The 51,180-nt window shown below is 35.3% G+C and overlaps 1 protein-coding gene across 5 annotated transcripts; it reads left to right on the forward strand.

Annotated features, from left to right (window-relative positions):
• Nucleotides 1-16,539: 16,539 nt before the first annotated feature.
• On the forward strand, nt 16,540-50,656 carry gek (serine/threonine-protein kinase gek). 5 transcript variants are annotated; one of them, XM_069036322.1, is made up of 26 exons: nt 16,540-16,771; nt 17,538-17,777; nt 17,830-18,086; nt 18,137-18,451; nt 18,505-18,559; nt 19,032-19,237; nt 24,097-24,305; nt 24,363-24,634; nt 24,685-25,175; nt 25,229-25,342; nt 25,413-25,562; nt 25,654-25,864; nt 25,918-26,092; nt 26,146-26,249; nt 35,613-35,830; nt 35,888-36,089; nt 36,139-36,231; nt 36,285-36,478; nt 43,707-44,228; nt 44,283-44,463; nt 44,515-44,703; nt 44,754-44,939; nt 45,028-45,100; nt 45,176-45,425; nt 45,475-45,708; nt 49,257-50,656. In XM_069036322.1, the coding sequence occupies exons 2-26, from the start codon at nt 17,561-17,563 to the stop codon at nt 49,368-49,370; spliced, it is 5,232 nt and encodes a 1,743-aa protein (XP_068892423.1). In that variant the 5' UTR covers nt 16,540-16,771; nt 17,538-17,560; the 3' UTR covers nt 49,371-50,656. The 5 variants fall into 5 exon arrangements, with proteins under 5 accessions (XP_068892423.1, XP_068892421.1, XP_068892425.1 ...); XM_069036321.1 differs by having other exon boundaries at nt 16,541-16,771; nt 44,992-45,100; XM_069036323.1 differs by having other exon boundaries at nt 16,541-16,771; nt 45,191-45,425.
• Nucleotides 50,657-51,180: the final 524 nt, after the last annotated feature.

A 51,180-nucleotide genomic window follows, 5' to 3' on the forward strand; every position in this document is an offset into this window, starting at 1 on the left:
ACGCAAGAATAGAACGCTCGTAGAGGCTGCCAGATGTATCTTATTAGAATCTGGTCTTCCTGCATCATTTTGGGGAGAAGCCATAATGACAGCAAATCACGTTCGAAACAGATGCATCTCCAAAAGTATTGACGGAGATATTCCCTATAAACGTTGGACTGGGAAGTCTCCAGATGTTAGTCATCTACAAATATTTGGTTGCAAAGCTTACGTTTTGGATAAATCAACTAATCGAGGGAAGTTTGACTCGAAAACTGTTGAAGGAATATTTGTTGGTTATTCAGATAATCCAAAAGGGTATCGAGTGTGGATACCGTCAGAGCAAAAAATTCGAATTTCTAGAGACGTCAAATTCTTAGAAGAATTCGAAAGCAATGAGTACGAAGATATAATCTCAAGTGAAACTTTAAATGGAAGGTTTAAGCTCTCCGATCTATTGGGCAATATGGATCCTAGCGGAAGAGTTGATATTGACATTTGTGGGGGGGAAAACGGTCTAGAAGAGACGAAGGCTCCAACTGTCAATATGCAAGAAATTCCATTGATGCAAGAAGATTTCGAAGAAGACGAAATCACAGGTGAGATAGTCACTCCAGACGAAGAGATCGAGAAAATGGATGACGCAATCAAAACCAAGAGGGGTCCGGGAAGACCTCGCAAGATTTTAACTGGAAAAGTTGGAAGACCGAAGAAACAGTATCACATGATCTACAATCAAAATCTTCCTGTTGTAGTCGACAGATCGAACATTGAACCAACTTCGAATGAAGATCCACGAAACGAAGAGATAGACTTTGTCATGGCAGCATCTGAAATTCCTTTTTCAGAAGCTATCCACGGTGCAGATAAGGACGAATGGAAGGATGCCATCCTATCTGAGATTAAGAGTCTAGTCATCAACGATACATGGGATGTCGTCGACAAGCCAGATCACACCAAAGTAGTGGGTTGCAGGACAGTTCTCCGCAACAAGTATGCAGCTGATGGAACCTTAGACCGACGTAAGGCGAGAGTAGTGGCAAAGGGATTTACTCAGAGACCCGGGATTGACTTCCATGACACGTTTGCGCCAGTTGCTCGTTTAAGCTCATTGAGATTGTTGGTGGCCCTAACAGCTAGATACAATTTGAAAATATCGCAGCTAGATGTAACAAGAGCATATTTAAACGGCAAAATAGACACGGAAGTTTTTATGGAAAAACCCGCATTGCTCAAAGAAATGCTCCAACGAATTATCGATGAAGAAGAAGATGATCATACACTTGTGAAAAAAGCTAGAGTTATGTTGAGAGATCTTCAAGGTGAAAATAAAATCTGCAGACTTCGTAAGGCTCTGTACGGGTTGCGACAAGCAGGTCGACAATGGAACTACGAAATAGATAAAACGATGAAAAGAGCAGGACTTGTTCCAACAAATGCAGATCCGTGTGTGTACGTTGACAAAAACACGAGAACATTTGTTTTGATCTATGTGGACGATATATTAATTATCTCCGGAAATCAGGAAAGAGAAAGGCAAATCAAAGACGTTCTTTCCAAAACTTTTTGTATCAAAGATTTTGGTTTAGCAAAATACTGTTTGGGCATTCAAATAGAGCAAAATGAAAATGAAATATGCCTGTCTCAAGCAGGATATATCCGGGAAATCTTGAAGAGGAATCGCATGGAAGATTGTAAGCCCGTTTTGACACCGCTTGCAGTTGGATCTAAACTTTCTGAACTTCATTCTGAAGATGACAACGAAGATACAAATTTTCCTTTTAGAGAGCTAATAGGAGCGCTTATGTATGTGGGGACTCGTCCAGATGTATCACATGCTGTGAGCGTCCTGAGTCAATTCAGCAATTGTTACCGCAAGAAACATTGCACAGCGGCTAAGAGAGTTCTTAGATATCTGAAAGGAACCATCGACAAGAAACTCATCTACAGGAAGAATCAGGATAATTTAACCTGCTACGTAGACGCAGACTGGGCGAACTGCGAGATTGACAGAAGATCTTACACGGAATCAACTTTCATACTCTCCGGCGCTGCTTTCTCCTGGGAATCCAGAAAGCAACGAACCGTCGCATTATCGTCTACCGAAGCCGAATATATGGCACTCAGTGATGCATCCAAGGAAGCAGTTTTTCTAATTGGTTACCTGAAGGAATTGGGATTTCAATCACTAGCAAACGTTGTGGTTTTTAACGATAATCAAGGTGCTGGAAAATTAACCGAAAATTCCGTCTATCATGCAAGATCGAAACATATTGATGTTAGATACCATTTTATTCGCGACGCAGTGAAGAAACATCCCATCAAGATCCTGTACCTACCGACCGAGGAAATGATAGCAGATGTACTAACGAAAGCCTTACCCAAAGAAAATCATGACAGATGTATTCTTGGATTGGGACTTCAATCCGACAACACCTCAGCTGTAACTTGAGGGGGGGTGTTGGAGTTTGGCAATTTTACCCTTTGGTGTTGCCATGTGTTGTATTATATAGTAGGCATATAATAACAAACAATTGTACTTTTAACGAGAGTTGTCATAATAAAGAATTTCGTGTTCGCTGATCCTGTATTGCTGATTCATTGAAACTCTCACAAACAACAACAAAGGTAGAGTTACGAGTATAATCGGTACATGTTACCATTTTGATGGTCGAAACGGCAAGAGAGAATCTTGTCTTACATTAGTTTTAGTTACATTTTAAGAGGAAAGTGAAAGCGGTGCTTTCTCCTTGTGCGCACTTAGAAGTTAAAAGTCCCTAACTCCAGTTTTTACAAGTTCAAATTGTGGCGCCAATGTCCACTTCTTAACAGTCGTCAATGTCATTTCAAAATTTGGTTAGATTGTCACAAATTTAAAAAATGTCCCTGTCTGATTATGCCCATGTCAACAAAGTGTCAAAAAAATTAGAACAAAATAACAATTAATGTCATACAACATGATGTTAGGTTATGACATTTACGACTGTTTTACAATGGAGCATTTTCGATTGCGTCAAAGACCTTGACGACCAAAATTTGTTGCTCGCGACTGTATCTACCTATTTGGTGTTTAAGCTTTTTATTTATTTTTTATTAAAATGTATTCTGTTTCAGTTAAGTCTCTTATTTTTACACTGATTGTTGACTTTTATTAATTTTTTAGTCAAAATACAAGCAAGAAACAACTAACGATAGCTAAAGACAACATTTCCAAGGCTAACTAAATTTTAGGTAGGTACATTTAAATTTTTTTTATTAATCCGATAATTTTTTATAAAGTTTCGATTAAAATAAGATATGCATGTGTTACATCACTGAATTAACAATACAATTCTCTTTTTAAAAATATTAAATTTGACCCAGCGTGTCATTTCAGTTTTGTACACAAATAGTCCAGTCAATACAGGTGTCCCAGAACTGGCTCCCCAGAGAAAAAAGGGAGCCTTAGGGCGAATATATTAACGTGTATTTTGAAGAAAAAAAGTCCTATCTCAAATGATAACCGAGAAAAGACATTCTGAAGTTGATCAATTAGAGTTGAGCATCATTAAGGTGGAATAATCGCAATTTTGCGTTGCCTAGGTTTCCTTTTTATCCGTAAACCTCTATAATTCTGTCCATTAGATTTGGTCCACTACATTTATTAGAATGATTGTTTACGTCAGTTTGACATTTGTTATACAATTTCAGTGTATCATTTAACATGTATTCTTCCTCTGAGTACGTAAATATGATTCTTACTTTTGCGCGATGTGGGAACAATGCATGTGAAGCAGTAAGGTTGTACCGTGAACAATTTCCGCAAAGACAAAGTCATCCGGATCATAAAACAATCCTGAAATTAATCGCTCGGGGTCGAGAAACGGGTCAGATGCAGCTAGTTCGAAGAAGAAGTTGGGGGTGCTCCAAGAAATCTAAGAACTGTCGAACACGAGGAAGCCGTATTGAATGTCTTTGAGGAAGACGGCACCCGGAGTATTCGAACAGTTTCTCGTGAAATGGGTTTATCCAAGAGTTCGGTGCAAAGAGTTCCAGCTGATAATAGGAGGCATCCGTACCACTATACAGGAGTACAACATCTTCTGCCAGAGGATTATCCAATTAGGCGAGAGTTTTATCTATGGTTAATAAACCAAAACGATGCTCCACACTTCTTGTCACGGATACTGTTTTCTGATGAGTCGCTATTTTGCCGGTAAGGTTGTTCCAGTTATCACAACCTTTATATCTGGGCAGAGGAAAATCCAAGAGAATTATTTCCCAGAGGTTTTCAACATAGGTTTTCTGTTAATTTGTGGACTGGGCTATTGGGCGATCGTTTGGCAAGTATAAGCGTGGTGGATCCTTCCATTTGTTAACATTCCGAATCCCCGGCTCTAGATTGGACCGTTTGAATTCCCCGCAAGATTAACGGGGGCAAGATATGCTCAGTTCATTGGCACGGAGCTACCTGATTTACTTGAAATTGTACCTCTTGCTTATCGCATAAATGACTGGTTCCAACATTGTAGCAGAAATGTTCGGGAAATTTTGGATAACCAATATCCACAGCGCTGGATCGGTCGAAGAGGACCGCATCATTAGCCTGCCAGGTCTCCAGATCTGAATCATTTATCAGCGGCCCATAAATTCAGAGGCTGATCTGAGAGTTCGAATTCAGGAGGCTTTGTTGCAGTTACTGAAGAAATGATAACTAACGCTACTACAAGAAGTTTGTTAAGTAGAGCACAATTGTGCATACAAATGAATGGTGGTCATTTCGAACATCTGCTTTAACATTGTTACCTATTTAAATAAATGGTTCTTTTTAGAATCGCCATTTTTATTGTTTTATTTCGAATTTTGCAATTGTCAAGTCTTGATGTTGATGACAGATAAACGTCAACGAATTTTTATATCGGAAAACGTCAAAATTCCAGTTGCCCAAACATTTTATTGATTTGTGCGATATCAGAGATTTTTTGTTGTTGTTTAGCAACCGATCGGATTTTTTAGTAACACCTGAGGACGAGCTTCGGGGATTGGTGAAATTAAAAACTTTATAACTCGGTAATTTGAGCTAGCAGAAAATTTATTTTAGTCAATTTGGAGTCTCCTTTGTTGTCGGCACATGCCTGTTTTCTCTGGGGAGCCAGTTCTGGGACACCTGTATAAACATTTGACCTTGCAAAAGGTCACGTAGTTCTGATTTTTTAATATGTTCTTTGGACCTCAGCCAAGAGTAAGAAACCAAATTTGCAACTTCGAAAGACTTGTGCGCGCTGCGTGGTAGCCGAAGAACAGCAAAATTTTCGCACTATTCTCAGTTTTTGCTCAATATCTCTTAAGATATGAGTCTAACAGAAAAAGTTGAAGTTATCTTTTTTAAACTAGATTAAATTCACTTCAGTTTGAGGCCTAAGCAAACTTTGTGCATCCAGCAGTTTCCGAGATAGAGCTCTTCAAAAATTGGGTATTTTTTCCAAGAAGTGAATTTTTTTTGTTTATTTCTCTTTTTTATTAAATATCATCAAAAATACTCGCCCCATGAGAAAAGTCAAGGGCAATGCACTTGAAGCGTATTTATTTAGCTTTAAACTGAGATCTGATGGGCAGCTGCAGGTCCAATGCTTCTCTATAAAGTGGCATGTAACCGAAAACCTCGAAAAAGTGAATTTGGAAAAAATAAATGAAAACAAGTTTGCAGCGCATCAAACATCACGTATAGGGCCTAAACCGTTCAAATCAGTTATTTTAACGTAATTTAGTATGTGTGGTTAACAACTTGAAGGGAGTCTGTGAAGTCGGTGGAGAAATACTGCCCTCAGCGCCAGACTTGTTCTGATTGTATGGAAAATCATCAACTACCCCAAGTATGCTCCTTTGGAACGGGTTCATTAAGCAGGTGACAAGTGGTCTTGATTTGTATGGCTCAAAAATTATTTTCCTCTCATTTATCCGCACCCCACCTACTGATTACAATACAGTGTTCATATCACCTGTTGAAGCCAGTGAGAGAAGTAAAGGTCATTTTCAAAAAACCTGCTTCGTTACTTTTGATCAACCACTGTTCTTTAAGGCCAGAGATATTGTTGAGGGTGGCCAACATTCTAAGTTAAGCTGCGTGGTTGTGAGGCTTGGAGAGTTCCATCTCCTCATGTCTTTCATGGGTTGTATCGGTGCAATAATGGCAGGGAGTTGCTTGAAGGCGATATTTATGACTATTTATACAGATCACAGGCCTGGACAAGATGCTGAATGGTCATGCCTATTCACGAGCTGTACGAGCACACATTTTGACTAATCTGATATTGGCTGGCATTATTTTGGATGAGGTAGACTTGACTGGGAAAGAAAGAGCCGAAACTGAGAATAAGTTACGTGAGAGTGAGAGGTCTCTCATCTTGTTTGTAAAGGAAAATAGGACTTACCAAAGCCTAAGAGCCAAATTCAAAACTGCATTGCATAATTTGGAAGGTAATCAAAGCTGTGGGACCAATATTTTCACACGTCTAATCCAGCACAACTATTCATCCAGGCAGAGCGTTAGGGTGATTAAGAATCTTCACCTGTATACTATCGATAAACTACTACCTTGTTTTCATTCAGTTGGTCACTATTTCTTCACAAAGAGTGTCCACTTATATTTGCAAGATATGATGGCTCTAGAACAGCGGATGGATCCAACTGAGTTTAAGATAAACATAAAACAAAATTTTACAATCCGCCGATCCGATAAATTTTGGCCCGGCCTATGGTCAGATTTGATTGCTGATGTGGTTTATGAAAAGCTACTGTGGATTGGCACATGTGCGTGGAATCTCCAGCAGTGAGCTAGCACCGTGGACCGTAAAAATGGGGTTCATGATAAACATACTTGTATACGCCAGGACATGTACTCGCCGGAGCTCAAATTAAAGCGCGCCAATGAATGAGAGGAAAATAATTCTTGGTCGATCAAAATCAAGACCACTTGTCACCTGCTCCATGAACCCGTTCCAAACGAGCATACTTGGGGTGTTCGATACATACTAAATTACGTTAAAATAACTTATTTGATCGGTTTAGGCCCTATACATGATGTTTGATGCGCTGAAAACTTGTTTTCATTTATTTACCCAAATTCCATCTTTCGAGGTTTTCGGTTATATGCCACTTTTGAGAGAAGTATTGGACCTGCAGCTGCCCGTCAGATCTCAATTTAAAGCTAAATAAATACACTTCAAGTTCATTACCCATGACTTTTCTCATGGGGCGAGTATTTTTGACGATATTTAATAAAATAAGAGACGTAAACAAAAAAATTTCACTTCTTGGAAAAAATACCCAATTTTTGAAGAGCTCTATCTCGGAAAGTGCTGCATGCACAAAGTTTGCTTAGGCCTCAAACTGAAGTGAATTTAATCTAGTTTAAAAAAGATAACTTCAACTTTTTCTGTTAGACTCATATCTTAAGAAATATTGAGCAAAAACTGAGAATAGTGCAAAAATTTTGCTGTTCTTTGGCTACCACGCAGCGCGCACAAGTCTTTCGAAGTTGCAAATTTGGTGTTTTACTCTTGGTTGAGATCCAAACAACATATTAAAAAATCAGAACTACATGACCTTTTGCAAGATCGGGCCCTTTTTTATGTTTATATTGACTGGACTAAAAGTAATTTGATACGTAGAGTTTGCCATTTCGAATTTTTTTAACAACACTACAACACTATACTATGGCCCGGTTGCATAAAGTGATGTCAAGTCGTTGTTAAAGTTAACACAATGTTAAGCGATCTGATTGGAAGATATTTAACATTTTATTTGAATCAGCCAATCAAATGGGCAGATTTCCGACTTGACGCGTTGTTAACGATGTTAACTAAGTTTTATACAACCGGGCCTATATCTTAAATGATGCATATCTAAAGATTTTTTAAAACCATATAAAATAATTCCGACTTCCATGGATGTTGATGTTTCATTCCAGTTTTTATAACACATATGGGAAGGAGTTTTTTCGTTTGATTTTTCATAGATTTTACAAATTTTACAAAATTTATTTTTTACACCGACATATAAAACTTTTTTATCTAATCCCGTGGGATAAATGACACTTATCCCACTCATTTGAGTGGAATAAGGAACTTCATTACCGGACGCATTTCATTACTCCACTCAGTGGGATAAGTGAGCTTCATTACCCCACTCAGTGGGATAAGTAAGTCATTATTCCACTGAGTGGTGTAATGAAACTGGCGGAAATAAATAAGATTTACCTTTTTTTTTAAATTCGGGGCGGTCTTAGATAAAATTTTGTACATAACACGTGGGCTAAAGCATATTACAGGAAACTCGTGTGATTACAGATGAACTCGGGCTAACGCCCTCGTCATCTGCAATCTTCACACTCGAATCCTGTAATATTGCTTTTATCCCACTAATTGTGTAAATAACTATTATCCTAGCTCCAATTATACATCCCACACCAGATAGCGCGTTGTAATTCGATTTATAAGAACGTTTGGACCACGCAACTACGACCGGCCACACACACAGAGGGAAGAATGTGCAGTTAAAAGTGTACACGCTTGTCCTAAGTTAAACCCGTACTGCGTACTCTCTGTGAGTACACACACACTACTGCTTCCCCGTCAGTTGTGCAGCAAACGTTCATTGTGATGGTGACCAAAAAGGAAATTTGTCTGATAACAGTGGCGTGCCCCTGTATTGTATTCACGAATCATATTATTTCGTAAATCAGACAAAATACGGCCGCCAATGAATTTTAACGAAAGCTGCAGCGACTTGTCGCCACACACAGTAAGTTATCCCCGCGCGGGTTTGAATGTGCAGACCAAAAATCAAGACAGTTTTGATTCCAACTGACTTGAATGCGCGTGACACATTCTTCTCCACACACAGGGAGTTTTAACTGTACCCCGTCCCCCGTGGCGTGTGCATTCAAGTCTTGACTCTTTCCTCTGTGTGTGTGGCCCCCATTATGTAGGGTATCCATTCATTATCTAGAGTCAAATTTTTACCCATTTAGCTCGTCTTGCAAAAAGATGGTGTATCTCTAACCTATTTTTGATCATAGAATCTGCCTTGAAAGTTTGTCGGTCGAATTCGGATACATTCTGTATAGTCAAAGTCAAACCGTCTACGTACTTTGAAACCTAGCTTTTCTAGTTTTTGGTTCCTTTAAAGGTGAGTACTGTTATGATTTAAATCGCCGCGCGATTTCTCTAGAATGTTCTAGAACCCATCGCAACAAAAACGTACACGGGCTTCCGCCGAAAAATCTGCGCAGAGTGGGGGAGAAGGCTATAAATCGGGGGAACCAGGGACAAAAACGGGAAATTCACGGCTGTTGGCAGTGTTGTTAGTGCCTGGGGAGAGTCAAGGGGACAGTCATCCTGTGAATTTGCAGGGCTGACGAGACGACGTAGTGAAGTTCATGAGGGTCGTTGGCGAGGATTCGTCCAAGTACTTACCACCGCCCCAAATCGCCAAGCGGATCAAAGACTCAGAGCAAGGACTTCACTACGGAAGATTACCAAACCGAACGCTTTTGCGGATCAAGATCTCGTCGAGTCCTGCGAGTCCAGGTCGTCCCCGAACTCATCGGAAGGTCCCTCCTTTTCTTCCAGGCCGTGGCTTCCACATTTTATTCATTATTTAACGGATAGATTAACTTTCCCCGTTTTCTATCACCTCTCATTTTTTATTGCATTGAAAACATTTTTTCTCCCTACCGGTTAGAAATGTAGGCTGTGGATACCTCATTTGAGGTGAGAAAATTCAACTTTCTCGCTAAGGTAAGAAAGTTAATCATGAAATGTTTATGGTAAAACTGTACCAAAATACAAATGTCAAAAGTGTCAAAAGTGAAAAAGTTATTGATAAATGAAAGCCAATTCAATGAAGTAAGTTGGTAGGTCAATCATATAATCTGGAAAATAAACAGATAAGCTAGGTAGGTAGATTACTTTACCCTGTTTATATCAAATTTTCGAACAAACCTCAAATCTTCAAATGCGATGACAAGTTAATTAAACAAATAACACAGCCTACTATTCAATTCTCAAAATTTTCGTTTTAATCATGAATCACCATTTTTTTGACTTTTTTCAACAAAGTTGTGCCGGTAGGGAAAAAAATTGTATTCAAACCTTGTTAAGAAAGTGTCCTTGCAGACCTTAGGCACTTACAAACCTCGTCTACGACTCGGTTTATAATCTTTGCCTGCGTTCTGCAAGAAACCACTTTCTTACCTTGGTTTGAAATATACTATTTTTCCCTACCGGTTAGAAATGTAGGCTGTGGATACCTCATTTGAGGTGAGAAAATTCAACTTTCTCGCTAAGGTAAGAAAGTTAATCATAAAATGTTTATGGTAAAACTGTACCAAAATACAAATGTCAAAAGTGTCAAAAGTGAAAAATGAAAGCCAATTCAATAAAGCAAGTTGCTAGATCAATCATATAATCTGGAAAATAAACAGATAAGCTAGGTAGAGGTACCTACTACAACTTCTGTTTATATCAAATTTTCGAACAAACGTCAAATCTTCAAATGCGATGACAAATTAATTAAACAAATAACCCAGCCTACTATTCAATTCTCAAAATTTTCGTTTTAATCAGGAATATATCCATCTTTTTTGACTTTTTTCAACGAAGTTGTGCTGGTAGGGAAAAAATAGTATTCAAACCTTGTTAAGAAAGTGCCCTTGCAGACCTTGGGCTTTTACAAACCTCGCCTACGGCTCGGTTTATAATCTTTGCCTGCAGTCTGCAAGAAAGCACTTTCTTACCTTGGTTTGAAATATACTATATTACTCATTTCGTCACTGTCTCATTGGCAGTTGTATATAATCCATTTTTGAATCAATTTTGTACGGTGGTTTCGAATGTAGGTATATAATTATTATAAATGTAAATGTTCGGGATGTCGGCTTGCTTTAGATTCGGAAAGGGCCAGTGACCACAGAGGGTGCTGCTGGAGGAGAGAGAGTTGTGTCACTTGTGTCACCGAAGCAAGCGAAGCGCAACTGATGTTGATGTATCAAGGAAAGGATACATCTTTCACGACGATGTGATGGTGTGGAGAAACCTCTGAAAAAACTCACACCTGGTCAGGCGGCACCGGGGTTAGAACCCGGGACCTCCCAAATGTAAAGTGGCGCGCTAGGCGCTTGGCCACAGCAGGCCACACTACTCGGTGATGTATCAAGGGGATGCAATTTCTTTTATACCCTCGTCCGATGGCCTGAGGGCATGTAAAAGAGCGCGCGTGACCAATGGGCGAGATCCTGGCTAAGAGCGAAAGCCGCACCGCATAGTGGAACGAATGGCCTGTTTCGCTGGACAAAACTCGAAAAGTGAATATATCGCTCAGAAAATATGTACTGTAAGATGTTCAGGGTCGCTGATATACGAATTTGATATCAGATTTATCAAATTCAAAATGGCGAACCTAAAATGGTGGACCTATTGTGAAAAAAATTAAGATATTGCTCCGAAAGTATGGACTATAAGCTTTTCGGGGTTGTTGATTACGAATTTGATATCAGATTTATCAAATTCAAAATGGCGGACCTAAAATGATGGACCTATTGTGAAAAAAATTAAGTTATTGCCCCGAAAGTATGTACTATAAGCTTTTCGGGGTTGCTGATTACGAATTTGATATCAGATTTATCAAATTCAAAATGGCGGACCTAAAATGATAGACCTATTTTGAAGAAAATTAAGTTATTGCTCCGAAAGTATGTACAGTTGCGGAATTAAAATTTCGGGCACTATTTTTCTGTCACTTCAACAAAATCTCTGTAAAGCACCTTCTACTGTCATCATGACTGACATTCAAAAATTAAACTTTTCTGTGTCAGTCACCTAATCAATTTTGAATTTTGAGATTTCAGTTAGTTGCACTGAGTGTAATTAAATTATCGCTTTGATATGTTGCCTACCCGTTATTATGCCACAAATGACAATTTTTGAATGCCAAAAATACAAAAACATGACAAGAGTAAAAAAAAAAAGGTTATTAACGTAAAGGTTGTTTTAGACTTTATATCATGATTCATGACATTGACAATAGTGCCCGAAATTTTAATTCCACAACTGTACTATAAGCTTTTCGAGGTCGCTGATTACGAATTTGATGGTCGCAAATTTTTGACCCTTATCGGCAACGAATTCCTCCAAGTACCTTTAATTGGATTACAAACTGGGGGTCCATCCGGACTGCCAATTTCAATTTTATTTATCAAATTCAAAATGGCGAACCCAAAATGGCGGACGTATTTAAAAAAAATAAGTTATTGCAATGAGAAATTTTATAAAAAAGTTTTCGGCATCAGTAATCATGAATTTTTGCTTTGCTTAAACTTTGAACTCCTTCTGTCATCGCGATGTAATCAGCATTCTAATATAAATTGGAATCGTTTTTATTAATAAGCAGTGAAACATATTTTAAATTATAAAAGCGAAATAAACATGTACTAACTTCAATAGAGACGTTTCGTTCAAGCCAATTTTCATTTTTTGCGTTAAAAACATGCAGAGTTCGATGAGAATCATTCCATTTCATTTTCATTTTCGATATAAGAGGCTGCAACAATTTATTCTTTGAATTTTGGGAAATAATGAAACGATAAACATTTATTGCTGAAAATTTATTTTCAAGAATTTCTAGTCGTTCTTGTAATGTAGCACCCCATTTATCCTGAAATTTCTGAAAAAAAAAATATTAGTATTATTAATATTATGACGGAGCGCGCCAGCCTGTGCCGCGCAAGACGTTAACGGCTGTAACTTCTAAATAGGCAACTTTAGGCAATGCGCACTTTAATATTCAAAAAATATACACTTTAACGAACATGTGCATGTAAAAATCACGGCGGTTGCTCGTGCATGTAAAAAATATACTCCACTTGTCGCCCGGCATGAAACAAATAAATTGTGAATTGCAGTCCTACAGTTAGCCTTGATTTTACAAAAGAAGAAAAATATTTTTCGTTAATTAAAGTACATACAATAATTATACATACCTTGCTGATCGATTTCCATTTTATAAAATCAAAATCGTCGACGTCGTTTTTACACAATGAGCACTTGAATTTTATGTTTGAAACACGGTAGCGAAGCGTCGTATGTGCTTATTTAAGAACCCTAAATTTCGACTGCCCTAGGGAAGCAGGTATACAATATTTTGACTCAGGTTTTTTTGATATACAGAGTGATCACAAAAAAACGCCCCAGCTAATATCTTTCTTATTTGAAATCCGATTTCAACGAGCGATATATCAAATTAAAGGGTTCGAAAAGTACTATGAACTGGATGTAAAATATTGCCCTTAGCAACCCTACCTTGCAAGGGTCAAGGGTCAACTTAATTATTTTAAATGGCAACAAATAATTTTTTTGATACAGTTAGATTCATTATGTTTTTCTGACTTCAAAAATATAGCACATCCTGTATATTTAAATGTTATTCTAACATAAGAAATAAATAAAAGTCAATTACAAATTTATTAAAAGTAGAACTTTATTCGTAGCAGGCCATAAATTACTTATAAAGACATTCTTGTAGCCATGGAAACACAAACAAATAAAAATTTATTTTGAAAATAAAAATTATTTGTCTTAATTTTTGTTTAATCTTTTTCTCCGATTTCGTGTTGTGAAATAAAATGAATAACGAACGAACTTATGGATATGTTACAATCATATTTCGAAAATAATAGAAGTTACTGCATGCAGAAAAACGCCACCTGAAATCCTTCTGAATGCCACGCGAAGTGTGATACGTAGATGTCAACAACGTCTCGAACAAAATGGGGCTCAATTTGAACAGTTCTGTTGAGAAAAATGTATTGTTATGTTTATTGTCTGTATTAATGAATAAATATTGTTTCAATGGCTAAAAGAATGTCTTCATAAGAAATTCATGGCCTGTTACGATAAATAAATAATACAGTTTTACTTATTTCTAATAATTTGTAATTGACATTTATTTATTTTTTACGTTTGGATAACATTTAAATATACAGGGTGTGCTATATTTTTGAACTCAGACAAACATAATGAATCTAACTGTACCAAAAAAATTATATATTGCCATTAAAAAAAAATTAAAGTGACCCTTGACCCTTGCAACGTAGGGTTGCTAAGGGCAACATTTATTATCCAGTTTATAGTACTTTTTGAACCCTTTAATTTGATGTATCGCTTGTTGAAATCGGATTTCAAATAAGAAAGATATAAGCTGGGGCGTTTTTTTGTGATCACTCTGTAGATGCAGCAAAGTCTTATCTATAAGACTGTGCACCAAAAACATCGAAATTTTGACCTTCGTTTTTCGAGTTTTGTCCAGCGAAACAGGCCATTCGCCCCACTGTGCACCGGGAAGATGGAGTGGTAAGGTTCTCGATGATAAATAAGGTAGCGATAACTCATTGTTCATTTTTGAGACTCCAAATTAAAAGAGAGGACATATCGACAATTGCCGTGAGTGTGACAAAGACAGAAGTATACACAATTTTACGGGATGTTTGTATCGTGTCACGGGATGTTTGTATCGAACAGATTAACTTGCATAGACTCCAAATTAAGTGAGATGGAAATATTGGCGCAACCGTTGTCGTTACCTTTTATAATCGAGAACCTTATGGAGTGGCGTAAAGTCCCTAGATATATCTAGGGACTTTAGAGTGGCGCTCTCGAGAGCGTACTAGTGGAGCGTCACGGAACTATTCCCGGTCGCGAGGGTGTATTTGCGTTATAATTTTTAATTATTAATTGTTCTAGCTTCCGAAAAAGAGTCGGCCTTCCACCCCCTTATAATTTTGCGACTTGCTGCCAACGGTGTCGGAAGATTGGCTCGTTGGGTTCACGTCCAACAGGGAAGCTCGTGGTATGATTAGTTATATTTTGTCCAGGGTAAAGTAGGAGAAAATTAGACAGCCAATACAGCATTGTGTTAGGTTTCTTTTTTCAGATCGTGGAGTTTTCTTTTTGCAGATTGTATAATTTCGTTAAGCTGTGCTAGATAAGAATTGTACATTTCTAGGTTTCATTGATTTTTATTGTAATCTTGTCTTGTAACAACAATTTCCCGTGACAGTCTGTAAATAAAAACCTTTCTCCACGAATTTATTGTGTATCATTTCCCGTACTCCGGGCAGTTATTACCATTTTTCAGCCTCAGTCGACGATACTCGTGGTTCGCATTGTAAACCGAGTCGGAGCCCACGACCAGGAGACCAATTCTTGACCCCTCGTTAGTTTGCATATCGTTCGAATTTTAGCGATTATTATAAAAATCTATTCTTGATCACTCGCAAATCTGCATAATCGCTAAATAACGCTCGCTATTCAACGAGCACACTTTTATTAGTATTTTCATTACAAGGACAGTTTAATGTAGAAGTATATTTTGTGAAAGATGCATCGATGTAATATCATCCTCCATTAGGACTGTTCAAAAGTTGCATGGTATAAAATATTTACAATCATCATGGATGAATTAATGAATAGTCCATTGCTTGAAAATTTGGAAGTGGCAGAAATTGATAATGAAAACTTTCGTGTTCCGCGTGCTCCACATAGCCCCTTTCTTGAATTGTCGGAAGCAAATTTTATTAAGAATTTTCGTTTATCAAAAAATCTGTGCCTGTTTCTTATGGAAACATTAGAACCTTTTATGAGACTAAAACGAAGAGCAACAGATCTCGACATTCAAACAAGAGTTTTAGTTGCCCTAAATTTTTATGCAAGTGGAAGCTATCAACCAATTATTGGATGTAGCAAATACTTCGATGTTTCCCAACCATCTGTTTGTCGTGCAATCAAAGAAGTTACGAATGCTTTAAATAATCCAGAGATATTTAACCGCTGGGTACATTTCCCGAATAACTTCGAACAATTGAATAATGTTAGATTAAATTTTTCACAAAAACATGGATTTCCTGGAGTAATTGGGTGTATCGACTGCACCCACGTTGCTATAGTATGTCCACCGGGCTTCTGTTTTTCAGAAGCCTTTGCCCCCCTTTTTGATGCCTTTGAATCCATTTTACCTCTAACGTCAAAATTTCAGACATAATTTTGCTTGTCATTTCCTTGGTGATATCAATTTGAACCCTGTTGCCACTTCTATTGAACGCTCGTTAACGCCCATCGTTAATTAGATTGCGAATGCTCGTCAAGAATTGACCAAAAATTAATCATTCGTTAAAGTGTGATCGCAATTTATAGTATACGCATTTTAGCGCTTGAAGTCAAGAATTGGCATCCTGTTCGTTATACCCCTGAACATTCCGGATTTGCAACCGGTAACAGGGTTGCCCAGTTTCGGGAGGGTAATTTATAATTAATAATTTTTAGCGACTCATTCCCCTAGTTTATTTTTCTATATAAGCTGGATTTTTATTAACGGAGAATTAATTTCAAAGGTAATTATTTAATTGTGGGAGATTGCGTAGAAAACTGCAACATAGTTGTGACCCATATTTGTTGTTCCAGATTTCGCTAACAGAGGTCTATTGGAAAAATATTTATTTAATGAGTAAACGCTATTTAAATTTGTTTAAGGTTTCGTGTATCATTTGAAAAGATATGGAAGACAGTATCTTAGTTTAGTATTTAACTTACTATCTTTCCAAATAGTTATGCATACCTAATTGCACAAATATTATGAGCAACTGCCACACTCATTGGCCTCAGTGGGGGAGTTGTAAAAATGGCTGCCAAAAGTTATCAATGAAGTGTATTTTAAATGACCAAGTAATGTTGATAATTTGTTGTTAATCTGCTTGACAAAGGTGATTTGAATTTTGTTATTTTTATCGTGTTTATTTTTGGTCTTTTTGTTACGCTCGTCAACAGATCGGAGTATTTTAAGACCATGTTTATATATAGGTTAAACTTCGTCATTTTAGGATCGTATATTGCAGTGTATTTTTTCTGTTTTCGGAGCTATGCACTCAGAAATAGCTTTTAATGAAAATAATAGTAGCTATGGGAAGTTTTGTCGCTAAATGAGTCTTACACTTAAAAAAATGTAAATAGGTAACGACGGCTTAACAGCCACTGATTTACACAACTAGCTATTTAATAACAAATACCTACTTCTATTAGTGATACTGATAAACATGTAGTTCACCTACTTCCTTGTTTGAAAGATAAAATTGATTGTCAACAATTCTATTTAATGTTTAATTTATCCTGTACTACTTTAATTTAATACCATTAATGTAGCTCACTGCATGATTTCAATTTTTTTTTTGGTATTTGAATACTAAGGTTTTTGCAATTAAACACGAAATATTTTAATTTTGTTTGTATATTATTATCAACCATAATGAATTACTTGCAGCAGTTATCAAATGTCAATCTAAATACATTTTGAAGTACAAATGCAGTTTCAATCAATCTGGATAGATTATTGTGCAGTTTTATCATGACTGTGAATTAGGTGGATAGACACAATTATACTTGACAGTTGTTCTAAAACATAGGTAGTTCTTTTTTCTGTCAAATATAGTTTCTAATAAGTCCTTTTTATGCTAAGTCTATTGTTTGTTCCAGATGGTCCCAAATAAAAATATCAAATGAGCGAAAATAGTGTTGGGGCCATGCCAGGTGTGGCAGGGGCTGGAGAAAGACGTCTCCGTCAGCTGGAAGCTTTGTTCCTTGGGGGACCTGTGTTAGCTAAGGGAAAGAGTTTCAGCATAGAAACTCTCATTGACATTCTCATTGTCCTCTATGATGAGTGTTGTAATTCTAGTTTACGTAAAGAGAAAACAGTTTCTGATTTTATAGAATTTGGTAATAGTCTTCCAAAATAACAAGCCTAGATTTGATTTTTTTTAAATTTTAGTAAAACCTGTAGCTGGTGCAGTAAAATCTCTTAGATTAACTAGAGAGGATTTTGAGATAATTAAAGTGATTGGTAGAGGAGCTTTTGGAGAAGTTTGTGTTGTAAAATTTAGAGGATCAGAAAAAGTATTTGCAATGAAAATACTTAATAAATGGGAAATGTTAAAAAGAGCAGAAACAGCTTGTTTTAAGGAAGAAAGAGATGTTTTGGTATTTGGAGATAGGAGGTGGATTACACATTTACATTATGCATTTCAAGTAAAATTAGAAAAATGCAATAAAACATTCTTTAAAAAATATGCTTACAGGATGAATCTAATTTGTATTTAGTCATGGACTATTATTGTGGTGGAGATTTGTTAACTCTGTTAAGTAAATTTGAAGACCGTCTTCCTGAAGATATGGCACGATTCTACATAGCTGAAATGGTATTGGCCATTGATTCAATACACAATCTTCGTTATGTACACAGAGATATTAAACCTGACAATGTTTTGTTAGATGCAAATGGCCATATAAGGCTAGCCGATTTTGGTAGTTGTTTAAAATTAAATGATGATGGTACTGTACAGTCAAATGTTGCTGTTGGTACTCCAGATTATATCTCTCCAGAGATTCTTAGAGTGAGTGAATTGATCACATTTGATGTCTCTTTTGTTTATTCATTGATTGTTAGGCAATGGAAGATGGACAGGGCAGATATGGACCAGAGTGTGATTGGTGGTCATTAGGTAATGTTTTAAATATGTAAAGTAATTTCACAAATTTCATGCGTTCAATTTAAAACGTTTGTTGGTTTGAAACTTCGCTCGCGTTAGTGACGTTGGCAAAGTAATTTCAAGATCTAAAATTGCATACATAGTTTGAAATGAAAAAAAAAAAAAGAAAATAATGATTTAATTGTAAATAATATTACAGTTGGTTTTACATGATTTATATGATCAAAATTTTAAGTAATATTTCTTGTTAAGTGTGTAAAAGCATTAAATATTATATTGTAAAATATGAATTTTAAGATTAAAAAAAAATGTGTATATGACATAAAATATGCAAATTTAACATTGTATTTAAAAAGGCACTTATATTTTTACAGAACAGTTGCTTATCCTCATTTGCTTTTATGAACACATACAATTTCATATATTTTTTTTTTTAGTTTGTGGTATTAAAACATTAATTTAATTGATATTTTTGTTTTTGTAGGCGTCTGCATGTACGAAATGTTGTTTGGTGAAACACCGTTTTATGCCGAAAGTTTGGTTGAAACATATGGAAAAATTATGAATCATAAGAATTGTTTTGATTTTGCTACGGATGTCGACGTCTCAGATGCTGCTAAAGATTTAATCAAACAGTTGATTTGCAGTCAAGAATTTCGATTAGGACAGAATGGCATACAGGATTTTAAGGTTGGTGTGGTTTATTTTAACATAAAACTATTTAACCTGAATCTTATTTTTTTCTTATTTGACTAGACAAAAAAAAACTGTAATGGTCACGGTATTATCAGTAGTATTATTTTTGGCAAAATTAATTTAATTTTTTATTAAATACGTAAATTTGAAAACAGTTAATAGTGTGCATTCAGTAGGATTAATAGCTTGAATCATTGTTTCTGTAAATATACAACGTGTCTCAGAAATAAGTACATTAATTTTAACCAGTGACAGTTCTGGTCAAGAACAACAAAATTTTTATGTATCATTTTTTCGAAATATAATTTTCATTTCAGTATTTTTACTCCCCATAAATTAACGAGCTGTCTATTGAATCCCATTTTTTAGTTATTTGATCCAATGACAGTGACCGTGAAATAATACTTTTTGTAAAATCAACGAAAACATTGTTTTTTAGAATACAGTTTTTCCACTCTGCGGCCGAGGTGTAGTTTTTAGTTAGTTTCGTCCGACTAGGCAGGTGTTTACGTGTTGATTCTATGATTTAAGCTAAAATTTTGTGAAAATGGCGAGTTTATTTTCGAGTAGCGAATATATAGATATTGTGTTGGTGTATGGTGAAGCGTAGGGAGTGTTCCTCGAGTCTAGAGAATTTCCGTGCTACTTCTTGTGGGGGTAGGTACTATCGCGGCCAAAATACTTTGGTCGTCACTTTTTGACACTTCAAATGTAAATAAAGTATTAATGTCAATATACATGACAATTTCAAATTATTCTTGTCAAAAATATGGCATCTTCAGTTTTTGATCAATACAGAATCGTCTTACTTGCTTCGAAGGTTGTCTAAACCGTGACCATGTTGATCTTTTGCTTTTGCAGCTGGGATTTACCCCACCCATATGACATTAATGGATTAAAATAATTTTGACAACAGTAAAAAATAAGGTTAAACATCCTAAAGCTTGCTTTACATTCAATATCATTTATGTCACATTGACGACCAAAGTACGGGGTGATCAAAAATCAAAAAGGACTGTTTAAATTGGTAATGCTAAATTTTATTTTTAAATGGTACAACTGGAGTAGCTTCCGGTTTTGACGGCTTCACACTGACAGGCGCATCACTGACAAGTCAAATTAGACATTTCAGATTAAATGCTGGTGAATCGTTCGAGAGAAGAGTTAATTTATGTTTAGAGCAAAATGGGGAGCACTTCGAGAATCTCCTTTAGTTAATTTTTAGATTATTATTCCGAATTCCAACTTTGATTTCTTTTTGCCGTTAATTTTTACTCTCATAACCTACCATTTTGTCGTTATTAATGCTACGTCAGATATCTATCAAATAAACCCACTAAGCATATCCGGTTTCAGTGTTGTAAATAGCCGAATAAAAAAATGTTCTTAATTGTATTGCCAACTTAAACAGTCCTTCTTGATCACCCGGTATTTTGGCCGCATAAAAAGTGGGACATCAAATTTCTGTCAGTTTTGGAAAATTCGATGTAGTTCAAGCTTTATTGTCATTTTTTGACACTATTCTAGCTGACAGTTTAAAAATTTATTTTTTTTCTTTTGATAAAGGTAGATTTTGATTGGGACTTTACATTAAATAAATATTCACTACGTGCTTACACTTGTAATGAGTCCCTACAACCTTCAATACTTAATCACAACGTCAATCAATTTAAAGTAGGGTTAGATTCGTTAGAATCAGATAAGGGTTATTTCCATGGATTTATTAGTACTGGATACGGTGTACAGCCATCATAGTTGAACAAGACGTACCATCTATTTCTGTCGCTCTCAACGCATTATCTGGGTATTAGCACTATCCTTTAGCGAGTCCCCCGACTCTGATTGGTTTAAATTATCAATCTATCAATTATTTATTACTCTCCTGTCATTCGTGTCATCTTTTTTCTAATCTGTTTCTCTGAAGTTTGCATAGTTCGAGAGTATTTGAACCGTTAACTCTATCAAGTATTATTGTTTTAGAACTTGAACATATTAAGAATGACGAATTCGTCTAAAGCCAGGTATTTTTCACTCTAATGTGAAACACTGACAATGCTGTTGGTAAAGATTTCACAAAAGGAAATCCAGGTTTGGACTACAAAGGTGAAGAGAGTTGTCTGCCTTCAACAACTATACTTTTGCGAACCACTTAACTTTAATTTGTGCGTACGAGTAAATTCAAACTCACAAGTATCCATGAAACTTACAAAAAAACACCAAAATAAATATTAATCGTAACAGATTCTTATATTTATTAATTATTAAATAATACAACTTTGTTAAGTTTACTTCTTATCTTGTTTTTGTTTAGAGCTTTCGCAGATTTCTTACATTCGTAGTGTATTTCCCTTTGTTCGTCAACATGTTGGATCATATTTACATGTCGTTTTGCTTTTCGAGGGCTACTAAAATGCTCTACTGTTACATCTGCATTATATCTCGAATCTACTGATTGAGTAGCCGTCGTTTTATTTTCTAACAATTTTTAAAAATAGGTAAGTAAGTTATGAAAGAGAAATTAAATATTTAAGTTTTATACGCTCTACCTTTGTTGCCACTACAATGTTCTTCTGCGAAATTGAGATTAAAGGGGGCATTAGGTGTGGTAGGAAAATTCAGGTATTGTTAAGATACCTATACAAACCCTTTTTAAAATTTTGCATGGTTTTTTACATCCATCCTAATCAGAATTCCGAAAATGTTTTGAACAAATAACCGCATCGTTTGCAACTTTAATTGTCTCTTCCCCACTGATATCCATTTGTTTCTTAAGAAGGTTTCTTTTGGAAAACTGAAATCATTTTTTCACCCAGCTCTTCGGTATTTGTAAAGAATCGTCTATTTTAGGTACATACCAGTGAAAAGATAAGTCTTGTCTTGAAGAACTATAAGGAGTAGAACAAATTCTGCAGGTTTTCATTATTGCAATTATTCTATTTTACGAATGCAGGAAGTTTTATGACAGTTCAGACCACAGGTTCAGACTTTTGAATTAATTTCAAACTTCAAAATTGACATTTGCGAAACATCAAAACGACATACGTATTATACCGGGTGATCAAGAAGGACTGTTTAAGTTGGCAGTACAATTAAGAAATTTTTTAAATTCGGTTATTTATAACACTGCAACTGGATATGTTTTGTTGGTTTATTTTACAAATATCTGATATAAGTATAGCATTAACAACGACAAGCCACCAACAACCGGAAGTTACTCCTGTTATACGATTTAAAATACGATCCAGTGTTACCAACTTAAACAGTTCTTCTTGATCACCCCGTAATAACAGAGGGAAACATACCGAGTGACTATAAATGATTGAAAATTATTTTGTTATGTTGGTAACACATTTGAAATCTTTAGTTGGCGACATCGTTGGCATGACACACGTAATTTTTAAAATTGAAACAAACGTCAAAAAAATCTAAATCGACAATGTACTTCGTGACTTAACCTAACCTAAATAGAAATGACTGACAGATAATGCACGACAAGACTTGCACTACCAACTGCATCAGTGTTGCCAATCCACTATTTTCTTTCAATCATTTATAGTCACTCGGTATTTTAATACAGGTTAGAATGAAATGGGGGAAGGTACCGAAGTCTCTGATATGTTTTTTCAAAGTCGACATACGTTTATAGGGTATTGCCGTATCCAGTACTAATAAATCCATGGTTATTTCACATTAAAAGTCAAGAGAATGACGTTGATGTCCCAGTTTTTTGCCCGCCATAGTACCGGGTGATTTTAAATGATTGTGACTTTTTTTCTTAAGTTGGGAACATTTTTCATAAATTATTTTGGCAAACTTGATACCTTAATCAACACATTGGCGTACGTACGTCATTTTGACATTTTATGTATTAATAAATTGTGTCAAATAGGCGAGGACGCCTATGTTTATGTCAACTATCACATTAAAAAGCAGAATAACCAACAATAATATTACCAACCACGACCTGCTGTATAATAACCGGCCTGTTCATTTCATTAAAAAAGCATTGCGAAAATGTTTCCGAGAAAGAGCCAATTTTCGCCGATGAGGGCGCCACAGTACGGGCGCTTCTAAAGAATAAATGCGGAAAAATATGTTTAGACATGATTTTAGAGTTAAGATTGAGTAAAAAAAATATTTAAATATATTGCTATTAACGCGTTCTATTACCAGTTAAAATTTTAAAATTGATTTACTTATTTCTGAGACACGTTGTATAATTTAGTTATTTGGTTGTTACTTTTCAGATTAAATTTCAAAGTAAATTTATTAAATTTATCAGTATGTTATAAATATAAAATGTTAATAGAACCGTAAAAAATAAATACAAATGTAAATAAGGCACTACTGGAGAGTGACAGAATGTGCTTTTAATAATAATATAAATTTTAGCCTTAATGAAAATGAGTGATCACATTTGTTATTAGCGCACGATAAGTTTTCTTGACACATCTTTTGCCTATGATGATAATGTTAATATGACGTCATATTTAAGATGCATCATACCTCCTTTGTAATCTTGGTTTCAAGTGTTTCAAATCTTGAAACTGTAAAGCCAAAGGTATATTATCCTATTTCACAACAAGAGTCCCTTTCAGTAGGTCGATTCTGTTGTTTTTAAATTCACTGAAACGGGTTGATGTGGCGAAGGACCTACACATCTTCATCTTATCGGTGGTACATTTCGTTGCCATATTCATATAATAGATGAACATGCAACAGTTTTTCGAGGTTGTGATGTATCTTACAATGATATTTCTTTAGTAATCTGAGGCAAAATTATATTTATTGGGATTATATTAGATTGTCGTAAAATATCACGCGATGTTACATTGTCTTCACGATATTTGTAGAATCATCCGTGGTTTGAAGGAGTAGATTGGGAGAGTATTAGAGATAACAATGCGCCTTATATTCCCGAAGTTTCGAGTCCAACAGATACATCTAATTTCGACGTTGACGATGCTGACATCCGATTGTCGGATGCTATGCCTCCTACTGCCAATAATGCCTTTACGGGACTTCATTTGCCTTTTGTAGGCTTTACATTCACGCAAGGAAGGTATTTAGAATTATATTGTTACATATGTATTTTAAGTGTAAATTGACCACATTTTAGTTGTATATGCGACTTGAGTAATCTTTATACAAATATTACGAATAATCTGACAGATAAACAAAATAAACGTAATAACGGTGAAATTTTAAGTTTAAACTTGAATCAGGAAAAAGACATGGATAAAAGGATGTCACCAGATGGCACTAGAAAATTGCAAGACGAAATTAACACTTTAACGAAGCGAAATTGTGAGTTGGAATCGCAACTAAGAAGTCTTGAAGCGGGTCATTCAAAAGATATCTTTATCGACACACTAGATGGTGCTGAAAGTGGTAAATGTACTATTCATGTTGAAAACAAGTATTTTAAATAAATATTTTAGGGAAAGTAAAAGAGTTAGAAAAATTAAATCGAATTTTGAAACAGGAAAAGGAGGAAGCACAAAAGGAAAAATTAGATTTACATGAGAAGTTAAAGTTTCAAGACAAAGAACTAAAAGACGCATTGGCGCAAAAAAAATTGGCCATGGCTGAATACACAGAAGTGTCTGATAAATTGTCAGAATTGAGGCAACAGAAGCAGAAGTTTAGTAGACAAGTTAGAGATAAAGAAGAAGAATTGGAAGCAGTAATGCAAAAAGTCGATTCGCTGCGCAACGATATACGAAGGGCGGAAAAGTTACGAAGAGAACTTGAATCTCGCATCGAAGAAGCTTTAGCCGAAGCCACGAAAGAAAGAAAACTTAGGGAACGTTCTGAAGAATACTGCAGACAGATGCAAGCCGAATCGGACAGGTTAAGAGTAAGAAGTGAATTAGGACCTAGGGACCAGCAAGATTCTCTTAGACTTAAGGCCGAACTGGAAAAACTTGAGGTAACTTAATTTTGATCTGACATTTTTGGGAAGGAAACATTTATTTCTCTTAGGTCCAGTATAATGAAAGTTTGACGCAACAACAAGCAAGGTATAATCTCGAATTGTCGTCTCTTCGAGAACAACTCCATGAAGCTGAATCACACAGAGAATTGCTGGAAAGAGAAGTACGATTTTTTTGGACATATTTTGGTTTTTTGTGTTGTTTTTTGTTTTTATTATTTCATTTATACATAGGTGCAGAATCTTAAGGAAAAACAAGAAAAACATAGGGTAGAAGCTATTTCCGAATCCGAACAAATGATTGCCGAATTAAATCGCAGACATGACCGTGATAAACAAATTTTGTTGGATGATAATCATAAACTTACATCAAATGTTGAGTTTGTGAGTTTGAATTTTTAGTTTGTTTTATTTATTATTTTTAAAAGCGACTGTTGTTGTTATTTGGGTTAATTTTACCTCATTTACTTTATAGCTAACCGAATCGGTAGAACGTTTACAAACAGAAAGAGCAAATCTGGAAGCAGAATATGAACAATTACGTAGTAAGCAGGAAACTTTAGGACAATGGGAGTCGCAACTCGCTGAGATAATTCAATGGGTTAGTGACGAAAAGGATGCCAGAGCATATTTACAAGCCCTTGCTACTAAAATGACTGAAGAATTAGATTATCTAAAACATGCTGGTAAGTCGTAGTACAGTATTGTGTTTAATTTTTACATGTGATTTTAATGTTAGGTGTGTCAAATGCTATGGGAGGTGCTGATAAAAATTGGAGAAATAGAAGGTCGCAGAAGTTGGATAAAATGGAATTGTTGAATCTTCAAAGTTCGCTACAGTCAGAGATCCAGGCAAAACAAGCTATTAATGAGGAATTAAGTAAAACAAGAGAGGCCTTACTAGAAGCTCAGAAGTATGTTGATATTTCGTTGTTTTATGTGAAATTTTAATGTTACTGATGTGTAGGGATTTGCGAGATTCAAGACAACGAAATGAGGCCTTTGTACAAGATATCAAAAGAAAGGAAAAGCAACTAAAGGAGCTGCAGAATCGCCTAGATGCAGAAGGCTGTAAGTTTTTAATTTTTATTTGATTCTGAAAATCATAGATAGTTTATTTGCTATATGCGTTTTTTTCTTATCCTTCAGTTGTTTCGGTGATGCTTGCTTATCGTGTTCTGTTTAAATTGTTTGATTTTTTTTTTTTTATTACACAAAATAATCAAACGATTTTAAACATAGAAACACTGTAGCCACTATATATTAATTTGAATTTATGGTGTTGGCTGCAGTGTATATTAGCACTCCCAGGCGGGTGGTAATTCTATGTGTATGTACAGTCGGTTCGTGGTTGAAACATCTCCCCCTGGTCATTGGAATAACGTCGTGCTTCTGGGGAATATTGTTGCTCTTCATGCGCCTCTACAGTTGAACTGAACATACGAATACTAACGAAACATTTATTTCAGATGATAATTTGAGTTACGAACATTTTTTTACGTACTTCAAAACTTTAATAGATACAGCTAAAGAGTGTCATGGAATGAGGTGATAAATAATTGTATATAACGTGTGAAATAGTATCAAATACATTTTTATAACAAAAATAAAATCTTTCAAAACAACTACATATATCTTTGAAGAAAACTATTTTCATGGGTATTCAGAGAGACGTTTATCTACACATTTAGTCATTGATTACAAAAGTTTGAATATAATTTAGCAGATCGCTGAGCAGCTAGTATTTATAGGTTTCGGAACTTTCGGGGCAATCAATTGATTGACCTAGTTTTTTCAAATAGATAAAATGTACGTACGATACGTGATAAAAGTTTACTCATTTGTTTTCTTTTTATTATCAGTTCCTGGGGCAGTTGCAAGTAGTGTAAAACAATAAATTTGTCTTTAATAATTTTGTTGTCAATACAAGGGACGTTAAACAAAAGGTACAAACACATTTTCATAAACATTAGGAGTACAATATTTCCAATAAGGATCAAAGTGTGTTGTATGTATGAATTTCATCCAATGGGATAGCGGTTAATCAAATATTATAAATTTTTGGAATATTTATTGCGATGATAACAATAGTTACATTTTTATTAAAAAAGTTTATGAACAGAAATGATAATATGTAGTTAATAAAAATTATGCAATCATAGTCGTGTTTTATACGAAAAATAAATGATAAATACATCATTCGTATATTTAGACCAATTCGATTTCTTATCGCATTATACTTGTTGAAATCATCAAAAAGCATTTTAGCCACATTGTATTCGTTAATTTTTACCATTTTTAGTCAAAATATATTACACAAAATCAAAACTCTTAAAAACAAATAATAATTACAAAGGCTATAATAATGCAGCGATTTTTACGTTATAGTTTAATTCTAAGGATATTAAAAAATATACATACATATTGTTTCCGAAACCGTTACTTCATAAGCGGAAACTCGTGCACACAACATTATTTGAGCCCTTACTAATACAGGGTTATTCTAAATGATTGTAGTCGAAGTAGGCGTGAAAACTGAATGTAAAATTTATGGTTGCCGCTCCACATAAAAAAACATCAAAATTATGTGAATAAGTGAGGACACACCGTTCACACACGGGAGTTAAATTGGGTGCAAAACAACTCAATATTTTTAAAATTGATTGCAAAACAACTCAATATTTCTGGATTCGATCGTTAATTTAACAAAAATAAATAAAAATATCACCGCGCTTTTCACCTAAAAAATGACAGTGACAGCGACAAATGATTGTAGTCGAAGTAGGCCATGCCCATGTTATTACATTTTTGCCGCTTTCATGTGAACTGCCAGTTTTGTCGCTGTCACTGTCATTTTTTAGGTGAAAAGTACGGTAATGAGATTTTTATTTTTGTTAAATTAACAATTGAATTCAGAAATATGGAGTTGTTTTGGAATCAATTTTAAAAATATTGAGTTGTTTTGCACCCAATTTAACTCTCGTGTGTGAACGGTGTGTACTCACTTATTCACATCGTTTTGGTATTTTTTTTATGTGGAGCGGCGACCATAAATTTTACATTCAGTTTTCACGCCTACTTCGACTACAATCATTTAGAATAACCCTGTATAATGAATAGGTCATTTAAACTCGGTAAAGGTTGCAAAGACACACTTGTTATTTGCAACAGCATTTTTTTCATATTTCTGAACCAAATAAAAGCACAAAGGGACCAGAAAATCATAGTTTGGGTTGAATATTTTCCATATAAGTAGGTACAGTTTTAAAGTAATTTCAAATGACTAATGCCATAAAAGTGCTGTTGCAAATGACAAGTGTGTCTTTGCAACCTGTACCGAGTTTAGAAACATCACTTGTCGAAAATCTTTTCACCTTCTCTCATCTCCTCCTCATCCTCCCATCAGTTCGGAACTAGTGATGTTTTTTCAACAGTTAATATTAAGCGACTCGTGTTGTTTCTAAAATAATCGGTTCAAATGTAGAGTTGACTCAAGTTGCAAAAAACCACTTGTCATTTGCAACAGCATTTTTAAATATTTTTGAACCAAATAAAGGCACAAAGGGACCAGAAAATCATAGTTTGGATTGAATATTTTCCATGTAAGTACAGTTTTAAAGTAATTTCAAATGACTAATGCGGAATGCCATAAAAGTGCTGTTGCAAAGGCAAAGTGGTTTTTTGCAACTTGAATCAACTATATTATATTTTTTGATCATTGGGGTAACTTTTCTATTAAGTACAGTTGCGGAATTAAAATTTCGGGCACTATTGTCAATGTCATGATATAAACTCTAAAACAACCTGTACGTTAATAACCGTATTTTTTACTCTTGTCATGTTTTTGTCGTTTTGGCATTCAAAAATTGTCATTTGTGGCATAATAACGGGTAGGCAACATATCAAAGCGATGATTTAATGACAGTAGAAAGTGCTTTACAGAGATTTTGTTGATGTGACAGAAAAATAGTGCCCGAAATTTTAATTCCGCAACTGTACAATTAAAATTGAGTTGTTTGAATCCCAGTTCAAACTCCCAGAGTTTACAGGACAAAGTATTAATTGTCCAAAAAGAAATTACTGTTTTGAGATGTTATTATGTATATTAGATTTTTGTTAACTTTTTTTAATTATTGATAAATTGTTTATACAGGTGTCCCCAAAAAAGAAGACGAGTCCATAACTCCCTTATTTTTATAGGAGGATTTTAACTATTTATACACCAAATTAAATGGTTGTTTATAGGCTACAAAAGGGCCTAATAAATTCATGTACAGCTCCAAGGGCTTCAATGGTAAACTGTCAAAATATAGTATGATCAAAAAGTGTTTGGATCAGAGTAGCCGTGGAATTAACAAGCTATCTAGGAAATTATTTATTTCAATGATTTTTGACATTTATTTGACAACTTTCAAGTTAGCAGGATATAATTCAAAATGTTTCAAAGAGAACATAGGTACAATTTTTATTATTAAATCATACTACAGTAATGGAAATCGTGGTGAAAATGGTGATTGGATTTATTCGCCTCGTTTATGTTTAAACGTGTTCCGTGAGAGATTAGCACTACTTTGAAGTACACATAAAAACTACGGACAGTAGAAGTAAATAATTCTATAGATGGTTTTTACATTTAATGGCTTTTACATTTAATGGCTACCGCGATCCAAAGACATTTTGATCATACGATATTTTTTTTCAAATACGAACATATACTTTTTTTTAGAAATTCTGATAGAGAATTTTTATTCTGAAAACTGTATCACAAGTACATATATACTTACCACGACCTGCTGTATTATAACCGGCCTGTTCAAAAGTGTAATTTGAGTGATCCCCGCAGAGCGCTAGTGTACGGGCGCTTTTTGGGGATATTATTCATCTTAAGTTTTTGTCACCGAGAGTTTTTCTCGTTCAAATGACATTCGAATTTAAAATCAAAAACACAAAAATACAGTTGTATTCAGTATTGTTTTAGAAAGAAAATATGAACTTACTGTGCTCAATCTTAACTCTAAAATCATGTCTAAACCTATTTTTCCGCATTTTTATTCTTCAGAAGCGCCCGTACTGTGGCGCCCTCATCGGCGAAAATTGGCTCTTTCTCGGAAACATTTTCACAATGCTTTTTTAATGAAATGAACAGGCCGGTTATTATACAGCAGGTCGTGATACTTACATACCAAAAATACAAAAAAAAAAAAATGTTAAAAAAACGCTACTATCGTCTATACGCTCCATTTTGCGCCATAGATTTTTGCGCTAAACATTGACGGCATCTCTGTGCAATCCCTATGTTATTTGTCATTTGTTTTTCCAGCTAACTTAATTTGGTTATTACAGTGTAACGCAGTGCATTTTGATAGCTTGATTATGTGAGGTTATACTTGTGATACATTGTTGTCTTCAGAATAAAAATTCCTATCAGAATTAGTAAAAAAAATGTATTCGCATTTGAAAAAAAATATTTTGACAGTTTAGCCTTGAAGCCCTTGGGGCTATACGTGAATTTAGTAAGCCATTTTGTAGTCTATTCATAACCATTCAATTTGGTGTAGAGATAATTAAAATCCTCCGATAAATAAGGGAGGTATGGCCTCGCCTTCTTTTTTGTATATTAATATTTTCATTTTTCGAGTAGTCCCAAAAATATACATATACAGATTTATAAAATTGAAAAAATTATATTATTGATCATTTCTACCTACTAAGGTGCAATTAAAAATCTGCTTTCAAATTGTTGGTTGTTGGATCTGCCCAGAACAATAGTTTTTCTTCTATTTTTCTCTTCGTTTTAATATACTGTACAGTTTCTACTACATTTATGAAAAGTTTTTCTGAACACAGTTCTAAAAGTTATACCTAATTATTACATGCAGCAAGTGTTGGAATTTCATCTTTCATCAAGCGTCACGTGAAGGGTTAGTTTGTTGAAGTTTTGTAGCTAAAAGCCTGTTTTATAACTATGATATTAGTGGAGCGGATATATGCACGTAACAGAGGTATTTAATAAATATATTGAATATTACAAGTGGATTATTTTGAAATTCTAGAAAATTCGGGTTGTTTGTGTTAATTGCTAATTAAAAAAAATATAAGAATATCATGGGGGCCATATAAGATTATGTTTACACATTTGTGATCGGTAAATTTTTAAGTTTTTGTAAACAGGTTATACAGGGTGAGCAACAATAACTGTTTCAGTTGGCAAAAAAAAATTTTACATAAAATTTTCAAGACTGTGAATTGTACTTATTGCGGTTTGTTTTATTGACATTATTGACAGCTGGTATACATTTCAAATTTAAACGTGTTGATTTTTGTAATCTTTTATTAATAAAATGGTTTTCTCATTGGAACATGACATAAAAGTCACCAAAAATCACCAGAATTTATTGCCAACTCAATCAGTACTTGTTGCTCACACGGTATCTGAAATACAGGGTTATTCTAAATGATTGTAGTCGCAGCAAGCCATGCCCATGTTATGAAATTTTTGCCCCCTCACTGTGAACTGTCAATTTTTGTCACTGTCACTGTCATTGTCATTTTTTAGGTGAAAAGTGCGGTGATGAGAATTTTATTTATTTCTTTTTAAATTAACGATTGAATCTAATAATATTGAGTTGTTTAACTCCTATGTGTGTTCACTTATTCACATTATTTTGAAAATTTTTATATGGAGCGGCAACCATAAATTTTACATTTAGTTTTTACGCCAACTTGGACTACAATCATTTAGACTAACCCTGTACATGTGTTAATTTTAACCAGTGGAAGAACAAGCTAACTTTTCTCTAACATTTTGCAAAATTCTCAAAAGTTTTCCAAGATTTTTCTGCCTCCCAATTTTTACCAAACGAGTCGTTTTGTGTGATTAACTAGTCTCTATTTTTTTTTTGTAACCATGATGATTTTATTTTAATTTTTTATTTTTTTCTATAACAATAACTTTTTTGACAAGGCTCCGTTTCTATTGAAAACTTTCGCCTTTACCCATAAGCGGGTATACATTTTAATGCCTAATTTATTTCAACTTTTAAATCAGTTTGTAACGCTTTTTCGTAAAAAATTTAATGAGATCTGCTGGTTATGGAAAGTATAATTTTTGAAAACGTGCAGCGTAACTTAATAAATACACAAATGAATAACACTTATAAATTTTGACACTCATGTGAATTTTATTTAAAAAATGGTTTTTATCAGAGAACAAATTATTCATTACAGAATCCTGTTCTGCAACTAAAGACGAAGTAAGTGGTCACTCGGTTTATACAACTTTGTTTGTTGGGATTTCGGCAAGACCTTCTCCTGCCACGGGTGTTAGTGTGATTAAAGCCACGCCGTGCGTTTTCAGAAGTTACGTTTTCCATAGCTGTTCCTTACCCTTTTCCTTTTTTAAATTTCACCTCAAAGTTGGCGTTGAAAAGTCAGTCGATTGTGAACGCACCACCCGTGTAAAAACGTAAGATTTAAACAGGTGATCCGTAATCCGTAGTGCGTATTACAATTTTTTTTTTACTAAATAATGACATCCCATTTCGGTTTATGCAGGGTTATGATAAATGATTGTAATCGAAACATGGATTTATTAATCGAAAAAAAAACATGAATTTTTTGCAGCTTCACTGTGAACTGTCAATTTTTGTCACTGTCAGTGTAATTTTTTAAGTGAAAAGTGCGGTGATGAGAATTTTATTTATTTCTTTTGAAATTAACGACTGAATCTAAAAATATTGAGTTATTTTGCATTTTGCAACCAATTTAGACTCCAGTCGCATCGTGGACATTAGGTGTGGATGTGCAGCAACGCTATTTCGTTCAACCCGGTCCATTGTTAGCATATATGATTGTTAGTAACTAGTGGTTGGATATTTGGACCGCGCAAGTTTTCCCCACCAAGTGTCCCTTCAACCGCAAACAGAACTCTAAACTCCTGTGTGCGGACGGTGTTCAGTTTTACGCCAGCTTGGACTACAATAATTTATAATGACTCTGTATAAGATTGATTAAAAATATTTGCATATCTTTTCATAACATAACAACATAACATGATTTAAATATGTCACCTGAATCAACAGCAGCAGCATGAAATTGAAAGAATTAAATTTATGTAAGTTTTTAAAGAACGTTTTGTATTTATTTAAAAAGTTTACAATTAATGTCAAATTAACAGATTACACAGTTGTATGTTGTAATAGAGGAGACTTTATTTAAAAAAATTTAAACATTTAAAAAATATTGGTTATGTTAGTGTTATGCATTACAAAGTATTTCGTGATTATGTGCGATAGTAATTAACCTAATCTGCACATTTTCTTTTTTGTAAATACATATACCGGGTGTATTATGAAAAATCTTTGGTGGTATAACTTCCTTATTTTTTATCCGATTTTAATAAATGATACGTCAAACAAAATCGTTTTAGAAACACTATAGCGCGACATGCTATGATTTTTTTTTGACATTATATTTTTTGCAGCTAACTTTGTTTTTTTTAAGTTGCACTGTATTTATATTTATTGTGATAGATGTTTATCTTCTGAATACACAAACATTAAAATAAAAAATCAAAAATTTGTTTTTAATAAAAAAATAGAATGTCCAAAAATCAAGTACATACCCATAATTTGCTATAGCAAATGTTCCAAATTACCTTCATTCTCTCTAAGACACATTCGACACCTTCCACTGACGCTCATTGCGGCGTTTAATAAAAATTCTGGTGGTATTTGTTCTCATACTGCTACGATTATTCTTACTAAATCATCTCTGTTATCGGCCGGAGTCAAATAGACATTGTCTTGAATGTCCATAGCTCTCTTAAACGCTGTACAAAAATCAAAAAACCATTGTGGTGCAAATAACACACATTTTTCATGACATTTCCTATTAGTTATCACAGTGACAGATAAGTCATTTGCACCACAATGGTTTTTTGATTTTTGAACAGCGTTTAGTCACTTTGCAAAATTAGAATGCACTTTTATTACTGTTTAATGTGACTGCTTGATTTAAAAAAAAAAAAAAACATTATTTTTTTAATTTCTTCTCTTTGTTTCTATGCATGAGCATGGTTGTTTACATGTTCATATTCAAAATAAAAATCTCTATAAAACTGAGCAAAAAAAAGTTAATATGTAGTGCAATTTGAAAAAAAAAGTTGACTATCATCATCATCTGTCAAAAACAGAACTCAAGAACAAATATTGGATTAATTCAAATTGTAGCTCATTTAAAACGATTTTGTTTGACACATCATTTATTAAAATCGTATTAAAAATAAGGAAGTTGCAAACACCAAAGATTTTTCATAATACACCCGGTATTACGCTTATTAAATAGGGCATTTTAGGAGAAACAAAAGTAACAAAAAAAATTCAATACTTTTTGTTTATAGAAAGATTTAGAGCAGATTTTGTGCAATAAAATTATCGAAATAATCCACACGTTAAACGTATATTTATCCGTAATTCCACAAAGATCTCGACAAAGTGATGTATCGTCAGAAACATCTATCCGCTCTGCCATATTGCGATGCTTTATGATTTATCCTTGTTACTTGTTACTGCTTGGAGTGCTAATATCGTGTTTCCAATAATGTTTTTTTTGTCTTACAGCTAATTGTGTACGTTTTTTTTTTCAGTATTTCCTAGTTAACAGTTAATGTAGACCTTACCTGCGTAGCGTTTGTGCATACTTACGATATTATAATAATTATGGTTAATCAGTGTTGATTTTTGCATTTCGAAATGATATAACTATTGTTTTATGCTGATGAGTTTGAATCATCACTGACTTTGTGGAATGACATTTTACAAGTATCGTGAACCCCGCTTATAACACGGGTTTTAATGTTATCAGAAATTACATATTCTGCTTCTTGTGCTGTTTTAATCCCACAAGTTACACCACATTAAATACTTGTATGACCCATGTTAATGGTTTTCTTCTAAAGAAAGCATAATCAGTCACAATGCACAAGAAGTGGCGTATGCAAAGTCATTTGAATTACTAGTTTTAGAAATTTAAGTAATACTATAAATTTGGTATTTTGAAAAACACGAATTGAACCTTTGCTATAACGTGTTGTAACAAGTGTTATATGATTAACATTTGTCAATAAAGTGACTGTTGAAGAATTTACAATTTTTGTGGTTTCATAATTTCTAGATGTGTTCCTATACGAAATAAGGACATTGTTTTGTTAAAATAAATGGAATTTTGATCAATTACACTTTATGTTGAAATAACAAAGTAATTATGAACTTGTTAATGATATTTATCTCGAAATGGTAATTATTTTTTACAAAGTTATAACAAAATTTGGGGTTTACTGTACTTCCTTTTTGTATTTTTTAACATTCGTCAGGGATTTTTTATAAAATACTTTAATGGGATTTGTTACTACATTTTATTTTTGTTTCCATTTAGTTTTGGAACGCCCTTCATCGCAGATGTCATACCTTGAGCAATTCCTCAAAGAAAACAACTCATTACAACAAGTTCAGAATCAACCTTACGATAATGTACCCACGGTTCAATCCCTGCTATATCAAGGAGGTTCTATAGAATCTGAAGAAGGCGATATTGAAGACAACAGAGCCTTAAGCATAGCAAGTTCAAAAAGCAATTTATCGGAACTGAGCATGGTATAAGTATACTTTGATAATTTATTGTCAATGGACGTCTTACTTGAGTTATTACAGCATGATTCGCAATCACCTATGAAACATAAAAATCATCAATTCCTAGTGCGCACCTTTTCTAGTCCTACAAAATGCAACCATTGCACATCATTGATGGTTGGCTTAATGCGTCAAGGTATGGTTTGCGAAATTTGTGGCTTTACTTGTCACACCTCGTGTTGTCCGCATGTACCGGCCATATGTCCATTACCATCAGATCAAAGTAAGTTTGCCAACAAACATAAATATTTTTCAAAACATAAATTATTTAGCCAAAAGACCACTGGGAATCGATCCCACTAGAGGCATAGGAACCGCTTATGAGGGTTACGTTAAAGTACCCAAACAAGGAGGTGTCAAGAAAGGTACAAGTGATTTTGCACAGTGGGATCAGGTTTAAAATTGTATTTTATTGTAGGTTGGGTCAGACAATTTGTAGTTGTTTGTGACTTCAAACTGTTTTTATATGACATATCAGCGGATCGAAATGCCTTACCAAGTGTTCATGTAGCTCAAGTTTTAGATATGAGAGACCCACAGTTTAGTGTTTCTAGCGTTAAAGATTCTGACGTCATTCATGCGAACAAAAAGGACATTCCATGCATTTTTAAGGTATGAAAAATTTTACTTTGAGATTATTTTTCAGGCTTTCAAAAATATGCGCACGTTTTGAATAAGCCAGTTGGAAGCTGCTGTTTAAAATACGTGGGCACTAAGGGGCGGTTTTATTACTATATCGGTTCGTTGTCCCGGGTATAGAAGACAGATATTCAGTACCGCCAGTATCGTCACCTATCAGCAATACTAGTCTCACTCATGTTATGAGGCTTGCGGCACATTCAACTACGCCACCAACGCCAACTGCGATGGGACAATCATTTATAATAACCCTGTAGTAGTTACAGCAGACTTCGGTCTGAAAGGGACTAGCGACCCTTGCTACTGGAGTGGCCGAAATCCTAGGCGGGACCCTTTTGGGTGGCTACGAGTTTTCAGATTTTTCGGAACGTGAAACTAAATATCGCCAGGTATTGCTGAGAACGTGGGGATTTTTAAGGTTTCCAAGACAGCTACGGAACAAATTTCCAACTGCGCACACCGGGCGTTTAGCATTTACTGGTTAGGACGCGCCCAATACAGGTGGCCCCCGTCAAAGTCAAAGTGCAACCCGTGTCCACTTTAGGTGGACACCGGAATTGAGGCAAGAGCTTCTAACTTTCCTCCAAACTACCGAACCTGATAGGAGGGCTACATGGGAAAGTGGCACGCTCTGTGGTGGTAGGCGCACCCGGAAATGACCTTCATGACGAAGCAGAACCTGCGCGATCAGGTAGCTTTCCTCCGAAAGATTCAAAGAACTCAGCAACGGGGAGCACCTCCTTCGCTCGCTTCGAATGCTAGTGATCGTTTGTTCCTGTGCGAATTGAAGGATAGGCCTTGCCTGATTTTCGGGCCTTGTTCGTCGCACAGCCGGAGACTGCCGAGGACCGAAGCCTCAGGGTGCGATGTGGCCTGTGACTCTCGACGGCATTCTCGCGGAACATCTTTCCCACATGCATACTTTGCGGGATATCAACTTGGCCGTGTACGCTGCAGCAAAAAAAAAATGTCAAAGCCGTGGTCCAGGCCGCAACCCGGCAGCACAACTGGCGAAGCGTGCACGGTAATGGCCAACAAGATGACCACTGAGAGAAGAAATATCTCCCAGATTTAGTGATAAAAACTGCGTTCAGGCCATCCCCTTTCCACAAAATTCGGAAAATTCTTTCTCGTTTCCGGAGGGAACATCACACATTGAATATCCTGCTGAAGAACAAAGCAGTCGACACACTCCAAACACTCTCTCTAGCACGGAAGGGACTGGTGGATCGACCTCGGTGACTTAAGGAAAACAAGACAGTTTCATCGCAACTGATCTAAACTCTTCAGAGAACGTCTCCTTCTAAAGTCCGGCCAACGAACAGATCTAGTAATAAAAAAGGGGATGTGGCCTAGTTGCGCAGAACGATATACGCCGAAGCCTGTTTCACAATGAAGCATGTTCTTTGCCATTTGTCATTGTTACAAGAATGTGATATAGTTGATACATTGAGAAAAATATTGCATTTATTGACGTGCACATCTTCTCCAAATATGAACACCTGCTCAAACTGCCGAAGCGAGGTTAAAACTAATGAAATGCCGTTAAGTAATTTTTGTGGATGTACAATCAGGATTTCAAAAATCTGCGCACGTTTTGAATAAGCCAATTGGAAACTGCTATTTAAAATACGCGGGCACTAGGGGGCGGTTTTATTACTATATCTGTTGGTTGACCCGACTTTAGGTCATCTCTTGCAGTTGATGAAACTGAAGCATTCTGGCAAGAACTGTACGGGCAGTCGGAGCAGCCGATTGAGACTCCAAACTTGACCCGGTTTAGAGTTCTACGACCAAACTCTCGCGGGGCGGGAGGGGCTGCCGGGCATCACGAAGGTTGAAGTGAGGAAAGTTTTGACGGGAAATCGGAACTTCGCGTCGCCGGGGGTCGATGATATAGCGACCTTCTGGTGGAAGTCTTTCTCCTCTATCCACGAAGCCGTGTCCGAAAGGCTAACGGAATTCGTGAGCGACTTTATTTCCGTGCTTCCGTGGTTGGTGGAAGGCAACATCCCGAAAACCGGAGATTCGCCGGATTACATGCCTTAACACCTTGTACAAAATATTTACAAGTGTGCTCAACGAGAGAATCTTGACTGCAATTGGTCCCATGTGGCAGAGGATTTATGAACAGTGAGGTTTTAAGAGGGATGGGCATATAAGCGCAACCTGTCCGTGGCCTAAGTGGATTATAAGGAGGCCTTTGATTGCATTTCCTACGCGCTTATTTTACATTTTTTTGGGCAGCATGAAAGTCCACCCACAGATTGTGGGATGCATTGAGCAGTTGATGCATCGCTGGGGTACAAGATTTAAGATCCGGGATGGTGCAGCGTCCCGGTTGACCGGTCTTGCCCTATTTCGTAGGGACGTGTTTCAATCGTGTTGTCCTGGGTGTCACTGCTCGAGTCGGGGGTCGGAACCTTCCTGTTAAGGACTGAACGTAGAGCTGTCGAAGGTCTCCGATTATAACACATTTTGCCCAGCCGAGAGCGCGCGGACGAGCTTTTATTTCCCGTGCTGCTCCGGAAAATCAACAGCGGCATTATGCATTCTATGTTCTTCAAGCTCTCGAGGGAAACTGTCAATCCACCTGACGTATGTCTTCTTGAAATCGGCAGGCTTAAAATTCGAGATGGAAGGTTTATCACGGCATGCTAGAAGATCGTGTTCTGAACACGCTCGCTTACTGGCGAGTTCTGTTCAAACAACGGATACCGAATGCACTTGCTGTCAAGTTACCCTTCCTATGCCGGGTCCTTCTATATAGACAGGCATAACGCGGCTCTGCGTTATTACCACCTAAGATATGCCTACAGTTTTGACTTGACACCTGTTCTGCCGTGGGCATCAGGGGAGGTCGAATCTGTTGTGGAGGGTGCCAAGTGCCGAATTTGCTGAAACTACGCATTCCCAACGACCAGACACCTCTCGGTGACTTAAGCCGGACATCGTCCTTTTCGACTTCCGAGCCAAGGTCATCACGGTCATTGAACATTCCTGCGCCGCAGAACATAACATGGGCAGGAAAGAGGTCGAAAAGAGGGACCTAATGTTCGAGCGTCGAGTGTTGATACGAAGTCAGGTTAGCTGTTTTAATTGTGGAGTGGTATGAAGAAATCCTTCATAAGGGAACTTAACAGCCTCCTTTCCTGCAGCGCCAATTACACCTCGATGGCTTGCAGGATTCAAAGGGCAGTTATTCTCAGTTCGCTCCACTTATTGCGACCTTAGGGAGTGGTACATTAGAAAATGTTGCATCCTATCGCCAAGATGTAGGATGGCGGAGCAGAACAAAAATATAAAATCCAGATCACCCAATGGTTAAAGAAAATTCTTTTTCATCTGCAGTTGCGTACCTAGTAACTACTTATTACAATTTGATACCAATAAGAAGTAATAAATTGAATGGCGGCTTTCGTGGCCGCTGTCTGTGAGGTTTTTAGTTCGCTTAAATGCGTTTTATATGCAAGTGGCATCCTACACCTGATATTCACCTTGTGTGAATTTAGAATGGCTCGATCAGAACTTATTTCGGCGATTAGGCGTTCTGCCGTGTTTTTCTTTGTTGATGTTGCTTCAATGGCGTATTTAGAGTTGTGTGATTGAGTTGAGATCTCTGGTTTAAATGTTGAATATTCGTATGAAGATGGGGTGGTGTTGGTCAGTGCTTTTTCCTTTTTGGGTCTTAGTTCAATTCCGTTGTTCCCATTGGTTTTTTGGTGCTTTTTTTTTCGATTTCGATCTCTTGTATTTGTTTATTTCGACAAGGATTTTTTGTTTATTGATACATACCGGGTGTATTATGAAAAACCTTTGGTGCTATAACTTCCTTATTTTTTATCCGATTTTAATAAATGATACGTCAAACAAAATCGTTTTAAATGGGCTACAATTTGAATTAATCCAATATTTGTTCTTGAGTTCTGTTTTTGACAAATGATAGTCAACTTTTTTTTTTTTTTCAAATGGCAGAGATGATTTAATAAAAAGCAGTATGTGAACCAATACCACCCGAATTTTTATTAAACGCCGCAATGGGCGTCAGTGGAAGGTGTCGAATGTGCCTTAGAGAGAATGGAGGTAGACTCCAGCCGTTTAGTGAGGATACATTAGGTGGGGGAAACCTGCGCGGTCCAAATATTCCAGTGCCGTAGAAAAACCAGTGCGTCCCATAGAAGTGGTTTATATAAAAACATGTAGTTAAGCAATTTATACTAAGTTTGATGCACAATTAAGTATTGTATTCGTTGCTGTTGATTTAAAAACGGGTGATATAAATAATCGTCGTCTGCGCCGATAATAACAAATCGTGCCATTCGATGTGAAATGGCCACCAGAGGCACTTGGATCGCGAATGAATGCAAACTGTAATACCTACGAAAGGTTCTCAAATAGAATAAATGTCAATCGTCAATTCGTCATTGATTGCTAAAATAACGTAACTACAATAAGAACTTCAATCATAATCGGTGCAAATCATTTTGTGATATTAATTTGTGTTCGCGAGAAAGAGCTAGACATAGGAAGGGTTCGAAACTCGAATAAATATCTACCGTTAATCAGTCATTGACTGTCAAAATAACAAATACACTAAGAACTTCAATCACAATCAATGCAAAATCAATTTGTGTTCGCTAGAAACAGCTAGACATTTAAATTTTGACAATTCGAATAAATTTTTCCTTCTGTAATTTCTGTAATACTATTACAGTTTCCTATAATGCGCGAGGTGGTGACATCTACCGATATTTTGCTGGAAAACAACCACCCTTATTTCCTAATAATGGACTGGTCGAACAAAATAGCGTTGTTGCGCATCCCCACCGAATGTATCCTCACTAAACGGCTGGAGTCTAATTTCAAACATACCGGGTGTCCACTCTCAAAGTCAAACATAGGCAATTAACACTGTGCATTCAGTTTATAGAGGGTGTCCCAAAAATGGCGTACTAACGGTGCACTACGGTGTAGAAGAGATTACCGTAAACGTCAGAAAAATGTTAAAAAGATTCTATTGGACTTATTTACTGATTTGGCGGTCTTTGAAAGTGGCACTTAACAGGTCAATTATTTTGAAATATATGTATGAAATTGTCATGGCAGCGACCTCTCATCGTACATATTATCACAAAGTACAAGATCACTCACTACCAATATCTAATTTTGCATAATAGAGAATTTAGCAGCTTTTGAAATCGAAAAAAATATTTTAAATCCACTACGGTAACATTTCAAGGTAATGATGTACGAATATATCTTTGTTTACATTGTATTACCGTTAATAATAATAATAAAAATAATTGATTTTTTTGTCGGAAACATTTTTTCCATATTTTTTTCATGTACATTTAAACATCCTTGATAACCAAAAATGGCGTACAAACTACTTATAGTTTGTACGCCATTTTTGGGACACCCTGTAGATATTATGCCATTATTTCGATACATCAAAATGTTGTTACACAATGGTTTACAAATCTATGAGGGGCGTGATGACCAACTGAATAGACCGGGACCAATGGCTTAACGTGACTTCCGAATCACGAGATAGAATATAGCCTTGTTTTTTCCGCCCTGGGTCGGAATCGAACCCGCGACCCTCGCGTCACTGAGCCGAAACGGACTCCCTTAGGGTATATTCTGCTTAAAGAATTAAATTATAATATTAAAGTAATTAACAGTTTAAGCAGTTTTTATTATAAATTCTTTGAAAAAATTACAATGCAGTTCCTACCTTAGTTAATAATAAATCTAAATCATTTGCTGAATTTAAATTTCCCTTTATTTCAAATGTTATTAAAAATCCCAGCCCAGATATGAATTTTTTGAGGATACCGAGTTCCAGTAGGAATATTTACTCGAGGGTTTTCTTGAGCGCAATATCGCGTGTTTTGAACATTTGGTTCGTTATTTAGTGTAAAAGTAGATTCGTCTGTGAAGCAAATTGTCGACAGAAAGCCACGATCATTAGCACGCTCCTGTATTTCATAACAGGTTTCACTCTTACTTTCTTCTTCAACAGCAAAAATCTGTTGATGACACTGTGTCTTGTAGGGATGATATTTATACTTCCTGAGGATATTCAGTATCTGCGATTTACATAAACTTATTTCAGGAGAAAATGGAGTAACTATTCATTTTTCCGTAAATAATTTTGACAGTAATTTACCAAAATTGGCTGACTTAACCCAACAAATTAATAAATTTTTTGACAATTTGAAAATCATGGCATGTCATATTTAAAAATCGCCAAGTTTTAAATTAGTATTTTAAAATAGGTAAAAATAGCACTTTTAATCTTATTATTAGTATCATTTCAAGCGCAATAATTTTATCTTTCTATTGATACCATTACCTTACCTGTAAGTTCAATTGGCGAGCAGGAATCAGCAAAAACGTTCAATACAATGTTAATTGCCTATGTTCGAGTTTGAGAATGCACAGGCTGTATAGTAAAGTTATGGTTACTTGATTTTTGGAAATTCTATTTTTTTTTTATTAAAAACAAATTTTTGATTTTTTATTTTAATGTTTGTATATTCAGAAGATAAACATCTATCAGAATAAAGATAAAAAAAATTAAAGATAAAAATTAAAAAAAATCATAGCATGTCGGGCTATAGTGTTTCTAAAACGATTTTGTTTGACGTATCATTTGTTAAAATCGGATAAAAAATAAGGAAGTTATAGCACCAAAGGTTTTTCATAATACATACACCCGGTATAAAAATTTGCAGTCGGTGAGAAATTGTAATTTACAATTGTACCAAATTACATTATTACATTAATGTATTTTTCTGTCCGCTATTAATTATGAACAATTAGAAAAACCTTTTTGTTGAACTTTTCTTTTTTAAATGTGCAAAAGTTTGAAATCCAACTAAGCACCTGTGGTATGAATTCCGATTTATTCGATTGAAACTTATATTCACAATACATATAAGTTTGAATTTGCTGAGCGTAATTTGCACAGGATTTTGGATAAATAAGGTTCAAAAAACACTCATTCTGTATAGTTTTTACAACTTCAAAATTTATTCAAAATCCCGTTTAAATTAACACCAGAAAATCAAAACTTGCACTCGTATTGTAAGTTTAATAATTTATCGAATACGTGGGTATTTGCATAGTAGGTACCTAGAGTTGTATTTCAAAATTTTATCTAATTCCACTATTAAGAATTCATTTTACATGTTAGATTACCACTTCGTTAATGGAGCCTCCAGGGCCTCGAAATTCGACTCTTATGCTGGCCGATACTGAAGCCGAAAAAAACAAATGGGTCGTGGCTCTTTCCGAACTGCATCGTATAATGAAAAGAAACAATTTACCAAATACTACTGTTCTGTTGGCACGTGAACTAATCGACAATTCGCTAACGTTGCTCAGAAATACCCTAAGTGCCGCTATTATTGACCCCGATCGTATAGTCCTTGGTGCCGAAGAAGGACTCTACTGTGTAGACTTAGACAGAACAGAAATTGCAAGAATTGGCGAAGGCAAGAAAATTTTTCAACTGGAATACATCAGTGAAGAGCACCTTTTGGTTGTTGTAAGTGGCAAACAGAGATATGCGCGATTGGTGCCGATTCGAGCTCTTGATGGCGACGAAACCGAATGGATTAAAGTTGCCGAGAGTAAAGGATGTTCTGTCCTCTCTGTTGGACCAGTTGTGAGGGCACCCTTGACGTTCTGTTTATGTGTAGCAATAAAGAAACAGGTATTTTTTTACTGTTTGTTGAATTAATTTATTACCGAAGACGCTTGTTTTTAGCAAAATTCTTCCACTGTAATTATTTACGAAATAACAAGAACGCGAACCCGACATCACAGAATTCGTGAAATAAATGTTGGAGTTCCAGTTCAGTCATTACAGTTGATGTCAGATGGCCGACTTTGCATTGGGTCGCCGTCAAATTTCACAATTTACAATTTACAAGCTGAACAGTCGTTTTGTAAGTTACGCTGTATTTATCTCTATTTTTTTTTACGTTCTTTCGTCGTAGCCTTATTAAATCCAGAAAATCCGTTACATTCAACATTGGCTTGTAATGCTGTTGAAGCCCTGAGAGTAATTGAATTACCACGGCATGAATATTTATTAGTTTTCGGGACTTTGGCGGCTTATGTTGATCGACACGGACGCAAGTCGAGGGATAGGGAAATTATGTATCCTGCGGTTCCAACGGCAATATGTAAATATAAGTTTTTAGTTTCGACATTTTTAAATTTATTTTAATTGTAGGTTACAGAGATGGACATCTCATTGTTTATAGCGAGACACACATCGATATTTTTAATTGTGCAACTGGGGAGTGGGTCCAGACAGTTAACATCAAGAAAGCAAAACCCCTCAATGATAGTGGAGCACTTTCTTTATGTATTCTAAACGATTTGACACATCTATTATATTTGTCCAACATTCATCAACGTAAGTTTTTAATTGCCCTAATCTTGTTATGATACATATGTCCCTATTACAGGTGAATTAATTAATTTAGATAATGTTGTAACTTTAGACAGAGACGGACGAACGTTGCAAAGACCAAGAAGAAGATTTTCACTTAGGGAGGGCAACAGATCACAACGAATGTATGTATTTCATGTAATTTCCCGTTAATTTTGTTGCAAAAAATTGCCTCTTGTTCCTGTATATGTGTAATTCAGTATTTTTTATTGTAGTAACACAGATCGTCGTTCCAAATTAATATCAGCACCGACTAATTTTAATCATATAAGTCATATGGGCCCAGGTGAGGGCATACAAAGGCAACGACTGATTGACCTTTCAACAAATTTGGTTGATAATGCCGATCAACCAGCGTACGGGATACAGCGACAACGATTAATAGATCTTTCAACAAATTATGTTGATAATTCCGATCAAGCGGCTTTTGGTCCGCAAGCACAGCCAAGAGTAAGTAAAAACATATATATTTCTTCCATTTAAATGGAATTAATTACAGCAACAACAAAGTAAAATGGCTCCTTTACCTCCAAAACACGGTGAACGCAAACGTTTAGAAATATCAAATCCAACTCCAATTCGGCCGCAATTTCCCGCATACAACGGTGCGAAAAGAGCAGCGCCTCCTCGTCCTAGAGATCTTCCACCAGCTTTACCAAGACCTTCTGATACATCACCGTCTCCAGATCCCGCCAGTATTGGAAGCATGTCATCCTTACACGACATGATAAAGGTAATTTAAAGCTAAAGCTCTCGGGCCTAACCAGAATAAAAATGCCCAAATTCAACTCGTAAAATTGTCAAAACAAAAATGTTTAAGAGAAAATTGGGAAATTTATCAGATATAAAAAATTAGGTCGTGTTATTTTTGCAGGACGTTTTAATCGCGATAAACATTTTTTATTGGATTGGATTGGCTTTGATTGGCTGAACACGCACGTTTGATTAATCAGTTAATTAATTAATCCTATTAAATTTGAAAGTCATAGGGTCAGTTTACAGAAGCGAAATTAAGTTAATCGTAATCAAATGCGAGATTAACTGAACACGCGATCAGATTGAATCAATCGAAGTTACGGATTCGGGGGTTAATCGCGCGTTAAAATTTAATTTGAATTAAATATTTACTTCTCTTTCTATAAACTGGCCCATAGCCTATTTTAATTATAAAATTAAATGATCTTACGGTATTTAACTTCTATTCATCGTTACCAACAACAGATTTTTTTTGCCATGCATTTCGAGGACACTATGTATTATACAGGGTCATTATAAATGATTGTAGAGGTCTTTCAATCTCTCATGGGTTTTGACCTTGGAAATATCTGCGCGAAGGCGGAGCGATAAACCAGTGACGAATTGGTAAATGAAAACTGAAAACGTCGACTATTTTAGCCACGCGTTAAATTTCAAAATTACAATTTCATAATGACACAAGACAATGGTTCGTTAATGATCAAGCCAGATGTGAAAAATGAAAATGCTGCAGATTTGCCACTTCAGATACAGGGTGTCCCAAAATTGGCGTACAAACTACTTACTACTTAGTGAGTGATCTTGTACTGTCATGACAATTTCATACATATATTTCAAAATAATTGACCTGTTAAGTGCCACTTTCAAAGACCGCCAAATCAACAAATAAGTCCAAAAGAATTTTTTTAACATTTTTCTGACGTTTACGATAATCTCTTCTACACCGTAGTGCACCGTTAGTACGCCATTTTTGGGATACCTGTATAATAAAGGAACTACGAATGACGATGTTTGCCGGTCGGTTTGTAGCGCGTACTTGAAACCGATGTTCGTCGTTTGCCCAGATATGATTCACAATCACACTGAGCGACCGTCAGCTTTTCCAACCCATACTTACTTAGCGTAAACGTTACACATGCGTCACACTGAACGATCGTCCGAGACCGGCTATCAACGACCGTGTTTGAAATTCCAGCATGTTGGAAATTTTGGTCGCTGTGGTCGTTGTTTGACTAAAGTCACTAGCTGTATCTATTATAGTGACTTTATGGTCGACGACTATTTTACGTACTGCGCATGTGCAAAAAATTGGTTGAGTCCCAGGCACCAGTAATCTAACCTCAGAAAATGTCACTTGGAACATGCTCAGGGTAATATCTATATTAATAACATAGTTACATAAACATTTTTGTTTTATAATACAAAAATTTCCGATAATATTGCGGAATCTGGAAAAGTGCCCCGAATGCTTGCAGCGTTTCCACGTTGAATGGCTCAGGGTAATGTTTATTTAAAAACTGTGATTTACAACTTTTATACATAATGCAGACAAGTCACATAACCACAAATAAATGTCAGGTGTCAAAAATAATTGCAGCGGTCGGCGGTGAACGGTCAATCAGTGTGATGTTGGTTGATTTCGTCGACGTTGGTCGTAGCTGGACGGTCGGCCTTGGTCGTGCACTGTGATTCCTAGCTGAGAGATTGAAACACCTCTACCATCGTAGTAGGCGTTGGTTGCTTGATTGAATTAAAGTCACTAGATATACAAAGTACCGCAATACGTATGGACCATGTGCTAGATAGACAAGTACATTCGAACCCAAAATGGCGGACAACAATTGACTCTTTGACAGTTGTCTGCACCCATACCAAATTGTCATAAAACAAACCATGTCTTTGTTTTTTTTGTTCGTTGAAATCGGATAATAAATAAAAAAGTTATGGGTTGAGGCGTTTTTTATCAAACAGCCTGTATAGTATTTAAAACACCCTGTATAATGTTTATACAGTATGAGTCAATTGTGGCTCATTTCTGAAATGGCCTTTGATGCAACCAAAATACTATGTAATTCCAGCATTCACTAGATTTCTAATTTAAAAAAAAATTAAAACATTAATCATTAATTCACGATTGCATTGTTCCGAGAATTGTCAACTTTGTCTTGACAGTTTTGCTAAAAGTTGGTTATGAACTATTATGACTCAAATGATGAGAAGGTGGCCATATTTCTCGTGTATGGGTCACCTATATCGAAAAAATGCCGTGGTCGCTGCGGATCTGTATCTACAGAGATGTCTAAATCGCAAGCATACCCTTATTGTTGGAAGAGTTGGATCTGAATACACGAACGAGACACCAACGTATGTGGTTCCAGCAAGATGGGCCTCACCCCATTTTCATAGAAATGTCAGGCAATGTTCTAATGACAATTTTACAAACATTTGTTTAGGGTGAAGTTTTAATAACCGTTGGTCACCCCGAAGTCCGGACTTAACGCATTTACATTTTTTTCTTGTGGGGCGTATTAAAAGAAAGAGTCTACCAAACGCAAACACCTTACTAACGATTGAAGAACTCAAAGAATTCATGATGAGTGTACTATTGGGAGCACGGAATTTCGGGCAGACTTGAAATTTGACTGATCTTATATCACATCTTAATGTGAAATAGGCTTTAGATGCTAGACGTATTAATAACCTCATTTTAATATCTACTATTGTCACATATCATTCTGATAAATTGCATTCATCAAGTCCTTAGATGTGATTTTCTGAAAACTGAACAGTCTTTTATTAAACTTCGGAAATCAATAACTAAAATGAAAAATAATTGTGCACAATTGTGACAGTTTATTTTGAAGTCCAGTCAAAATTAATTATTATGACATTTATGACAATAAAGCTTAGACTACATTGGATTTTTTTAAATGACATATAAATTGCTGCCTGAAATTCCAAGCTCCCAATAGTATGGCCGTAACACCAGAGACATTACACAACGTTCAAGTCCTTTTTAAACAGGGTTGAAGCGTATTCACTCAAAAATGGAATGCATGTTGAACAATTTGTACGTTAGTTTTCTTTTTACGTTGTCATTTTGTTGATTAAATTTCCTACATTGTCATTTTGACGTTTGTAGCCAAAAACGCAATTTTGATTCAATTTATTATTTAAATTAAACACAGTGGGCCGTATGATTTCGCTTTCATTCAAGTTAAAGAACGTCGTTAAACTGTTTTGTCTCTGTCTAACATAGTGCTTGGCATATACTCTCACTTTGTCTAATCAATTATTTAGCTAATGAAAGGCTTAACGAATGGGAAATCATACGGCCCACTATCAAGTAGAATTAGTATTTCTGGTTGCATCTAAGAAAATTTCAGAAATACACCACAATTGACTCATACTGTATGTATATTTTTGTACTCTTTATTTGTAAGTGATTGATTGGACTGTAAGATAAATAAGCAGTCATATTTAAAAAACAAAATCAAAACTATTTATATGAGAAATTATTTGCAGGGAACCGAAAAAGGAAGCCCTCGCCATTCCATAGCGAGTAACAACAGTTCAAATCTTTCTACTCCACCTTCACCACAAGCAGATCATCATAACAGTTCGAGCTACGATAGCTAAACGTCGAAATTGAAGACTAATTATTATTAATTGATTCAACGTAGTCGAATATGCAAGTAGCAGTTACAAGATTATTTATCGATTTAAAACATTATAATCGATCATGTAAGTGCGAAAATGTCTGACCTTATACAAAGTGTTCAATAAAACTTGAGTTTAAACCAAAATTTAACAGAAGTTAGTGAGTTAACATTAACATAGTTTGTATTTATAATTAGTGTTGTGTTTATTTTTTGTTGAACACTTTGTACGTATATTTAAACTTTAGTTACCTCCATACATTTTATAGTAACAAAAAGTTGAATAAAATTTTAAATCGACGACAATTCATTGTATTTAATTAGAATTAAGGTGGCACTGTACTTATTTTTATTTTTGTAAATTTTTGTATTTTATATTTTTTCCACATTATTGTTTATATCTGTTTTAAACTGTGTAAACTATTACACTATGTAAAATAATTCGAGTCAATTAATTAACTGTTGTAACATTAATTTTTATATACTGCAAATTTGATGTTATTATTTATATATATTAGGCTTTATTACTACAGCACATTGTAGTACTGCCAAAACTTTAATGGATATATGTTCTTATATTTATATTTATTTATTGCTTTGTTTTGCTTTATTTTATGTTTTATTAATAAAATTATTTTGTACTAGTGATATTAATTAGCAAAGTAAGTCAAAAGTATTTCAATATTGATACATATTTATTACTGTATAACCAATGTTTAGTACAATTTTATATTAGTTTTCGACACATGGTAAGACAATATGGGTATTTCCAGCAGGTGGTAAAGCCAACTTTAACATTACATAATTAGATTTTTTACTGTGAATTTCCAAATTTGAGTATCTATAGTCATAACTAGTTACTTCCTTCCTTTGTGTTTCACTTTAGGAAAGACATTTTTATATATTGGTGCACTAAAATTTGCCTTTCATTTGTGATGGAATCATTTTATGAAACATTAATTTTTATCGTAGAATGAACTTATTTCCATTACAATATAACAAAGGCATTAATTATGTAACATATTAGATGACATATTTATTTTATTAATAGAGTAATTTATATTAACAATAATTATGAAGCATAGTATTACGATACTAAAATTAACATGTTTATTAACTGAAAACTTGTGTTGAGAACTTATGTTTATATGTATTTTATTACATCAATTTTTACGTGATTTTAACAGTTTTTTTAACTTCTATCTCTAACTCGACTTACCTTTTTTATTGTATTTATTTCTTGCTGTAATAAAAGTTTTAATATTTTATTTGATTTTCACATTCTATTAAAAAAATCAAGCCATGCAATTTCTTCATTACACCATGTAGTCCAGTCAATATAAACATAAAAAAGGTCCGACCTTGCAAAAGGTCATGTAGTTCTGATTTTTTAATATGTTTTTTGGATCTCAGCCAAGAGTAAAACACCAAATTTGCAGCTTCGAAAGACTTGTGCGCGCTGCGTGGTAGCCAAAGAACAGCACAATTTTTGCACTATTTTCAGTTTTTGCTCAATATCTCCTAAGATATGAGTCTCAGAAAAAGTTGAAGTTGCCTTTTTTAAACTGGATTAAATTCGCTACAGTTTGAGGCCTAAGCGAACTTTGTGCATGCAGCAGTTTCCGAGATAGAGCTCTTCAAAAATTGGGTATTTTTTCCAAGAAGTGAATTTTTTTTGTTTACGTCTCTTATTTTATTAAATATCGTCAAAAATACTCGCCCCATGAGAAAAGTCATGGGCAATGAACTTGAAGTGTATTTATTTAGCTTTAAATTAAGATCTGACGGGC

The sequence above is a fragment of the Tenebrio molitor genome, chromosome 1, assembly GCF_963966145.1.
Source record: "Tenebrio molitor chromosome 1, icTenMoli1.1, whole genome shotgun sequence".
NCBI lineage: Eukaryota > Metazoa > Arthropoda > Insecta > Coleoptera > Tenebrionidae > Tenebrio > Tenebrio molitor.

Bases quoted from the DNA above. Each gene is read 5' to 3' on its own strand.
- gek (XM_069036320.1), top strand. From the start codon at position 17,561: ATGAGCGAAAATAGTGTTGGGGCCATGCCAGGTGTGGCAGGGGCTGGA. The intron at 17,778-17,829 runs GTAATAGTCTTC...TTTAAATTTTAG, and splicing joins TTCTGATTTTATAGAATTTG to TAAAACCTGTAGCTGGTGCA. The intron at 25,865-25,917 runs GTAAGTCGTAGT...TTTTAATGTTAG, and splicing joins AGATTATCTAAAACATGCTG to GTGTGTCAAATGCTATGGGA.